Genomic DNA, 72,089 nt, shown 5'->3' with positions numbered 1-72,089 from the left:
ACAAAAACTTAAGAAATAAATGTATTTTTGTGATTTTGGTTTTTATGAAATTTTTTTTAACACTTAGTAATAATAATAGAACACCCCTAGAATCGACCGACTCGAATGGAGATTGAGTACGAGCGGTTTCATTTCGGAACATCCTGAAAAAATAAAAAAAACAGATAGCACAAACAAATAACAGAGATACAAACTCTACAACTCGGGCAGTCCCTCAAGTGCTGCATCCAGCACGTCTACGTCTCGGTGAGCGAGTCAAGGTAGAGTACCTCGACAGTCTGATCAGTCATTTGGTCGCCAATGTAGTGCTTCAGTCTATGACCGTTCACCTTAAATTTCCAGCCTTTATCCTCTATCTCAACAGTGCCATACGGGAAAACCTCAGTGACCGTGAACGGTCCCGACCAACGGGATCTCAACTTTCCCGGGAATAACTTCAACCGGGAATTATACAATAAGGCCAAATCCCCACACTTGAACTGCTTGTTACCCTTCAATTTCCTATCGTGCAGTTGCTTCGTCCGCTCTTTGTACCTAAACGACTGCGCGCAGGCGTGATCTCTCAGCTCCTCTAAGTCGTGCAACTGGTGGAACCGATTGGCCTCAGCGGCGGACATATCAAGATTGACCCTCTGTATGGACCATGAGGCACGGTGCTCCAACTCAACAGCAGGTGGCAGGCCTTCCCAAAAATCATCCGAAACGGTGTGGAACCGGTCGGAGTTTTGTAGGCTGTACGGAAGGCCCACAACGCATCATCCAACTTGTCGGACCAATCCCGATGATTTGAACCAACCGTTTTCTCAAGAATACGTTTGATCCCCCGATTACTCACTTCTACCTGCCCACTAGTTTGTGGGTGGTAGGCGGTTGCAAGCCGATGGTTACCCCATAGGGTCGCAGCGCCTTCTCCATCTGCACATTGCAGAAGTGAGTACCTCTATCACTGATCAACGCCTTCGGGAAACTAAAACAAGCAAAAAGGCTCTTGGGAAAACGGAGTACAACTCGGGCATCATTCGTGGGTAAGGCCTTGGCCTCAACCCACTTCGAGACATAATCAACAGCCACAAGTATGTACTTGTTCCCACGCGAAGATGGAAACGGTCCCATGAAATCAATGCCCCACACATCGAAAACCTCACAAACCTGAATAGCATTTTAGGGCATTTCATTTCGTGACGAAATGTTGCCGACACGCTGGCAACGATCACAACTCCTCACAAACGCGTGCGCATCCTTAAAAATCGAAGGCCAATAAAAATCGCAATAAAATACCTTCTTCGCTATCAAACTCGCACCGTGATGACCTCCTGTCGGTCCAACATGGCAATGGCTCAAAATCTGCCATCCCTCCTTAACGTCCACGCACCTCCTGATCAACTGGTCAGCACCTATACGAAAAAGATACGGGTCATCCCAAATGTAAAACTTAACATCAGAAAAGAATTTCTTCTTTTGCTGGTAAGATATCTTCGGGTAGTACCCGTCCGCAAGATAGTTCGCGAAGTCGGCGAACAATGGAAAATCCTCATCCTGAGCCGAAACAAACATGAGACTCTCTGTCGGAAAGTGGTCATTAATCCAGACCCCCGGCTCTCCTAACTCAGCTCCCTCAAGACGTGATAGATGATCGGCCGCCACATTCTCGGCCCCCTTTTTATCACGGATTTCAATATCAAACTCTTGAAGCAACAGGATCCATCGGATAAGGCGTGGCTTAGCATCATGTTTGCTAAAGAGATAACGAATGGCAGAATGATCCGTGTACACAATCGTCTTGGACAAAACAAGATAGGACCTGAATTTATCGAATGCAAACACCACAGCTAAAAGTCTTTCTCGGTGGTGGTGTAACTCTCCTGTGCACCATTCAAGGTCCTGCTAGCATAGTAAATCAGATGGAAGTGTTTATCCTTCCGCTGTCTAAGAACCACTCCGACTGCGAAGTCTGTCGCATCACACATCAACTCAAAGGGAAGCGACCAGTCGGGAGCAATCATGATCGGGGCGTTAATGAGATTTTCTTTTAAAAGATCAAATGCCTCGATACACTGCTTAGAAAACACAAATGGGGCATCCTCTCTAGAAGTTTGGTCATGGGTCTCGCGATCTTAGAAAAATCTTTAATGAACCGGCGATAGAACCCAGCGTGACCCAGAAAACTCCAGATGGATCTCACAGAAGTGGGCGGGGGATTATTAGAAATGGTCTCGACCTTCGCTCAGTCGACCTCTATCCCCGCACTCGAAATACGATGCCCCAAAACAATGCCCTCGCGTACCATGAAGTGACACTTCTCCCAGTTAAGGACTAGGTTGGTGTCAACGCATCAGGCCAACATCCTCTCAAGGTTGGAGAGACAATGATCAAAAGAGCTCCCAAACACAGAAAAATCGTCCATGAACACCTCCATGGAGTCCTCGATCATGTCATGAAATATAGCCACCATGCATCTCTAAAATGTGGCTGGAGCGTTACACGGTCCGAACAGAATACGTCTATAGGCAAACGTGCCGTATGGGCAGGTAAACGTGGTTTTCTCCTGGTCATCAGGAGCAATAGGAATCTGAAAGTACCCGGAGAAACCATCCAAGAAGCAGTAGTACTGCTGACCTGCCAAACGCTCCAACATCTGATCGATGAAAGGTAAAGGAAAGTGGTCTTTCCTCGTGGCATCATTCAGTCTGCGGTAATCAATGCAGACTCTCCAACCGGTCACAGTCCTAGTGGGAATGAGCCCGTTCCTCTCATTGGTGACGACAGTCATGCCACCCTTTTTAGGAACCACTTGGACTAGACTAACCCACGAACTATCAGAAATGAGGAAGATGATCCCCGCATCAAGGAGTTTGATAATCTCCTTCTTCGCGACCTCCTGCATCTTCGGATTAAGCCGCCGCTGCGGCTGAATGACAGTCCTAAAATTATCCTCCATGAGGATTTTATGGGTGCAAAACGAAGGGTTGATACCCTTAATGTCTGTTAGGACATGAAATGTCATGTGTATGTCCCCAGTTCTATCAGGATGGTTCGATATGAAAATAACGATCGTGAAACCAAGTTAACGGACTGAAAATGTCAAAAGAAACTGATTCGATCGAATCAGTGACTGATTCGATCCAACCAGGACTCATTCGATCGAATGAGATACTCATTCGATCGAATCAGTATACGATATATAAACGAAACTTAGGAAATTTCACAAGTAGAGCACACATTACACACAGTCACGAACCTGCTACTGCCGAAAATCCTCTCTGCCCATCTTCGTCGTGTCGGTCTTTTCCTCCGTCCCTAGGTGTCAAACCGTCTTAGGAATCGTAACCGTGCGTTGTTGATCACCACCGAATCGCCGTGTTAGAGGATTCCGCACTCTAACACGTTGCCCCGTGAATCGTTGGGAAACCGTGTCCCGCACCGGTCCGACAAAGTGGTATCAGAGCCTTTGGTTCTAGATTCACGTTAGATTCGTGGTAAAATTCGTGTTTTTCTCGCGAAAATCGTAATTTTTGCCGGAAAATTCCGAATTTTTGGTGTTTTTGATCTTGGTGTTCGTCGTGTTCTTGTCAAAAACTGTTAAAATTGTCATACTTTGGTGTTTTGATCTTAGAATTGTGTGTTAAAAGTTCGAGTTTCGTCAAGAACGTTCCTCGCGTTCTTCGTGTTCTTCGTATTTTTGGTGGTTTTGATCCGTTTTTTGGTTGGTCTTAAGTTGTTTTTGTGTTAAAAGTCATATTTTGATCTTAAGTTGCTTCTTGATCTTCCAAGATTTGTGTTTTTGATTCAAAATTCGAAAATCCGTCAAAATCTTCTAATTTTGGAATTTCCAGATTTTCCGATCGAACGTGTCTATTTTTGGAACTCATTCGATCGAATAGCCTTCCTATTCGATCGAACAAGTTTAAACTTTGACCGAATCAGTTTTTTCCCGCCGAGAATTACTCCTAGTTCATTCGATCGAACCAGATTTGTTCGTTCGATCGAATTAGTCACCATTCGATCGAATAAGTCTTTTATTCGATCCGCCGATTCGATCTTTGTCTTATTCGACTGTCAGAACCCGTTCGATTGAACCAGAAACTCTTTCGATCGAACCTCTCAACCCATTCGATCGAACCAGATTCACTTTCGATCGAATAACTTACAGATCAGCATTTCAGAGAGACATTCGATCGAACCAGAACACATTCGATCGAATAGGTCACTCATCCGATCGAATCAAACCCATTCGATCAACAGCTCAACGTTAAAGCAAAGAAACAAAGATGGCTGCAAGTTCGAGTACCAACAAGAGGATTCAATCGATTCTCGAAAGTGATTCTGAATCGGGAAGCTATAATAAGCCACCAAAGCTAATGACTTTAAACGATTTTACAACCTGGAAGACAAGATTTCAAATTCATATAACAGGTGTGAATCCTGGACTTTGGGAAGCTGTTCAGACAACTTGGGTGCATCCGACAAATGATGATGGTGAGACTTTGAGTTACTTTAGGCTGTCTGAAGATCAAAGGATAGCCTTTGATGCTGAGAAGAAAGCCTTCTCGTTACTGTCACAAGCACTTTCAAGCGATCTCTTCCATCAGTTTAACCAGTTTACAACAGCGTCAACTCTTTGGAACGCACTGGTTGAACGATGTGAAGGATCTGACTCACTTAGAGAAATTCACGCACGGGAGCTCAAGCGTGAATTTGATTTGTTTGGTCCAGAATCGGGAGAAGACATTGAATCGTTACTGTCGAGATTCTATCATCTAATGTCAGAACTCAAGTCCTATAATGTCAAAACAACAGGGACTGAAAAGGTTAGATGTCTTGCTCAAGGACTTCCAACCAGCTGGAACACCTTCCTGACAGTAATGAGAAGAAGTCATCAGCTGGAGACGATTCTCCTGTCTGATTTTATTAAAGAAATCAGACAAGAAGAGGCTGAACTAAGAGCCTCCTCCAGAAAACCGAGATCAACTTCTGACAAATCACTCTACATGTCAAAACCTCCTATGTCAGATTCAACTGATCATGCTCCGATGAAGACCGCTTTTGTCTCCTCAACGTCAAATCAATCAAAGGGGACTGAAACGAGATCTTCCGTCCCACCATCAACTTCTGGAAACTCAAGTACTAACTCCGGACCCAAGTCAACGGAGAAAGCAACGTTGAATACTGAAGGCTTGGGAACAGTAACAGTGGAGGTTGCCAAAGAACACATGGCAACTCTAGGCACGATAATTGAGTCCTACAGTTTAATGGTGGCGGGTAAGCTAGGAAATAGTCATCTGGACAGTGATGACTATGAACAGCTTGACGAAGATGATATGGAACGCATAGACATTATGTGGGCTCTTGGCAGTGCGTTCCGAAGGGCCAGAAAGTGGACGAAGAAAACAGGTCAGGCCCTCTCAATAAACAACAAATCCAAGTTCGGCTTTGATAAAAACAAAGTAAAATGCTACAACTGTGGCGAACTTGGTCACTTTGCCAAGGAGTGTTCGAAGCCAAGAAGGGAAGGTCACCAATATCCCTTCCGAACCACTTCATCATCATCCACTCCTGCTGCAGCTGCTGCAACTGTCAACCTTGAGAGACAACTGGTCCCTCAAAATCAAACCGCAGCAAACAACGTCAACATCAACAATGAAACTGCTCTTGCAGTTCAAGGGGATGAAGGCGAGACATGGAACTTCAGCATCAACATGGCTGATGTCACAATAGTAGATGGAAACTCTGAAACCGAGTCTGTTGTTTCCTCGACCAATGAAGAATATATTGTCGATGAACCAGCTGCTGAAGTCCATGAAGAAGAACCTGAGGTTGAAGTGGTATCTTTGGAGATTAAGGAGGATCACGATAAAGAGTCAAATGTTCCTCAAATATCTCCATGTTCGACAATTCCCGCAGAGGCTGCTAAAGTTGAAGAAGTCAACGAAGTAGAGTCTAAAGCAACTTCTGCATCGTTTCTGGAAAAAGCTGGGAATCTTTGCTTTGCATTCATGGCAGAGACATCAAATGCCAAGGTAAGTTCTAACCCATCAACTCCCAAACCAGAAAATGTTAAATGTTTAAAATGTGAATTGTATGAACAAGAAATTCAATCTCTAAAAGAGAGAATTGAAGATCTCGAGGCTTACAAACAAGCAGCCTCAAGATCTTTAATGGAACTGACTGACGCGCTTGCACAGAATAAGGCTTGGAAGCAGAAAGAGACTGCTTTTAAAGAAAAGATTGATAGCCTTAAGCGTCAGAACAAGGAACTTGAAATATGTGTTCTGAATCAACAAGATTCTATCAATTTTCACATAAATAAGAATAATGTTTTGAAAAAAGAATTGGAAAACTTGAAAGCTGATTTTGAATCATTGAATTTCAAATTAAAAAGTTACTCAAATTCATCTTATTTATTAGAACACATCATTCCCGAGTTCCGAGGCAAAAAGGAAAAAGGCGTGGGATATAACAATGTCCCACCCCCGATCCTGAATCAATTTGCAAGCACACCAGGAGCTGTGCCGGATGATGAATCAAATGATTATATACCCGAGGACACAAACCAAATTTCTAAGTCTAAGGGAAAAGAAGTCATTGACCCGGCTCCTGAGTCCAAACAAAATGTTGTTGCCACAGACTTAGGTTCCACAACTAAGTCGGGCCCACCACCATCTAAGTCAAAGGCAACAACAACAAGAAATTCTCAGAAGAAAAAGTTTAATCCTAAATCTGAGAAAGTCTATGTGGAACATAGTACCCAGTTTGTAAAGGAGGGTAACGTTAATGAAAAACATAATTTCCCAAAACACCCTCCTAGACAAACTACACCCCAAAATATCAAATCCAGGGGGTACTATGATAACCGACAAAAACAGAGTTATTTCTCTCCACCAAGTCAAAGGGGGAGAAACTACTGTTTTTCGTGTGGAGAGGTAGGGCATATAGCAAGATTTTGCTATAAGTACACGGATCCTAAGCAGTACATATCGACTCCGGATCCGAGGTATGCCAAGTCACCTCCTAGGAGGCGACCGACCATTGACGTTCAAGGTCAAGAACGGTTTCACACACCGAGGTCGGTTTCTCCTCGGAAACCTCAGCCAACCTCACCACACCAATCCCCAAACCCCTCAGATCCAAATGTTTCCACTTCGACAAGTGAAACTCAGTCTTCAACCATCTATCTCAAACATGTTGAGAAGAAGACTGACTTTTGGAAACCAAAGAAAACTAACACTGTTGACAACAATGTCAAACCAGAAAACAGTGTTAATGAGGGTAAATGGATTGAATTGTACATTCGTGATGAAAATGGAAAACCCAAGACCGTAAAGGCTTGGGTTTCCAATGATATTTAAACCTTTTGTTTTTGTGTGCAGGTTGCTCTATATGATCCAAGATTCAACATGTGGATCATAGACTCAGGAGCTTCCAGGCACATGACTGGAAACATGAATCTCCTTTCAAGTGTCAGACAAATAAAAGGAGGTGCAGTTTCCTTTGCAGGAAATCAAGGAGGTTATATCACGGCCCAAGGAATTGTGTCTAATGGGCGAATTTCGTTTGAGAAAGTTAATTTCATCAAAGAGTTGGAGAACAACCTGTTGTCGATAAGTCAAATCTGCGACAAAGGTTTCAAAGTTATGTTTGACGACCGAGATTGCCACATCTTGGCTAAGGATTTCAACTTTCCTGAAGACAAGGTTTTAATGTCAGCTGCACGCCAGAGTGATCTCTACATTCTGGATATGGCTAAGGCAGGGTCATCGTCTCCAACGGCGACATGTTTTGTGTCCAAGGCATCCGAACGTGATACTGTCTTATGGCATAGACGGATGGGACACATAAATGTCAGGAACACGAACAAGCTTGTGCACAACAGACTAGTTGAGGGAGTTAATCTGAGAAGCTTTCGTCTCCCTGATTCGTGTGTGCAGTGCAAAGCAGGAAAGCAAATAAAAAGGTCCCACAAGTCTAAGAGTTTCCACTCGATTGATATTCCGTTGGAACTCCTTCATATGGATCTTTTTGGCCCAATAAGCGTCAAAAGTATCTCTGGGCACTCATACTGTCTAGTGGTTACTGATGAATATTCTAGATTCTCTTGGGTGTTTTTCTTGAAAGTAAAATCAGAAACGTTTGGATGTATACAACTGCTGGTTACAACTATTGAGTCTCAATACAATCTGAAGGTTCGAAGAATGCGGTCAGATAACGGTACAGAATTTAAAAATGCGAATGTTGAAAATTTCTGCAAAGAAAAAGGGATCGTTCAGGAGTTCAGTGCTCCATATGTTCCACAAATGAACGGGGTTGCTGAAAGGAAAAATCGTACGTTAATCGAGACAGCAAGAACAATGTTAGCCGACTCAGTGTTACCTGTTACGTTTTGGAGTGAGGCAATTGCCAACGCCTGTTTCACATTAAATCGGGTAGGCATTGTCAAGCGCCACGGCAAGACAAGTTTCGAGCTTCTTCAACGACGAAGGCCTAACTTAGAGCACCTGGAACCATTCGGAGCTCTTTGCACGTTACTTAAAAGGCACGTTGATAATAAGTTCGAGGAGAAGATTATCAAGGGTTATTTTCTGGGTTACAGCGTACCTCTCAAAAGGGTCTTCAACAGAACAACAAAATTAGTTGAAGAATGGTACCATGTCGATGTTCAACGCTACACAGAACCAGCCAAGGGGACAGGAGAAGACTGGTTGTTTGATTATGACAAATTGTTCAAGTCTTTCAATCTGTATGAGATTGCTATTCAAATGATGTATGAGGCGCAAAATGCACCTCCTGATGAATCTTTGCAATCTTCAACTCATCCTGGTCCGTCATCATCTTCCTCCACAGAGTCTAGCGATCAAGTTCAAGAATCTTCCGAATCTGAATCTGAAGATGAATCTCCAGCAGATGATGTACAATCGGCACCAACTCAGGTTACTTCATAACCTTCATCGTCAAATCAAGAAGTGCCGAATGCAGATCAGCCTCTAACGTCTACTTCAGAGGCACCACAATCCGCTCCAGTTCCTGAGCCGAACTTAACTAACTTGGAACAAAATGTTGTCGTTCCTGACAATCCGGTTGTTAGGACTGAACGTGATCATCCACAAGACAACATTATAGGGGACATTCAACAGGGTGTCAAAACTCGTCGACAGCTGAATTTTGGTCTCTACACAGAAATGATGGAGTCAGGATCAGTTGCTCTTAATGCCCATGAATGCTTCTTAGCACAAGAAGAACCACACAGCACCACCGATGCGCTGAAAGATCCCAACTGGGTCTCAGCCATGCAAGTGGAATTATTGCAGTTTAAAAGACTTGGTGTGTGGAAGCTGGTGGATCTCCCCAAAGGACAGAAGAAAATTGGCACTAAGTGGGTACTAAAATGTAAACGTGACGATCGTGGAGTGATTGTTCGCAACAAAGCCCGCCTGGTGGTCCAAGGGTTTAGGCAAATCGAAGGCCTAGACTACAATGAGGTATATGCTCCGGTTGCTCGTTTGGAGGCAATCCGGATGTTCTTGGGGTATGCATCTTTCAAGAAATTCAAAGTATATCAAATGGACGTCAAGAGTGCCTTTTTGTACGGTCACATCGAAGAGACCGTATATGTGGCACAACCTCCAGGTTTTGAAGACCCATATCACAAGGACAAAGCCTATCTGCTCAACAAGGCTTTGTACGGTCTTCACCAAGCCCCGAGAGCTTGGTATAAAGAACTATCCAAACACCTTCTGAACAACGGGTTTAGAAGGGGAACCATTGACTGCACGCTATTCTCAAAAGAAAAAGAAGGAGATCTAATTATGGTACAAGTGTACGTGGACGACATCATCTTCGGGTCCAGGAATAAAACACTTTGTAAGGAGTTCGAACAAGTGATGAAAGAAAAATTTGTAATGAGCTCCATGGGTGAGATGAAGTTCTTCTTAGGACTTCAAGTTGATCAAAAAGATTCCGGTATCTTCATTCACCAGACAAAATACGTCAATGACATCTTGAAACGGTTTGAGATGTTGAGTTCTTCTTCACAGGGAACTCCTTTAGAGGTTAATCACGGGATTAATCCTGACGAGAAGGGTGAATTGATCAATCCAACTCACTATAGAGGGATCATCGGATCTCTAATGTACCTGACTGCTTCTCGGCCAGACATAATGTTTGCTACGTGTCTCTGTGCACGTTACCAGTCAAAGCCGAAGGTCTCCCATCTGATTGCAGTCAAAAGAATTTTGCGTTATCTGAAGGGTACTCCAGATTGGGGTCTTTGGTATCCTTATGATGACAACTTCGATCTTCATGCGTATAGTGATTCGGATTATGGTGGTTGTAAACTCGATTACAAATCAACAACAGCAGGATGTCAGTTCTTTGGAAGTCGTTTAGTAACGTGGCAATGCAAAAAGCAGACGTCAGTCTCCACTTCAACAGCTGAGGCGGAATATATTGCGGCTGCCAGTTGCTGTTCTCAAGTTATTTGGATTCAGCAACAAATGCGTGACTACGGTATTGAATGTTCTACTACTCCCATATATATTGATAATTCTGCTGCAATTTCAATTACCAAAAATCCGGTCCATTTTAGCAAAACGAAGCACATCGAAATTCGATATCACTTCCTTCGTGACTGCTACGAAAAGAAGTTAATCGATGTGATAAAAATCCCCACTCAGGAACAACGCGCTGATCTCTTCACTAAAGCATTTGATAAACCACGGTTTTTATATTTACTAGAGATCAACGGCGTTAAACGTATATCAGAAGATGTTCCTGAAGATATCATTTAAATTGTTTTCATTTTTTCTTTTCTTAAAAATTTAAAAAAAAAAAAAATCCAAAAAGATTTTGTTTTTTTTTTATAAATTCTAGGGGGAGAAAGGTTTCAAGAAAAACCAAAAATTTTCAAAATTTTGAGAAGTTGATCTTGTTACAAGAAAGGTGATAGTACACAGACGCTATCATACTGAGACATCAAAAAGATTTGTTATTTCTGTACAGCTTATTTTCATTTTTCTTATATTAAATTTTTATACATCACTATCGCTTAAAATTATGTCGGTTACCTCAGTTTGATGGACACATTTTCGGATGTGTTTTGGTCCTTACTTCTACTAGTAGATTATGAGGATAGCCATTAACCAGATGACTGAAAGTGATCGGGGCGGGTTTTGATGGGTTTTTTATTCTTTCGCTGAAAAATAGTCGGTTATACTTAGTTAGAAGGACACATACTCGTATGTGGTCGGTCCAGTTGATCCATTGGATCTTCAGGATAGCCGTTTACCTGAAGACTTTGACTTGATCGGGGCGAAATAATTTAAACGTTATTTTTTTTAAAAAAAGGACATTCATATATATTCAGAAAATGAGAAATTGATCCAACCTTGGAAAATGATAGATACACTGATTCTGTGAGCTTAACTAGTGAAGTTATTAGGCTTAAAAGGCTTTAGAACGGTCATTGTGTGTCATGGTAGCTTTTTATGGTGCGTAAAAGTAGATGTGATACAAACTAAATCTACTCGATTTTACGTGGAAACTCCTTAAGAGTTTTGTATGTCTTCATATATATCTTTCCGAATGATAGGCAGAAAAGCGATTACCCAGTCATACACGAGCCCATAAGTGTTCTGATTCCTGTAAAGATAGTGTGTGAAGAAACTGCAGTGATCCAGATTCGGGACTTGCAATTGTTTACTACTCTGAAGTCTATGTAACATTTAAAAAAAAAAAAAAAAAAAAAAAAAAAAATTTACCTTATGAGTGATTGAAACATTCTAGAGTTAACAATGTCAAGACTTCTCAATCATGGAGTAAGAAAGAAAACGGGAAGCAGATGAAGACACTTACAACCTTAATCAGACACTATGGGTCAAGGTCAATTCGGGGTGACTTGGGGAAAGCCAAATACGCTTTGAGAATAGATAGGAGGCATCATAATCTCTGAGTTGTTACCCACTTAAATTTTGAGACATAATTGAACCTAACTCGTATCACAGAAACGATGAAAACCATTTTAAGTTATTTACATGCTCACAACCTGTTTCTTTATGTCATAATACAGCTAAACACGGATCTGTGTGACAGTCACGTAATTAGTATGATTCCTGTTCGGATCTTTCTCACAAAAAGAATATTCATTATGTCTTGTTTAACTTCGTATATTCTGTTAAAAAAAAAAAAAAAAAAAAAAAAAAAAAAAGTCTCAGTAGATAGTCATATACGTCTGTATGATTTCTTATTATAGATCCTTCTCAACCAAAAATAATGTGTTTTAAATTTTTGTACAGTTGTTTATTTCAGTTTGAATATTATAAAAAAAAAAAAAAAAAAAAAAACATACAAAAAGATTTTTATTCTGAATTAATTTTTTTTAATTTTATTCTGTTTTTTTTAATGAGAAATCATCGTGACAGGTAGTCTGATCCCTGTCTGTTCCTACTAAATGTTTATCCAGTGTGTAGGAATGAAAGAAAACTTCATGCAGGTTGCTAAATGTTCATCTGTGCAACAGGCTGTGCATGAAAGAAAGAATGAAGTGACAAGAAAACCCATAGATGTTTGAGCCTGATATTTTTCCATTTGTTACTAATGTATTATGATCTATATGTTCTGTAGGAACGAAGCTCTCAGGATTGGAAAATGTCTAAGAAAACTAACCAAGTGTCAAAAGTTTATGTTCTCGTGCAGGTTCAAAGGCATCACGATCGATGGACGGGAAATAAGAAATTTAAAAAATTTATTTTTCAAATGTTTTCCCTCATTCGATCGAATAGGTTGCTATTCGAATGAATAACTCGATCGAATGGACAGTTTCGATCGAATCAGTGTGTGAGAGAATGCGAACAGTTGTGAAGAGACTCATTCGATCGAATAGAATCTCATTCGATCGAATGATCCAAACGAACAAGTCCATTCGATCGAATAAGTCCAAAAACAGTATAAATATTCAAACTTATTCGATCGGACAGAATTATTCGAAAAATATTACGGATTTTCTCTCTCAAATTTGTTTTTCTCAAACCCTCTTTTTGATCCGATCACTTTATTCAGTTTTTCACGTAGATTACAAAAATGTAAGTTTTACTTGTTTTTAACCGTGTTTTGATCGGGTTTTTGGTCGTTTTGGTTTTCCGGGTTCGGGTGTTCTTCATTTCTGGGCTTCTGCTTGAATGAGTCGAATCAGTCTATTCGATCGAACGAGTTCCTTATTCGATCGAATGTGACTTATTCGATTAGTAGTTCGATCGAATCAGAAGTAAATGATAAGATCTATCTCATTCGATTGTCTGTTATCGAACCAGATCTCATTCGATCGAATGAATAGCTCACCCGATCGAATGTGTTGCTCGTTCGATCGAACTAGTCCAGAAAATTTGAAAATTTTAAACGCATTCAGTCGTTTCGATATCTGTTCGTTCTAACACGTTTAAGTTTACAGATTCAATGGCTGAAGTTGCAGAAGTGGTTGCTCCATTCAAAACGTCTATCAAGCACAATATCGTGGCTTTCCTGGACGAAAAGTCTAGCCACGGGAAGGATTTTGCAACAGTTATCAAATTTCTGAAGAGGTCAAGGATTTCTGGACCTATCTCGAGGATCGTTGAGCCTATAATGTCAATTCAACAAGAGTTCTGGAGGAATGCCACGCACGACAAAACAGTCGTGCCGTCGGTTATTCGCTCCACGGTCAGAGGGCATGCCATCGTAATATCTGCCCAGGTAATCCGAGAAGTCTGCGGCTTTGTAGACTTAGAATCAGACCCTACATCATTACATCCTGCGGCAACTAGAGGATGTTTCGCAAGAATGAAGTATGACGGCGATCTCAATGCCGGTCTGCTTCACAAAGCCAACCTGTGCCCCGAATTCAAGTATCTGGCACACGTGGTGATGCATTGCTTGGGGCCTCAACGAACTAGCTTTGACAAGCTGAGGGAAAGCATGCAGTTCACCGTAGCTGCTCTAGTGATGAACCGCCCCTACAACTTCTCTCAAATGACGTTTGGTCATATGGTGGAAAACATCACGTTGAAACAAGGGAAGAGCGAGAAGTTTCTTCAGTACCCGAGGTTCGTTCAGATGATAGTTGATACTCAAGCACCGGGTCTACTGAAAGAAAATGAAGGTGATGTGGTGAAACTGGACCACATGAAGAATGAGACTCTCAACCGTCTCAAATCCTACAAAGAACGTCCCACCAGGCCACCACTCAAACGATGCTTCGGGCATATAGTCAATCCGTCCTACAGGGCCCCTCCGAAGAGGAAGTGGAGAAATGCTGCCAGTGATTCAGACGTCGAGAATTTACCGTATCAGGAATCCAGCGACGATTCTGACACTGAGGAGGTGGCGGTCCCGGAAGACACAAGGACAGAAGCTGAAAAACAGGCTGATTGGTATTTAAATGTTGAGGATCTGGAGGCTGGTGAAGAAGTTAGAGCCGAGAAACAACCGGCTGAGATAGATGCGACTGAAGAAAGGCCTGCAAAGAGGCAGAAGAAGAAGGTTACAAGAAAGTATCGGAGTTTATTTTCCGATCAACCACGTCCTTCAATGGTACCATCAGTTGGGACTTCTGCTGCCCCTCCTGCTCAACCAGCACAGCCACCAACACCGCAGTCAGCACCACAACCTACTCCTCAACCTCAACCGGAAATGTCTATACCTCAAAAGGTTGCATCTGAAATTGCTGATCTTCACAAGGCTATGATGAAGATGTTATTGTTCAAGACAGAGCAAGAAGAACAGAATCGACTCAGAGATGAGCAGATTGCTAAACTTCAAGCTGAGAACGAAATGCTCAGGCTTGAAAACAGTCAGCTAAATGCTACTGTCGCTGAACAAGGATCTTCGATCAACAAGCTGAAAGAGTCAAATCTAAGCCTTGAAGCAAAAGTGACCGAGCTGAAAGGAGATGTTCTTCGTCTGGAAGGTCCAACCAATGTCGATGTGGACACAGACGAACTGGACTCTTCTGATGATGGAGGTGAAGGTATTTAAGAGGAATTTGAGTGAATGTAGTGAGGACTTAAATGTTAAATCTTTTTAATTAATGATTTGTGTGTAAACTTAGTTTCATATGTAATGGTATTGTATTTCATGTTTATGATATTACATATGTTTATTTAAAATTTGTGTTACATTGTGGTTTTTAATCAACAAGGTGATGCTGATCCGTTTAATGTCCAACCGCTGCAATCAAAAACAGCAGCGGAATATTTCACGTTTTTACTGGACAATCCATATGAGCAGCAAAACTTCGCAAGTGGAGACTTGGAAGAAGGTGAAATTTCACACAATTTCACAGAAGAAGAACTGGAACAAATGTTTGAGCTATACAATGAAGAAACAGGCAAGTATCTGGCTTTGCCTTCAACAGAACAAACATCTTCTTCGGCTGCTACACCTGACTCAACATCATCTACGGCCGCTGATCCCTCTCAATTTGATGAAGTTGAAATGGAAGACTTGACACAGGAAGAATATCCAGAATACTACACGTCTCAAACTGACAATCTTCCTAACTCTGCAAGTTTCTTCCAAAATGTAACAGAGGAGGAAATACAGAAGAAGGCTGACAAAAGGTCAAACACAATGAAACAGCCTTCTGAAGCAGATCAAGCCGAATTCGTTGAGAAAACAGAAGAATGCAAGAAAGCTTTCAACGCTATTCTTGAGAAGATAAGGTCCAGACGACAAGCAAAGCCGACCATTCCTCACACAACGTCTTATAAGATGAAGGGTCGTAGAACTTCAGGAGAGATTATTGCTTGGGCGTGTCTGAAGGATCTTAATTGCATTGCTATCAAGAGAGAAAAAGGGGTTGAGTACTTTCAACGTATCACTGACTTGAAGACTCTTCCTACTTGTGATCTAAACCGTCTGAACTATCTTGATATGCTTTACGCCAGTTCATCTCCATTTGCCACGTACTATCAGAGTGTATTGCGAAAGGAATACAACTCAAAATGGAAGATGATCACTCCACAGAGGCCAAAGAGATATACAAGTAAAAAGGAGATCGATCCGATCACCAACAGGCCAATGATTATCTTGAAGTACATGCCACCACTCACGATGAAGAAGATTCCTCTAAGAAAGATGAAGCAGGACTTCTACAAAGCATTCAGGCATTGGTACTATGATGGAAGACTGCATGAAGTAGTTATCGTGCTCAACGACAATGGAAATTGGAGCACAATTCGCATATTTGATCCTATGTGGCTCACAAACTTGTCACGGGAGGATGTCTATACACTATACAAGAAAGAGATTCTTTATGCCTCCGAAGACAGAGAGCAAGCATTAACGTATAGAAATGTCATTAGGATTTGCTTTGCCTATGACATACATGCAGGATCAAACTGGAAAGAGCAACAGAAGAAGTATGCACAAGAAACTGAAGCTTAATTGTCATGTTTATTTTGTTTCTTGTTGTAATTCAAGGTTTAATCTTCTGATTGTAATTGTTCTTGAGTTGAATGTAATTTGTTTTGGAACATTGTGATAGATTGTGCTTAAATGTTTATCTAAAATTCCAATTGACAGCTTCTCAGGATATGCGGAACCTATGGTAAGTCTGACTGACTGAACCATTTGATCTTGAGAGAACTTCATGAAGAAAGGAGTTCGTGGATGCAACGTGCGCACCACTAGCTTTGAGAAAAGAGAGAGTGAGATAACTCCAAGGGGGAGTTACGATCGAGCAAGAGAACTCGATTGATTATAAGTAAATAGAACTGGCTCCAAGGGGGAGTTTGTTAGGACATGAAATGTCATGTGTATGTCCCCAGTTCTATCAGGATGGTTCGATATGAAAATAACGATCGTGAAACCAAGTTAACGGACTGAAAATGTCAAAAGAAACTGATTCGATCGAATCAGTGACTGATTCGATCGAACCAGGACTCATTCGATCGAATGAGATACTCATTCGATCGAATCAGTATACGATATATAAACGAAACTTAGGAAATTTCACAAGTAGAGCACACATTACACACAGTCACGAACCTGCTACTGCCGAAAATCCTCTCTGCCCATCTTCGTCGTGTCGGTCTTTTCCTCCGTCCCTAGGTGTCAAACCGTCTTAGGAATCGTAACCGTGCGTTGTTGATCACCACCGAATCGCCGTGATAGAGGATTCCGCACTCTAACACGTTGCCCCGTGAATCGTTGGGAAACCGTGTCCCGCACCGGTCCGACAATGTCGATAATCTTCCATGCAATGGCCTCCTTGTGCTCTCGAAGCACCCTCAACAATCTCTCTCTCTCGACCTCCGTCAAAGCAGATGCAATAATAACCGGCAACTTCCTCTCCTCGTCCAAAAACGCGTACTCCAGATGGGTAGGCAAATCCTTAAGCTCTAAGGAAGGAAGGGGGCTCTCGACAGAAGGTCAGTCCATCGGATCGTCTCGTACGATCCCAGCAGACACTTCAGACTCAGGGGTATGTAACTCGGTGTCATCCTCCGTTGACTGATCGGTCATGGCAACCATCTCAATCTCTAGAAAGTCCCTATCGAGAGTCTGAGTATCGGAGGCAGATCCTCCACAAATCTCGCTGAAAAACCCCCCAGCATGCTCCATGATGGTATCGATAAAGTACAAGGAGTCATCAGCAGACTTAGGTTGTTTAAGTGACTGTTGAACGTCAAAGGTGACGTTCTCATCCCCAACTCTCAAGATTAACTTACCCTCGCAGACGTCGATCAACGCATGTGCAGTGGCAAGGAATGGTCGGCCAAGAATAAGCGGTACACTATCATCGTCGTTCATGTCCAGAATGACAAAGTCCACCGGGAAGATGAACTTATCGACACGAACAAGCATGTTCTTGACCACCCCTCGAGGGTATTTAACATAACGATCAGCAAGCTGGATACTCATCTTGGTAAGCCTCGGTTTGCCTAAGCCCAGCTTGTGATACACGGAATACGGCATGAGATTAATGCTGGCACCAAGATTAGCCAGCGCATGAATAACCGTATCATCACTCAAGATGCAGGGAATCGTGAAACTCCCTAGATCGGCCATCTTCTCAGGTAACTTCCTCTGTAAGATAGCAGAACAACTAGCACTCAAAGGGATGGAAGCTACCTCAGCCAACTTCTCCTTATTCGAAAGAATATCCTTAAGGAACTTCACGTGTTTCGGCATCTGTGTCAGTGCGAAAAGGAATGGAATATTAAGGTGAAGCTGCTTCAAAAGATCAAGGGATTTGGAGTTCTGCTCCTCATCTCTATATCTACGGAGTCTCTCGGGGTATGGTACTCTAGGTTTGTAGACTCTCGGCGGCTTGCTCGGTAGCTGCTGTCTCTCAGCCTGTGCTGAACTCCCTGGGCTGCTCCTCTGATGCACCTGGGCCGGCGGAGACTCCATCTGACTCTCCTCATCCACCTGCTCCTCTCTATCATCAACTGCAGGCTCCTCGACTACTCTCCCTCTAGACATCTCGTCGTCACAGCTTTCGCGAATCTCTTCGGGTTTTGCTCGGTGTTACTCGGTAGCATACCCTACCGCCTCTCGTTCAACCGACTAGCTATCTCTCCCATCTGCCGCTCGAGAATCTGAATCGACGCTCCCTGATTCCTCATGAACTGCTCGTGCTCGCGAAACTTCTCCTGGGTCTTCTTATATCGGGAATCCTCTCGCGTCATAAGCTGTGACAACATATGCGCCTGCTGCGCCATCATGTCCTCCAAAGTGGGCTTCTTCTCCCCACTGCTCGCTCCCTCACCGGCATCCTGGAATAGACTCTGACGCTGCTGAAAACCGGACTGATTGCCGCTCCTCCAGTTTGAATTATGATTGCCTCTCCATCCCGAATTATATGAATTGAAAGAATTTGGATTTCGGTTTGGATTTTCTATGAAGTCTACGGCCTCCTCCTGCGAACTGACTAGGCACTGAACAGTATCATGCCCTCCTCTGCATATCTCGCACAACTTGTTATTCGTCTGCAAGTCCTTCACAATCGGCGGTAACGCCTCTACCTGTGCCGTGAGTGCGGTGGTCGTGTCCACCGAATGCATGTCGCGTGATATGGAGTCGACGGTCTTACCACCCTTGGCGGGTGGTCGCTGGTATCCACTCATAGCTAACCCGTTAAACAAAGCGATGCACTCATCCGGGTCCTTCGTCGTTAGAAAATTTCCTCCCGCCGCCGTGTCAAGCATGTTTTGTGTCACGTATGTCACTCCATTATAAAACTTCTCTACAACCGCCCAATCTTGCAAGCCGTGGTTTGGGCACAACACTAACAGATTCTTAAAATGCTCCCATGCCTCGTAGAAACTCTCGGTGTCCTCCATCTGAAAAGAATGAATCTGATTACGTAGACGAGCGGCCTTAGCCAGAGGATCGTATTTCTCAAGAAATTGGGTCTGCATGGCAGCCCAAGTGGCTATGGAGACCTGTGGGAGGGACTCGAGTCACAGACTTGCTTTATCGATGAGCGAGAACGGAAAAACGCGGAGTTTCACGGCGTCTTTGGATACGCCGGCAAGATGGAAAGTATCGCAGATATGCGCGATACGAGTGAGATGATGCTGCGGGTTTTTGTGAAGTAACCCGTGGAATTGATCAGAATGAGAAATGGTATTCATAATGTTCAACGGAATCTGCCAGTTCACGTTAACTCCAATGGCGGGTGGTGCGATGCTGGATCTCGCGCCAACATTGGCCGGACGGGCTCGGTCTGTCACCTGTCCTCCTCGGTGGTGGATTTTCGCCCATGATCCTATCCCTATCGACGAAATCGGAAGATGTAGGAGATGAGGATAAACTGCCAACAGATGATGAAGTGGATGATGGTGAAACGGTGTGACGTCTCTCACGAAACTCTCTCTCAGGCTCGGGAAATGCTTCAGTGTCAGGTGGTCCATGAGATCGGGTCTGTCGCATACAACTATACAAATCAATAAAAGAATCCAAACTATCCTAATAAATAAACAAAACAAAAAATAATTACAAGTAGCACAAAAGGTAAGTCCTAACTCGGATTGCTCTCAAAATGCCTAAAACCGTATCCCCGGCAACGGGGTCAAAAACTTGATGTGCGTCGGATAACCCTGTAACAATAGCCCTCACAGCTAAGCTTTAAATTTAAAACGAAAATCCTAAAACCACACACAACCGGCAAGTGTACCGATCGTAAGTAGTATAGACCTAGGAAGTCCGAGTATCGAACATGTGGACATGTAAGGACGCTAACGATCACTAACCCTGGACAAGACCTACCTAAGAATAATATTTAATTGGTTTTTTGAATTTTTTAATTACTTAACTGGACTAACTAAACTGACTGACAAAAGTTACCAAAAATAGAAAACTTAACGGCAAACTAACTGTGTTAACTTTGGATGGAGAAATACGTCTAACTAGGTCTGAATCAAACTGTAGGCCTAACAAGCTAATAGATTGAATGATATCTTGAGACCGGTTCCTAAAGATGACACGACTAAGGATCGCTCAGGCTCACTGGATCACCTCTCAGTCTCACTCAATAAACCCCCTAACTGCTCTTAATCGGCTAAAACGACCAAACCGGGAAACAATTGTTAACGTGTTCTAATGTTGACTCACCTCTCGGTCTCACCAACACTCGACCCTAGTGGCAATGAATACTACACAACCAAGGATAGAGGAACAATTCAACTTAAACCAAAATAGATCAACTAGTCCCTCAAAATACCTAAACCTGACAAGAAACGAACTCTCTCTCACGCATTTCTTATTATAGCACGCAAAGGCAACGAGACAACCCTAACTTCTTATCACCTCTCGGTCTCTAAGAAGGTGTCTAACCGCTGTACTTTAACCACAAATTCATGCAACAAAACCCTACGGTTGTACCTACCGCAAACAAACCCTAAACGCAAAGTCTAGAATCAAACAATGCACCGATCAGTCTACACAAAACTAATTAACCGACACAAGGGGTTTAAGCAATGAATTACCCAAAATTTCCAGCCTTTAAACACAACCTATTTCATGTCTAAATCAAATTTTACAATAACAATTAACATCTATCAATCAAACAATCCAACAAGCTCATCAAACACTAACAATTATCATCATTCCTAGGTAGAACTAATAAGTTTAGCCTCCAATCATATTTGGACAGCCATGAACACTTAATAAAAACATCATATAACTCATCTCAATAATCAATTCAAGCATTCAGTGAAATACAAATCATAAACAGGTCAATCTCTCAAGCAATTGCAAAACAAATTAACAATTGATCAAGAAAATAAAGTTTGATGGACAATGAAAAAGATGTAAGGATATGAGATGTTCCGGGGCTGCTCTCGGCTGTAAAAAGCAGTGGTGAATGATCCCGAGACTTGTCCTTGTCTTCTTCTTCCTTCCTAGCCATCAACACCTTCCAAACCCTAGCCGAAAAAAAGATTTTTGTTCCTTGCTTCCTTGCTGCCTTCTGCGATCGGACCAGCAGAATGGGGGCTAGGGTTCCATTTTTTTATGTTATAATATGTGTAAGACTTGGGCCTCCATGATGCCTATGGTCCGGGCTTTAAGCTTGGTCTTGAAATCGTATGCGTAAAAGGCCATAAAGCTTCTCGAAAAGTTCGGTTTTTCCTCCTTTAACCCGAAACCTACAAGATAAATAAAAATATGTAAAACCTAGATAATATAAGTTAAAATACATAAAATATAATCTAAAAATGTAGATAAAAGGTGCGGAAAATAAGTGTGTTTTACAACACATCAGAAGGTTTGTTAAATATAAACTTGCAAGTGGGGAGTTTTTGCACAACTTACATTTGTGTGAGACAATTGATTTTCAATACTGTCATGATGCTTTTCTAAATCCACTAAACTCATGACTGATTGTCCAAATATTTTCAAAGGATTTAAACTACATTACAGTGATTAAGTCTCTGTAGACTTATGGGATGGTTACTACTGATATTGTGGGGTTTTGTATACAAGGCTTGCCTACTGGGCTATTACACGTTACTTATTGGACAAGTGTTAGCCAATAAGTAATATGACCACAGTCACAGATACGATCGAGTGACAAGTACCTTTCAGTAATTTGTAAGCAGGTAGATGTAAAAGCATCTTAATGCTGTAACTGTAAAATGTGTCATTTATAAAAGAATGTACTCACCAGTATTTTCTTATTTTCTGGTGATCAAATATTTTTAAATATGTTTCAGGTGACTTATTAGAGACAAAGGAATGATGCATGTGGGCTTCCAGCTTAAATAAGTGGCTTGTCACCAGAATAAAGAAACATGTTTTGTAAATTAGGGTTTATCCCTATAAAATCTGTCACCAGAATAAAGAAACGTGTTTTGTAAATTAGGGTTTATCCATATAAAATCTATGTTTGTAAAAAAATGCGTTTTAATCTCAGTTTATGAAATAATAATTATGGTGTTTTATAACTCTGATCATTTTCCCTAACTACGGTTCTAATGAAATATTCCGCTGCAAATTATTTTAAAAAAACACCGATACCACCACTCAATGTTCACGGCTCCCCTCCCGGGGTATCGGGGTCGGGGGTTGTGACTTCTCCCATCCTAGTCTTTCATTCTCAATGGTCAGACTGTCAATTTTAACACCTTGATCAGTAACAACACCTCTCAAAGCTTTAGATTCCTTCAATGTCGGTACATACATAAAGCAGCTAGCATCCAAATTTGGTAGACTACCAAATTCTGGACCATTTTGTAAAGTCTTAATTTGTGGAGTAGCTTTCTTTGGTGTAGGTGTTACTTGGACGGTTGTAGTCTTAAAAATATTATCGTCTCGTTCAAGATCAATTGCCAGTTCCTCCTCAACTACAAACTCCTTAGATTGGAGTTACGTCAATCTCCGGCTGAATCACATCATCTTGTTCATCAACTAACTTCTTCACTAGCGATTTATTGCAATTGAACTTGCATTTCAGTTGACCAATAGTTTTCTTCTTTGCTACCGATTTCTCAACGATACCTTTAGGTACATACGCCTCATCAACATATGATTTCTTCTTCTTCTTCTTCTTCTTCTTCTTCTTCTTCTATTGTTTAGGCTCAAATTTTGCACGCAGATTCATCATAGCTTGTCGCCATGTTTCTGAATCAGACTCAGTCGCCTCATCATCTTTGTCAGACGTGATAGAAGAAACGACTTCTTCTTGAGTCACAAGATTAACAACCTCCTGTTTAACAACCCTTCATCTTTTCTTCTTAGGTTGTGGTGAACCAACTTCAGCTTCAGATTCAATCTTAACAAATCGTTTACTACCACCAACTAGCTTAAAGTAAGCCATTTTCAACTATTCAGCTTCACGTTCCGAATCACTACCATCTTTTCTCCATTTATTATTTGTCGTTGCCACATATTCTTCTTCTTTTTTAGTGCCTGAACATATCGCAAAATTTAGGAATCTCATCTTCCTTTTTATTCCTGCACGATGACAGTTTCGCATAAGAGTTCCCGGTCATGTGATCTAAGTATAAGACATGTTAGTCTTCTTGACTTTGTTAAACAGATCATCAACTAGCATCTGTATAAACCGTGGGTACTGCAACCACCTATCTTTTCCACAGCGTAGCTTCATATTATCGAATATCATCCGGGAAAAGTTATACTTGAGATTCAAGCATAAAGCAGCAAGTACACTCATCTTGTAATCTAATATCTCATCATATCCCCTTTTCTATGTCCGAGATAGAGTACAACCACGTGAACTAGAAACTTGTAAGGTCTCGACAATGCCGTTATCCGATATGACAAAGTATTCACCGACTCCTGATATCCCATCTATAACATACACCCCTTGACCATCCTTTCATCCAATTCTACCATATCAGACTCATCATCACCAAAATCCAACACCCGTTTGATAATCGCCTTTGTAATCCCAATCTCCTTGTCATGTACCTTGGTCTTTATGCTAGATCCACTATTTAATGCGTTCTTCCAAAATTCATTTACAATCTTTTCATACGGATCACATAAATGAGAAATAGCTGTATAAATACGTGATCTCTTCAAAATGGCATCATAACGGTGAAATCATTTGACTTTTTGTCTGCCTCCTTCAAATAAGCACAAATATTATGCTTGGGATCTGTGTTCTTCGATCTTTTCACCATCTGAAAGCGCAAACACAAACATTGAAAAATTTAATTAGAAATCGATCAATCAATTAAGCAATTTTTGATTTTGTTCCTTCTGTCCGTATAAGTAGGATGGACACATAAGTATGTTTGGCCGCGTATGTTTTGTTAAAAGTATATTATTTTGATGTATAAGTCTATCAGCCCATATATATTTTATTAATGTGTAAGTATAAGTCCAACGTGTATATTTCACCATCGTATAAGTATTATATTGACTTATACGGCGTGTAAGTTACACCACATATTTCCAGGTCAAATTACCAAACTTGATAGTTATAACTGACATGTCCAAAATAATCCATGAAACATCTACTAAATATGCCGACAAACACATTTATGAAATCAATTTTGAGATTTAATCATTAAAGTATATCTGTATTATCAGTTTCAGTTTTAAGGTTTTCAAGTATATGAGATCAGTCATGTTTAAACCATTAAAACCAAAATAAATCGTATAACTTTGTTGTTCTATGTCTATTTAGACTCAAACAATAGTCCATTCATAAAAGCCCTTTGAATTGCAGATCAATCTGAATCTGGTATTGTCGTCAGTCCTGGTCACTATCAAACAATCAAGTCAAACTCAAATATTACCTTCAATGAATATCGTGGTGTGAAAATCACCAAAATAGTCAAAATTGGGTGTCAGTAAGAAATGTGATCAAAATGATAAGAGAAGGTACCAGATATCTTTTGCAGCGTGTAAGTGAAAATGAAAATCTTATGCGCTGAATATGTATATATAGGTTTACATATGCGGTGTATAAGTTTTGCAAACTTATACGACGTATAAGTTTTGTAAACTTATATGGCGTATAAGTGCACATAACTTACGCGCTGCAAATTCCAATTTTCACATTTTTTGAAAAACCGAACATTTACACTCATCCGTTCAATCAAGTCCAAGCTAATGACCTTGACTAAACATTTAATAACTTAAATTTGCTCATTTGTCTGGAAATATACTTTATATGAAGTCCAAGTTAATGACCTTGTATCGCAGTTAAGCTTTTTAGCTTCAAATTGATGATTATAATTTGAAACACATGCTCTATAGATCATTCTCGGTTAAATATGTTACCCAAAAGATAGTTTCCCAGTTATCAAGTGTCGAAAATAACTCAAAAAATAAAATCTTTTTTAATTTTTAAAGATAATTCAATAAACAACAGAAAATGAAAGAACTTTAAACTATTTACAGACATGTAAAGCAATTACAAATATTTCGTGAGTTTGAGCAGGGAATCATATTGACCAAATTGCCCTTCTGTCACAGTTTTGTTTTCAGCTTTATTATAACTATCGTTAAGTCAGTCATTGGTATTGTTGTCCACCGAACCATTCCAACAAATATTTCTGAAATTTTTGTTATATTTTTATGGTTCAATTAAGCACGAATCGTATGTGGACCCCACCTATCGGAAATAATTTTTATATCTTGATACTGTGATGTTTTCACATGTATACATTTTCATTGTGTTTCTCAAAATCGATTAGTTGTGACTCATGCAAAAATAACAAAGCAAAACAACTCAGAACGTTAAAATTTTCCCTTAAGGTCGGTATTTCTATACGCAAATAAGGTTCCAATTTAAGAAAAATAGAAAGGTAAAGTAAGTTGAATTTGTACATGGCCTTAACCTTCAGTTCGATACATGACTTCTACACATTGTGCTTATAGTATACGCGGAGAAGGTCTAAGGCCTGTACGAAACAACAAGAAAATAAAGTAGAATATCCAAATCTTAACCCTCAGATAGGATAGTCTTATCGCACAGGAAAGGATTCAAGATTTGAATAAAGATAACGAAAAATAAGCTAAATTTCTTTGCAAAATGAAATAGAAAAATAAGTTGAATTTCTTTGCAAAATGAAACACATGCACACACAACAATTTTAAATGTTTTTGGTTTTTCTAAAACTTTCTCCCCCTAAACTAAAAATATATGAAAAATATTGAAAACTATGTACAAGAACAAAAATTTGACTCTGATGAATGGTCCACTAGAGATCAAAATCCATTATCTCGGGATCACTCTCATTCCCATCGCCCAGTTTCTTTATAACGTTAAGCTTTAGTAAATATTGAAAACGATTTTTATTAAAAGCTTTAGTAAAAAGATCGGCGTTTAGTTCATCGGCATGAAACTTATCTACGGTGATCAACTTCTTCTCGTCGCAATCACGGATCAAGTGATACCGTATTTCAGTGTGTTTTGTTTTACCGGATTTTTGGTAATAGATATGGCAGTAGATAAAAATTAGGCGTAGTCAGAAAATTCAAACCGTAATCGCGCATTTGCTGTTGTATCCAAAGAACCTGAGAACATCAACTAGAATCAGCTACACACTCGGCTTCACAGGTAGACCGCGACACGGTGGTTTACTTCTTGCACTGCCAAGTGACCAACCTACTGCCGAAAAACTGACATCCAGTGGTTGTAGATTTTGTGTTCATCTTGAAGCTACCATAATCTGAATTAGAGAAAGCTCTCAACACAAACTCGTGGTCACGAGGATACCAAAGACCGAGCCTTGGACACCCCTTCAAATATCTTAGAATACGTTTGACGATCATCAGACGCGAGACTTCCGGATTGAACTAATATCGGGCACACAAGCACGTTGCGTACATGATGTTTGACCTAGATGCGGTTAAGTACATAAGAGAGCCAATTGTGGACCGGTATAGAGTTTGATCCACCTTCTCCTCATTGGGATCAAGGCCAATCCCATGTTTCAATATACGCGATGTACTGATTGCCGTTGAATCAGCCAAGCTGAACTTCGCTAGGATGTCGTTGTCATACTTTGTCTGGTAAATGAAGAACCATTAGGTAACTGATCCACCTAAAGCCTAGGAAAAACTTTATTTCGCCCATCGCGCTCATCTCGAATTTCTTTTTCATGACTTCTTCAAATTCCCTGCACAAATAATCATTCGTGGACCCAAATATGATATCATCCACCTAAACTTGCACAATCAGCATATGTGCAGCCACTTGCTTAGTAAAAAGTGTACAATCGATGGTTCCTCGAATAAAGCCGTTGTCCAACAGGTTTTGGGACAATGTTTCATACCAAGCTCTCGGGGCTTGATGAAGTCCGTATAAAGCTTTATCAAGAAGGTACACTTTGTTTTTGTGGATCGGATCAACAATCCCCGGTGGTTATCCCACATAGACTTCTTCACTAAGTCTCCCGTCGAAAAAAAGAGACTTGACATCTAACTAGTAGACATTGAAATCCTTCCGGGAAACAAAGGCTAGAAACATCCGAATTGCTTCTAGACTTTCTACCAGTGCATATACTTCATTGTAATCGATTCCTTCTCTTGGATTAAAACGGAGAACGACTAACCGAGCTTTGTTTCTAACAATGATTCCATTCTCATCTTGCTTGCACTTGAATACCCATTTCGTATTGATACGTTTCTTATCATCGGGCAAGTCAACAAGCTTCCATACCTTAACTTCTTGAATTCATTAACCCAACTCTCTTTAGTTAACACTTCTTTGTACGTCTTCGGTTCAAATTGAGATATAAAACACTTAAATGAAAACCGATTCTGCAGCGGTGACACCTTTGAATAGAAACAACGGAGGCTTTGATCAATCTAACGCCTAGTCTGAATCCCCGTGTTCAAGTCACCAATAATATTCTCTTCAGGATGATATGACACTGTTCTTGGAATGATTGTGGTAGACACAATCACATCTTGTTGAAGATTAGTTAGATTTTCTTCAACATTTAGTTCACTAGAACTCGGATAGACTGTCTGAATTAGTTCCTCAATAATGTCCTTTGAAGCGTCACCATTGTCGTAAAAAGCAGGAGTATTCTCAGGAATAGCATCATGTTGAAGGGGTTCTGGAACTACTTCTTGAGGATCTTGGAATAATGAAATTTCAGATGAAGTCGACTAGTCATCTAGATCTTCACAAAGATGTTGAAATAACATGGATACAGCTTCCTCAGAAATAACCTCCTCTGGTAGATTAAAGCCTTTCCAGAGGTTGTCATAGTCAAACAAACAAGCATCACCTGGTATTTGAGTTAGAGTCAAATATCTCTGAAAATCAACATGACTTGTACAATCCTATGCAGACAGGATAGATACACTTGTCGTAAAGGACTAGCATACCCAACAAAGAAACCCTCCACAGACTTAGACCCAAATTTCCCATCTGGGTCAAGAATAGTGCAAGAAGACTCAAACTGTTCAAGCCACTTCAAGTTAGGTTTACACCGGTATAGTAGTTCGATACACGTCTTCCTATGTCGTTTGACTGTTAGAACGCGGTTAAGAGTGTAACATGTTGATGCCACAACTTCGGTACAAAAGCTAACTGGTAACTTTGAATCGGCAAGCATGGTGCGAGCAGTATCAAATCAATGTCCGATTATTTCGTTCATTTACCTCATTTTGTTGTGGTGTGTAGGGTGCACTGAATTCATGAAGAATCCCTCGTTCATTGCAGTACTCAAGCATTCTGTTGTTCTTAAACTCAATCCCGTTGTCACTTCGCATTCTTCTAATTGGAAGATTGTACAAGTTCTCCAACTTCTTGAACAAGATCATTAGGTTATCAAAGGTCTCATCCTTAGTGTCTAGAAACATCACCCACGAGAATCTTAAATAATCATCAGTAACCACCGGTCAATAGAGTTCGCTGATGATACTTTTGACATTCCCTATACCGAAGAGATCCATATACAGACGCTCGAATGGTAAGTTAATGGAATTAACCATTTCTTTCGATGCGGTTACTGTTTACCCTTTTTGCACTCGAGACAATCTTAATTCAAGTGAAAATTCTTCACATTAACCCCATATACCAACTGATTATGAACCAGGTGGTTCATCTTCCTCACATTGATGTGTCCCATTCGTCTATGCCATAAAATAGACTCCTTCTCCGACTCCTTTGAAATGAAACACTAAGCGTTTGATGATGAAGTGGAAGCCGTACTCATGATGAGAATATACAAATCATTATCTCGAGGAGCACGCATAAGTATCCACTCATCTGGAACCATGAAACCATGTTTCAATATCAGACACTCCTTGTTTTTGAAGTGAGTTGAGAAATTCTTATCACAAATTTATGATATTCTCCAAATTGGTGATATAATTTCATATATCAAACAAGACCTTGTCATTAGACAATGTGCCTTCACCAACTATCTGACCTCCTTGATTACCAGCAAATCCTACATACCCCCTCGGATGGATTTGACATTTTCCAATAAGTGAAGGGTACCCGTCATCTGCCTGAGGCTCTACTATCCACAATCCAACGAGACTTGTGAGATCTTGGAAGACCCTGCACATCAGGTTAAAGGATTGGTGAAACGAGGAAACCCAAGCCTTCTTGTTCCTAGGTTGTTTAATTTTGCTAAACAACGTTTCATCTATTTCTGATTCACTTAACAAAAAATCACAACTTAAAATATCACTCGAATCATCAGGAACAGATGTCTTCTTTTCTACAGAACCGGGTGAACTAGATTTAATAACACTTTTTTTGCCACCCAGTTCTATCCAGATGACTTCTTTTTGATGTAAACAGTAGTATTTTTTTACTTTTAGAGTTTTCACCCACCTCAAAGTTACTTTTTACATAGTCATCACAAACAAAATTATCTCTCTTCAAGATCCTAACAGGCTCGGATCTTGAAGAAACTTGCTTTTTGTCAACAACCTGAATCTTCACAGGTTTCTTTAAAATCAACTTCTGAGGTTGAACATGAGTGTGCTTCATATGGTTAGGACATATGTAAAACACATGCCCTACTGTATTAAAGTTAAAGAATCTCCTCCGGTTAACAAATTTGTTTACGGGAGTTGATTCAGCACATTCACGTTCACCCTTTTCCTTAAAGAATTCTTGATTTGACTATTTTTGGAAAATAGCTTCTTTTTCGGATTCAGAAGTTGTCCTTTTGACAAAGATGATTTTTTTTAAAATCTTTTGGTTTGTTAAGTTCATGGTTTTGCCATTTTTGATCAAAATTGGTTTTGGCAAAACACACCGTGTTATTACAAACATCACTGACAGAGGATTTAACCTTTACATGTTTCTCTTTTTCACTCAAGACAGTTTCAGCCATTTTCACTCCAATGTCACTTTCACACTTGGTGTTGTTGCAAGATTGTGCAAAAAGTAACATCAACAAATTCAGACAAACAGGTTGTGGACTCATTAAGTGGAGTAGAAATCTCCACGTTCAATGCCTTTTCAAACCTGTCGGATATCTTAGGAACATATGAACTCCGAATTGGAGGAAAAAATAAATGATATCCAACATCTTGTTTCCTTGGTTTAACCACATCATCCTCAGATTTCTTATCACTACTGGATGACATGGGGATGATGTGGTCCAGAACATATGATGCAGCCGAGTAACTTTTCAATTTTAAGTCCACTCATTCCATCTCAATCTTTATTGTTTGCGATTCGAGTTTGAGAGCTGCATTATCATCAATATGTCTGTTGACGGCTATTTTCTTGTCCTCTAAGGTATGTTTTAACATCAAAATGGTCTTTTTAGCTTGTAGGATTTTCTCCCACAACTTCTTTTCACAAATCTGAAGCTTATCATAAGCTTCTTTGACATATTTAGATCTTTTAAAGTTGTGTCATAGTGAGTTTTAATTTGTTTAATCTCTAGACTTTTAAACTCACATTCCTCACACGGTATCTCACATTTTTCAAGTATAAAAGTCGAAGCAGCAAACATAAGATGCCAGATGGGGATGCTTGACACTTGCCAGCAAGGTTCCTAAGTTTACCACGAAGCTCCTGCTATTGTAACGCTAGGAAAATCATGGCTGACAAAAAGTTAATGTCTGCCATAAAGTAAAGTATCAAGAAGACAAATAAAAGCTGAGCAAATCTTATATGGAAATGACATACACCCAGTCCACATAAGCTGAAAGAAGAGCTAACAATTTCCCCTTAAGAAGCTTCAGCTTCCCCAAGGAAGATTCTGACTGCCTATAAAAGGAACATTTCACCAAAGGTATTCTCATTCCCATTCACTGTATTTCTCTCCACTCTCTCACTATACTCTCTCTAGAAGAATACTCTCCAGAATATCATCTCCAAATTAATACTCACTAAGAGATCTCCCTCTTTAAAGAGTAATTATCATTCACTGAGCTGGTAGTCTTATGATCAATTAAGTCCACGAGCTTCTGAAGCATAACACTATTAGCTCCTCCAATCCCAACGACCATTCACCGGTTAAGCAGCTAAAATCACCTCAGCTGCTCTCTAACCGTCGGGTCTCAACCACTACCTCCTTTTTTATTCTCTATCTCTAGTCTACATATCTATATTTACTCCATATATACTTTCATTGGATAAAATACTACTGTTGAGCGCCGGAGGGTGGTCTAGAGACCCTGGTCTCTGGTCCCCTTCTGACGAGTTCTTTCGTGTTGTAGGTAAGAGCAAGAAGTTGGAAGGCAACCCTGGAAACGTCCATGCCATCACCCGACCATACTCTTATTGTTAGCTATCCTATTGTAGCAACAATGGATTAGAACATTAGGGGTTGTCATATACATGATTATTGTTAGCATTTGTTGAAATCAGATTGTTGACAGATTTGTATTCGCTTATGATTTTGCTTGTAAATCTATGATGCATGATTAGTTTTTATCGATTCTCGATGCTATGTTATTCTAATTCAAATCTAGTTTTTATAAAACTATCATTTGTGATTTTTGGACCCGTGATCATAGATTCTTTTAATTTTACAAGATTGTATGTCAAACCCGATCCAGGAAGTTGTTTTTGGCCTAAATACCCGTTATCATAACTTGATAATTACAAAACCAAAGAGGTTTATTCCACTTCTGTAAGTTCACTCTTTGAGTTATGAATCTAACACAATTGGCCTTGCTTGATTTGGATTAGTATTGTTTCTTAACTAAGTCAATACTTTTTGTTACACAACTTGATGAACTGTTTGTACTTATCTCCAATGACTTATTTGTTGTAAATTTTTTATACAAGAGAAAAATATAATTAATTTTTTTGAGAAACCTAACCCATATATTATTTCCTGAGAAATTGTATAAAATTTATTTCCATTGCATTCTTAGTTAATAAAATCTGTTTGTGCATCCTAAAATATGTCTTGTAAACTGCGTGATCAGTATTCGAGTTATACGATAAATGCTTTCTTGTTTGATCATGGTGTGATATAGGATTCATGTTAAAACATATTAATACTTTTGACATTGCTATTATCACCAATGGGTCTTTAGGCCTAACTTGTGTTCATGTGTGGGTCTTTATGTGAGTTTTAGTATCATGTGTCGTCGAACACTTGAGTTGTTTATCTTGGTCCTTGGAATGGATTGGTAATAGGATAGTCATGAACTCTAAGGGTGCGGAATCCCCTTAGTCTTGGTTTATGAAAGTTACTCGTTATAGAAACGAGTAGTAGAAAAATGAGGTAAAGGTAAAAACTTCTTGTATTGATTAATAGCACGATAACTATCAATACACTACAAGGATATGACGGATGTCGAAGTGTGCAACTCCTAACCCTGAGCCGAAGATATGTTTGTATACTACATTTCTTCGCCTAATACATACCTGACAAAGTTAACCAACTTTGCCACTATCTTCGCCACTACCTTAAAACATAAACATAACCTAACAAACTAATGTATCAATTACAGACAATATAAACAAATATAAACCTATGAACTACTGGCACAAACATGCACCAACAGTCTAGTTGCATGAATACATTCTCATAGTTTATAACTTGTACTAGGTAACAGCTAACGAGTAAATGAATTCGTTTTGCTTTTAAGGAAACTTCTCATATAAACATCAGGTGAGTTCATACTTATCACTACTTGTTTTCGAGGAGAAAACACCAATGACTAGTTTAAGATTTTGTAGTTTCTTATATATCACAAGTTTATACTTGATGCTTTATATCATTAAAGTCCTTACACTCTTTGAACCGTTAGATGATATCACAAGGTAATATTGATTAGTACTACTGAATTTGACAAACCCCACCCAGTCTAGTCGCGCTAGCACGATTGGGAGTCGAACAAGCGTAATGCTGACCTAAATTTTATGCTAGTGTTTATGATAGACCCGATACGAAATAAACAACTCAATTATAAGCTTCGGTTCTACCGTCTAGTAGCTTGTAAATGGGTTAGCTATCCTGATATATTTGAATTGTGTTGAATCTAAATATACTACTTTTTGTTATAACTTACGAACTCATCAGCCTCGTGTTAACACTTGATTATTTATACTTGCCAAGTTGTTAGATACATTGTAGGATCGTGTAGCATGCATTGCTTTGGAGTCGCATATTTTATGATACAATCATTTTTCTTACTTTATTTTAAGATGGTTTGTGCATTGTTTGAGCACATGGTTGATTATATTTTGAACCGTTTATTTAACGCTTCCATAAACCTTTTAACTGTATGGTTACATCTTGTTTCTCATGTTTGGATGGGACTTAAATGGTGTTTTAAATATTTAAATGGTTGTTTGGTATAATAAATGAGCTACATCATTGTATGTCACGTGTTTCGCGGTAAAGCCCCATTAGTTAAAATTAGAGGGTGTGACACCCTGCACCACATCCTCATCTACGTCATTGTGTTGCTATCGATACACCACTCCAAGTAGTGTATATCACGGTCCTTTCACATCATGCTATATCTATGAGTCATACGGGTTGTATAGATTGACAGAAAACGGTTATAAGGGTTATATCGCTGTTCAAAGTCATTTTGTTATCGGGTAGTATTTTCTCATTGACCTTATGATGTTGGTGAAGCACCCTCTCATATGGTTCATATGGCCATCTTAGCACTCTTATACGACTCGTATGACATATTGGTCACGCTAGACATTTTTGATCAAGTAGTACTTTCCTGTTGGCGTAAGATATGGGCACAACACTCTCTCATACATGTTGTATGGCTATCTTAGCACGCTCATACTGCCCGTATGACTAATATTCGCCTTGTAATATAGTTGATATAGGACAGGTATTTGATTAACATGTCATATTGTCATTGATGCACTAAAATAGTCGTCTTCCGCTACCATTTAAGTCTTGGATTGATTGTCAAATGCCAAGCAACTTTTACCACCTATGTTAATTGAACCCTAACCCTAAACATATGATTCCTACCATTTTGGTACAAAAAAATAAGGATTATTAGATTTTAATAATCTCAACTTTGACCTATTGGTCGGCGCTATACCCAACTTACAAAATATTTTCTAAAAGTCCCAACTTCCATCCTATTTTCCTCCAATAATCCCACCCTAACTGAAAGTTAACCCCGTTAGTTTTTTGACGATGTGATGTGCTTATATGGCACAAAAGAGTGACATGACTGCTTGCTGTAACGCCCGTTAATTTCAGTTGAAAGAATTAAAGCCTGTAAAGTATGTACATTTCTAGGGATTTATCCGGCATTCCTCGGAGACCCTCTCGTCTTTCCGGTACGTTAAATTAATTCACTTTTCATAAAACTTGCTACATCTTTCCAACTCAAGGGACTAGAGTGTAATATTTTGTATTATAATCAAAAAACCCAAGCCCCCCCCCCCCCTCTCACTTTGGCCGATCGGAAGAAGGGAGCAGCCTTAGGGCTTCGATTTTCGTTTTTTGAAGCCAATTCCAAGTGCCAAACTTCAATTCAAGGTTAACCCTACATCCCTACAAGTCTTTTACACCTTAATTGGTCATTATAACTCTCTTATTGGTCGTTAAATCGCATGTTTTAGGCTCACCGGGTGGCTGTCCAATTGAGCACTTCCGGGGCTGTTTTGACTAAGGTTTTTGCTCCACAATCTTCCTAGGTATGTCCAATATAACATACTTTAAAATCATGTGCATTGGTGTTCGTTTTATTGGTCAACTAGTTGTAGATTGAAAGATTGTATTCGGTTGTCTAGAATAGTGAATCGTTGCATTTAACGCGAGGGTTGAAGTAATTAACGACCAATTCAGTTTGGATGACTTTGGTTTGATGTACGGGCTGTTAGAAAATCATTATTATAAGTATTGGGGCTGAATTGGTTGTCAGTTACTCAATGGGTCGGTACAACGCGTATTATCGTTTATTGATTAGTTGGTGCGTTGTGCTTGCGAGTTACCGACCCTTCCAACTCGTGTAGTGTCGTGTGGGCTAGTAGGCTGTGAATTTATTAATTTGGGTCCACACGGGGCTGAGTTGGATATTAAGTGCCTAAACAACTCTTAAACGCGCATATTCGCCTCACCTAGTACTTCCGGGGGTAATTTGGGAATTCCTTATTCTCGGGGGTATCTAAGGGTCGTGTTGGTTGATATGAAGCCCCGGGGGCTGTTTTAATCGAACTTGGTGAGGTTGAGGCTTTAAGTAACTTGAACCTTATTAGAACGCCTCGTAGGATAAACGAGTCCCTTCGGTATCGTTAGTAACTGTTGTATATAATCCGACAGGCGCGTGAGTTGTGGAATTACTTAGGGGCCTTCTAGCTCGTGATGGCTTGGAGCCTCATGTCAGGTGAGTTCATGATGCCCCTTTTTACTCTTTTCAAGTTTCGGGCTAGCATACACACCGAACTGTTTTTACTTAATAAACTGCTTAAATAGTTTTGCATAGACTCACTTGTACTATGGTATGTTTTGTGATGATATTTAAGTATGTATACACATGTGATACCTTATGGCCCATAGGCTTACTTGTAGTATGGTATATCTTGCAATAATATATATGTATGTTTATACAGATGTTACTTTATGGCCAATGATTGGCGATGTTAATTAGTCGTTATCGACTAAGGATGTTTGCGTATGCCTACTTTGTGTTTGCATACGTTGGATGGAATGTTACGTGTTTGGGTTGTACGTGTGCTCGACCCTGATGTTATTACTTGGATGTTATGCATAGGGATATAATTATATAGGTATATAAGTATGAATACTTATCGTTTATTAAGGCCTAACTGTTCATATCCCGTTTTATATTTAAACTTTTGGAATGTTTTATATGTATGACAATTTATTAAAACTTAAACTCACTCAGCTCAAGCTGACTTTGTGTGTATGTTAGTGTGAGTTGCATGTTAGGAGGAGGATGCTTACCGCTTGGACGTGCTCAAGACTACTTGGACGGTTTAAGGCATATCTACTCGGGAATTTCAATAATGAACACTGTTTCTTTTTAATTATTACTAGACACGTTTAAATTTGATTTTGGGCATAATTACCGGGTTTTGGGAACTTACTTTAGTACTTATGATTTTCCGCTGATTTTATACTCTGAACTAGTTTTTGAAATGAAATGAACTGTCTTGGGTTTAATAATTTGTTAAGTTTTTGGTTTGACTACCAAGTGTAGGATTCCTGGGATTCGGGGTCTTACAAATTGATATCAGAGCCACGGTTCGAGGGATCCGAGCATTCCCGAATGTTTGGACTCGAACTGTAAGAGAAAAGACTAGATATGCCAACCGCGAGTAGCTGCACGCCAAGAGGTAACTTTAACTGTTTAGTCATTCTTTTGAGTTTTAAAGCTCCATTATATGATTAATTGCTTAAGTGTTAGATGGAATGCTAATGTGGTTAGGGGCAGGGGGTGCTTTGGACGGGCGGGTAAAGTAAACGACTAATTACACTTGATCAACGTCATTAGAAGTTTACCCTTACCTTACATGTTCTAAACACTACTTGTACTTGACCATGTTAAAATTCTGTCTTTGTAGGGATAAGTCATGGTTGGTACTCGTGCAGCTATAAGAGGTCGTCCTAGTGTTCGTGGTAGTGATCGTAAGCCACGTGCCGAAGCCGAGAGTGAGATTCCAACTCCCCAGCAGGAAGAAACCCCGATTCCTGAGGAGGGGGATAACCCCGCCTTTGATCCTGCTATGCGCGCAGCAATCGCAGATGAGGTTTATGAGGTTCTCCATAGCGCCATTCCCGAGATTGTTGTTGAGGTTGTTAGGGCTATGGAGGAAACTTTGGTTGGTAAGTGCGGATAAGGAAGGGAAAGGGAAGGAGACGCAGGTCGAGGAAGAGGTGTTCGTGCCAAGTGAGGATGAAGAGGAGGTTCGTGCTATTAGTGTATCTACCCGGGGTTGTTCGTATGGAGACTTTAAGAAATGTGACCCTCCTTCTTTCGATGGCACTAAGGATGCGTTGGCAGCACATCAGTGGGTGAGGGAGTGGAGGCCGTATTGAGGGTTAGTAAGTGTAAGGGGGAAGACATGGTGACTTATGCTACTGCCTCGTTTCGTTCCGAGGCACTGTGTTGGTGGGATAATCAGGCGCAGGCTATGGGTGATCGTTCTTTTAGGAGGATGACTTGGGAGGAGTTGAAGAAGTTGGTTCTTGATCAGTTTTGTCCTCCACACGAATTGGATAAGATTGAACAATATTTCTTGACCTTGGAGGCGGGCAGTATGACGCATCGGGAGTATACCACAAAGTTAAATAAAATGGCTCGTCTATGTCCCGATCTTGTTACTCCCAAAGCCAAGAGGATTAAAAATTATGTGAAGGGTCTTCCAGTGGATATTCGTAGGGGCGTGGTGACCACCGACATGAGCTCGTTTCACTCGGTGGTTACCCTAGCGGGCACATTGTATGATCAGAGAGAGAAGTTACCGTCGACCGAGACTAAGAAGATGTGGACCTCAAATTCGTACGGTATGCGGCCCGGGGGAAACAACTTTAATTCGGATGAGAAGAGGGTAAAGACTGAGACTTCGGATTTTAAGAGGAATGCGGCGTTTGGTAAATGCAAGAAGTGCAGGAAACCGCACATGGGGGAATGTAAGCTTGGGTCTGGTTCCTGTTTTCGATGTGATAAGGTTGGACACCCCCATTTCGAGTGTCCGTCGTTGACTTGTTTCCGCTGTAAGGGGGTCGGCCACATGGCATCAAATTGTCCTACCAACAAGGCGGGGGGGTCCGATCAGGGGACTTCCTCAAGGGGGGAAGTGGAAGAGAAGCCGAAGGTCAGGGCGAGGGCCTTCAACATCTCCAAAAGAGAGGCAAAGGATGATGCGGATGTTATTTCAGGTACTTTTTGCCATACTCATCTTTATAATCTACCGTTTATAATTTCTCATTCTTTCGGAAATGTATGTGTGATCGTGTAGCTAAGTAGTAGTGTAATATTATTTCAGGTACCTTTTTACTTGATGAATTACAGGCATCGGTCTTATTTGAGTCGGGTGCAAGTAGAAGTTTTATGTCTACCGCTTTCTGTTCCATGTTGAATAAATCACCCGAGCGCGTAGTCGATGTGTTTGAGGTTGAGGTCACCGTAGGAAAGTCCGTTTCTGTGTCTAGGGCTATTCAGGGTTGTTCCATCGAGTTTTCTGGGTATAGATTTCCGGTGAGGCTGTACTTGATGGCGTTTGGCTATTTCGATGTGGTGCTTGGGATGGACTGGCTCGCGAGTGTTGATGCTCAGATCATTTGTGGTCAGAAACTTGTACGTTTAAGGGCCACGTATAGGACCCAAATTACGGTCTTTGGTGATCAGAATGGTGCGACACCACATATCATATCCATACTTAAGGTGGGAAAACTGATGCAGCATGGGTGCGGGGCGTACCTGGCGTATGCTATAAACGTGAAAACCGAAGTGGCTACCGTCAGTGATGTTCCTATTGTTCGGGATTTCCCGGATTTGTTTCCAGATGATTTGTCAGATGTGCCGCCGGATCGCGAGGTCAAGTTCCAGATAGATCTTGTGCCGGATGCAAAACCCATTGCTCGAGCCCCTTATCGTCTAGCACCAAACGAAATGAAAGAACTTATGGCTCAATTGGAAGACTTGCTCAACAAGGGCTTCATTCGACCGAGCATCTCACCTTGGGGTAGCCCGGTCCTGTTCGTCAAGAAGAAGGACGGTAGCATGAGGATGTGCATCGACTACCGTGAATTGAATAAACTCACTGTGAAAAATCGGTACCCTCTACCAAGGATCGACGACTTATTTGATCAGCTCCAAGGAGCTAGTTGGTTCTCGAAGATCGACCTTAGGTCCGGGTATCATCAGTTGAAAATTCGGGAGGAAGATATCCCTAAGACTGCCTTCCGCACTCGTTATAGACATTATGATTTTTTTGTGATGTCTTTCGATTTGACCAACACACCGGCTGCGTTCATGGATATTATGAACCGGGTGTGTAGGCCGATGCTCGATCGTTCTGTTAATGTGTTCATCAACGACATTCTTGTGTATTCCAAAAGTGAATCCGATCACGCCGGTTATCTCACGGAAGTTTTGGAAGCTCTTCGAAAGAAAAAGTTGTATGCGAAATTTTCGAAGTGTTCTTTTTGGTTCTGCGAGGTTCAGTTCTTGGGTCATGATATTAACCCAAGTGGTATTTTGGTTGACCCTGCAAAGGTGGAAGCCGTAAACGAATGGGAATCTCCTAGGTCTCCGTCCGAAATTCGTAGTTTTCTGGGCTTTGCGGGGTATTAACGCCGCTTTATTTCCGACTTTTCGAAAATCGCTTCGTCGTTGACCAAGTTGACTAAGAAGAGCGTTAAGTTTGTGTGGGGTTCTGAGTAGGAGGAGGCTTTTCTCGAATTAAAGAACAGGTTGACGCATGCTCCGATTTTAGGTTTACCCGATGGCACTGACGATCTGGTTGTCTATTCTGATGCCTCTTATCAGGGGCTTGGGTGTGTTTTGATGCAGCGGGGCCGAGTCATAGCTTATACCTCGCGGCAGTTAAAGCCTCACGAAGCGAATTATCCTACTCACGATCTGGAGCTGGCGGCGGTTGTGTTTGAGCTTAAGTTGTGGAGACATTATTTGTACGGTGTCCCCTGTGTTATCTATACTGATCATAAGAGCTTAAAGTATTTCTTCGAACAAAAGGAACTGAAATGCGTCAGCGTCGGTGGCTGGAATTGATTAAGGATTATGACTTGGAGATTATGTACCATCCCGGTAAGGCTAACGTGGTAGTCGACGCGTTGAGCCGGAAGGAGAGACCGAAACCTATTCGCGTGAAATCTTACCAGCTTATTCTCAAACCCGATATTTTGAAACAGTTAGCCAATGTTCAGAATGAAGCTTTGCAGGTGGAATGGATTATGTCAGAACGTATTTGGGGTCAAGAAAAATTGTTGGAAGACATCGGTGACGAGGTGAAGTATAAGGACGGTCGTTTATGGGTACCCAGGTATGGGGGATTCAGGAGTAAGATATTGGATGAAGCACACAAGTCACGCTATTCCATTCATCCGGGCGCGACCAAGATGTACCAAGACCTGAAGAAGAATTATTGGTGGCCTGCGATGAAGTATGAGGTGGCTTAGTACGTGAGTAAGTGTTTGACGTGTCTATAAGTTAAGGCTGAGCACCACAAGCCTTTCGGGAAACTTCAACCCCTGGAAATACCTGAGTGGAAGTGGGAGTATCTTACGATGGATTTTGTGACTAAACTGCCTCGTACTCCTAGGGGTAATTTTGACACCATTTGGGTAATCGTGGATAGGTTGACTAAGAGTGCTCACTTCTTGCCGATTCAAGAAACCTATAATTCCGAGCAGTTGGCCGATGTATTTATTCGTGAGATCGTTTCTAGGCATGGGGTGCCGGTATCTATTGTTCGGATAGGGATACGCATTTTACCTCCAGGTTTTGGAAGAAGTTTCATGAGGAGATGGGTACCAAACTCCTCATTAGTATCGCTTATCACCCGTAGACGGATGGTCAATCCGAGAGGACCATACAGACTCTCAAGGATATGTTGCGGGCTTGTGTTATCGACTTTGGTGGTAGTTGGGATCGTCATTTACCGTTGGTCGAATTTTCTTATAATAACAGTTACCACGCCACTATTGAGATGCTGCCATTTTAGATGTTATATGGGCGTAGGTGCAGGACTCCAGTTTGTTGGGGCTCCATTGGTCAGAAACAGATGGGTAGTTTAGAGGTGGTCGAGGCTACGACTGAGAAGCTTGATAAGATTAAGGCTTTTATGAAAGCTGCTAAGGATCGTCAAAAATCCTATGCGGACAAAAGGCGGAGGCCTATTGTGTTCGAGGCTGGTGATCGAGTTATGCTCAAAGTTTCTCCTTAGAAGGGCATCATTCGTTTTCGTAAGAGGGGGAAGCTTAGTCCGAGGTTCATTAACCCGTTCCGTATATTGTTCCGTGTTGGTGAGGTAGCGTATAGACTGGATTTGCCAGATGAGCTCGCGGGGATCCATCCTACTTTCCACGTGTCGCATTTGAGGAAATGTCTGGCGGATGAGGAGGCCCACGTGCCCCTTGGTGAAATTGAGCTTGATAGTAAGTTGAACTACGTTGAGGAACCTATCGCTATTCTTGACCGTCAGGAAAGACGTTTGAGGAATAAGGTGGTCAAGCAGGTGAAGGTGCAGTGGAGGCACCGTAGGGGCTCTGAGGCCACTTGGGAATCTGAGGATGAGATGATGAAACTCTACCCGCAGTTGTTCCTGTCGCACCGGGATTCGGGGACGAATCTCATTGTAAGGGGGTGGACTTGTAACGCCCATTAATTTTAGTTGAAAAAATTAAAGCCTGTAAAGTATGTACATTTCTCGGGATTTATCCGGCATTCCTCGGAGACCCTCTCGTCTTTCTGGTATGTTAAATTAATTCACTTTTCATACAACTTGCTACATCTTTCCAACTCAAGGGACTAGAGTGTAATATTTTGTATTATAATCAAAAAAAACCCTAGCCCCCCCCCCCCTTCACTTTGGCCGCTCGGAAGAAGGGAGCAGCCTTAGGCTTCGATTTTCGTTTTTTGAAGCCAATTCCAAGTGCCAAACTTCAATTCAAGGTTAACCCTACATCCCTACAAGTCTTTTACACCTTAATTGGTCATTATAACTCGCTTATTGGTCGTTAAATCGCATGTTTTAGGCTCACCGGGTGGCTGTCCAATTGAGCACTTCCGGGGCTGTTTTGACTAAGGTTTTTGCTCCACAATCTTCCTAGGTATGTCCAATATAACATACTTTAAAATCATGTGCATTGGTGTTCGTTTTATTGGTCAACTAGTTGTAGATTGAAAGATTGTATTCGGTTGTCTAGAATAGTGAATCGTTGCGTTTAACGCAAGGGTTGAAGAAATTAACGACCAATTCAGTTTGGATGACTTTGGTTTGATGTACGGGCTGTTAGAAAATCATTATTATAAGTATTGGGGCTGAATTGGTTGTCAGTTACTCAAGTGGGTCGGTACAACGCGTATTAGCGTTTATTGATTAGTTGGTGCGTTGTGCTTGCGAGTTACCGACCCATCCAACTCGTGTAGTGTCGTGTGGGCTAGTAGGCTGTGAATTTATTAATTTGGGTCCACACGGGGCTGGGTTGGATGTTAAGTGCCTAAACAACTCTTAAACGCGCATATTCGCCTCACCTAGTACTTCCGGGGGTAATTTGGGAATTCCTTATTCTCGGGGGTATCTAAGGGTCGTGTTGGTTGGTATGAAGCCCCGGGGGCCGTTTTAATCGAACTTGGTGAGGTTGAGGCTTTAAGTAACTTGAACCTTATTAAAACGCCTCGTAGGATAAACGAGTCCCTTCGGTATCGTTAGTAACTGTTGTATATAATCCGACAGGCGCGTGAGTTGTGGAATTACTTAAGGGCCTTCTAGCTCGTGATGGCTTGGAGCCTCATGTCAGGTGAGTTCATGATGCCCCTTTTTACTCTTTTCAAGTTTTGGGCTAGCATACACACCGAACTGTTTTTACTTAATAAACTGCTTAAATAGTTTTGCATAGACTCACTTGTACTATGGTATGTTTTGTGATGATATTTAAGTATGTATACACATGTGATACCTTATGGCCCATAGGCTTACTTGTAGTATGGTATATCTTGCAATAATATATATGTATGTTTATACAGATGTTACTTTATGGCCAATGATTGGCGATGTTAATTAGTCGTTATCGATTAAGGATGTTTGCGTATGCCTACTTTGTGTTTGCATACGTTGGATGGAATGTTACGTGTTTGGGTTGTACGTGTGCTCGACCCTGATGTTATTACTTGGATGTTATGCATAGGGATATAATTATATAGGTATATAAGTATGAATACTTATCGTTTATTAAGGCCTAACTGTTCATATCCCGTTTTATATTTAAACTTTTGGAATGTTTTATATGTATGACAATTTATTAAAACTTGAACTCACTCAGCTCAAGCTGACTTTGTGTGTATGTTAGTGTGAGTTGCATGTTAGGAGGAGGATGCTTACCGCTTGGACGTGCTCAAGACTACTTGGACGGTTTAAGGCATATCTAGTCGGGAATTTCAATAATGAACACTGTTTCTTTTTAATTATTACTAGACACGTTTAAATTTGATTTTGGGCATAATTCCCGGGTTTTGGGAACTTGTTTTAGTACTTATGATTTTCCGCTGATTTTATACTCTGAACTAGTTTTTGAAATGAAATGAACTGTCTTGGGTTTAATAATTTGTTAAGTTTTCGGTATGACTACCAACTGTAGGATTCCCGGAATTCGGGGTCTTACACTGATTACATGGAAAAAGAATGCATTCTTATTTTTTATAATAATAAAAACAAAAACAATAAATGCATACATATATACACACACATAGCACCCCGGCCAGCTTCCACCACCACCGCCGGCCTCGACCACCACCTACGCCATTGCACCACCACCATAATCCCACCATCACTACCACAGTCCAATCCCACCACCACGCAACTACCATCAACACTACCTCCTTTGTTCTCCACAACCACTCCAGCTGCATCTCCGACGACAAGACATTTTTCCTTCTTTAGTTACCATGACCATCATCTATTCTTCTTCGACAGAAACTTCGTTTTCCGAAGAGACCAGCAGGTTTCAGATCTAAAACCCCATTGCTGATGGTTCTTTTTCCGGCTATGCTCGGAGATGGAGATGACTAGCGAAATTGAATTTTGGGGTTTATAGATTTCTTATACTGTATCCATCTCTTTTAATCTCAAAAAAACGTCTTGATTCAATATCTTGATTTTCGGTATGACTACCAACTGTAGGATTCCCGGAATTCGGGGTCTTACACTGATTACGTGGAAAAAGAATGCAATCTTATTTTTTATAATAATAAAAACAAAAACAATAAATGCATACATATATACACACACATAGCACCCCGGCCAGCTTCCACCACCACCGCCGGCCTCGACCACCACCTGCGCCATCGCACCACCACCATAATCCCACCATCACTACCACAGTCCAACCCCACCACCACGCAACTACCATCAACACTACCTCCTTTGTTCTCCACAACCACTCCAGCTGCATCTCCGACGACAACTTATTTTTCCTTCTTTAGTTACCATGACCATCATCTATTCTTCTTCGACAGAAACTTCGTTTTCCGGAGAGACCAGCAGGTTTCAGATCTAAAACCCCCATTGCTGATGGTTCTTTTTCCGGCTATGCTCGGAGATGGAGATGACTAGCGAAATTGAATTTTGGGGTTTATAGATTTCTTATACTGAATCCATCTCTTTTAATCTCAAAAAAACGTCTTGATTCAATATCTTGATTTTGGATCACTAAGCCGGAGATGGAGGTTTGGGGACGATGAGTTGAGAATGATGCCGACGATGAAGAAAAGGTTGGTGGGGTTGGTCATGGTTATTATTATTATTATTATTATTATTATTAAAAATAAGGAAACATTCTTTTCCCATGTAATCATCCACACATGTAGCCACGTCACTCTTTTTTGCCATATAAGCACGCCATACCATCAAACCATTAACGGGGTTAGCGTTCAGTTAGTGTGGGATTGTTGGAGGAAAATAAGATGAAAGTTGTGATTGTCAAAAAAATAAATCTTATGTTAGGTTTAACGCCGGCCAATATATTAAAGTTGGGATTATTAAAATCCAATAAATCAAGGGTTAGCTTTCAGTTAGTGTGAGATTGTTGGAGGAAAATAAGATGAAAGTTGTGATTGCCAAAAAATAAATCTTATGTTGGGTTTAACGTCGGCCAATAGATCAAAGTTGGGATTATTAAAATCCAATAAATCAAAAAAAAATCCTAAACGTGATGTTCGAAAGAAGAAAATGATGAAGTGCATGAAAAACCAACGAAAGAGGAGAGGGGATGTTGATGTGAAACTAAACAGATTGTGGGGAGAGGTTATACTTATTTTAGTTTTTTCTAAAGGAATATTTGATAAAATAAATAATATGATATTTGAGTAGACAATTTCGCATAAGTGTTTTTCAGGTTGTAGGTAAAATGTTACACAAAATGCTAACCTTATCAAGTGGTAAAATTAATTCGATACATATGATTACTAGACGTTTTAAGATCAATAATAATATAAGATTGTTTTAATCTAGATTTGTGTATATTACTTCTCAAGTTCTCATCTAATTGATCTACACTTCTATTATTACACTATGAACAACTTTAACATTATTGTTTTAACTAGTTTTACAATTTTGATTATCTATAAATCTGAAGAGGTTTCATTTATCAGTTTTCATGTCCAAGTTTTATGTCAATTTGATACATATGATTACATTATATGCCATTTTTTTTAATAATAAGTAGATGAGAAGTAACATACTAGTGTAGTACTCTCTGTTTACATCCTAGGGAAGTACTCTCTGTTTAGCACCAGCACATGTTGGTACTTGAGTGCATGACCCACACAACTAGGATTTGCAAAACACATACTAGTTTAGTTAACCTACTGCAGTGAAAACTTGTACAATAATAATGTAAGTACGATCGTATATGGGTTATACTATTGTATGGAACACACTTGAAAGTGGGTGTGTATAAGTTAAAGGGTGTGTGAATAACTAGAGCCATAATGTAAAAGTCAAAAACAAAAAGATCGTATAGGGGTTATACGATCTTTTTGTTTCCATACGATCGTATAGGGGTTATACTATCGTATGAAACACACTTGAAAGTGGGTTTGTATAAGTTAAAGGGTGTGTAAATAGCCAGAGCCATAATGTAAAAGTCAAAAACAAAAAGATCTTGTTGATGATCACCAAAAAGATTCTTGGTTACCTGGAAGAGAACTTCTTTAAACAAACCACCACTATAAGAAAATAAAAATATATTTAAATAAAATGTTGTGTAGCAATTTAAAACAGATTCCCTACATTTCTTGTTATCCTTGCACATGGAATGGCATGGCATTAATGACTCAAATGTTCCTTGTTTTCTTTATATTATTTATTTATTTATATTTATATACGACTGTTTTAATTTTTTTGATTGGCTTTAATGGTTTCATTATCATATCCTCTCTTGCTTCAATTTCAAATAATCCTTTCATGGGTATCATTTGTATTATTATAGCTACAGTTTGATGAGGATGATAAGCATAATTATGTGGTAGAAAGTATCATTACTTAAAATAGTCATATTTGGTATAAAAGTAGACTAAGAATTAGGTATTTAGGTGTAGAAGAAATTGATATTTCATTCCATCATTTTAAACCAAATGTCAACCCAACCACGCTAAATAAATAATGAAATATGATTAGTATGTCTAAAAATATATTTCTATAAATAGGGTTAAATGTTTATCTAAATCAAAAGAAAGCATAATCTAAACATTAAATGAATTGTTTTGATTGAAAAACACTCAATTTTATATATGAAATTTGTATATTTTGTGTGTTATCAAATTACAAATATTGGCAAGTCCTATTTTATGTATAATTTTTAAGTGTAGGATACCGATCAAACATACAAAATTCTTTACGTAGGAGGAAGTGATTCGAAGAAGTGGTCTTAGGGTTTTGTATACATGATTAGTTGTCGAGTAAATGCAACACACTTTATTTTTGACAAATGATCGTTTGACAAATTTTGGTTTTTGTTTAAAAAATATATTTTTTATAGTCATCATATTGATTTTAATCAACCACCATTTTAGTCTAATTATTGTTTCCCCTTATTGTAATTATAAGTAGCCATTGATCCATCTATTTCTAACGTCCTTGAAACAGATATAAAACTTAAACGAGCATGATAACTACTAGCTTTTAGCCCGCGTGTTACGCGAGTTACTTTTAGTTTTCTTTAAATTATTGTGAATATATAATTTTTATACGATGTGTTTATGTATTAACATTAAAGCTTACATAAATGCATAAAGTATGTTATGTTTTTTTAGTTGGAGTTAAAGTTTACTTTGTTTGTTTTATTTGCTTACGTTTATATGGAGTTGTAACTCGCATTTGCTGATAAATAGGTTGCTTTTGTATAATTCGTTTGTGAATTCCATTTGTAAATAACTTCATTTATTGATTCTGAATAAGATTTCGTCTTTCTTGTTAATTTCAGCTTATTTGGTTGTTAATGAAATTCTATATGTATACTCAATCATTTAGATTTTCCTTTGTTTCATTGTAATCATTTTCGTTTTAATTTTAATAGCCCTAAAGATTTGATGGATTTCATGATTGAATTCGCATTCTATGAAATTGTTTTAAAAAATGAGCTTCAGATTGGACACGATCACATAAAATAAATAATAAAAATTGAAAATGCACATTAAACATTAATAAGTTATAAGATATTAGAGTTTAGAAAGCTTGTAGCAAGTTGTTTTAAAAAATGAGCTTCAGATTGGACACGATCACATAAAATAAATAATAAAAATTGAAAATGCACATTAAACATTAATAAGTTATAAGATATTAGAGTTTAGAAAGCTTGTAGCAAGTGTATTACGCGGGATTTGAAATTTTATTACCGTTAACGGTAAAGAAATTACTGGAAAGGCACCGTGTTTGTTGTGTATCTTTCATATTCATATGATAACAATGAAATCATTTTCGTTTATTTGGTTTAGAGTTTAGTTTTTTTTATTTTTGGTTTCATTTTGGTTTTAGTTTCTTCAATCTCTAGTTACAGTTTTTTGGCTTCATTTTGGTTCGATTTTTTTGGGTGTTGGTTTCATTTTAGTTCATTGTCAGTTTGTTTTTCATTTTTGGTTTCGGACTTTTAGCTTCCTTTCAACTCAAATTCAAATTGTTTGGTTATTGATTTTGTTTCAGTTTGTTTAGCTAAAAATTTAATGAATGTGATAGTGAAGATAAGAATTTACATTCAAATGTGCCAACCCGTCCATTTTAAATTATCAGAAATGATACCTTCTTGGTAAACTAAAAATCCAAATATCAAAGCTCAATATTTTGATCATATAAAAATGGTGATATTGGTCTATATCAAAGTTATGTAATTATACATAGGGAAAGTGAATATGGTACGGTCACATATCTAATCTTAGACGGAGAACCTTTCAAAACTATATCGTTTTGATTAAAAATTACCAAAATTAATTTGAAATTCCCCTATCCCTTCCTATTTTGTCCCAATTAATTAAAAAAAATAAAAAGTAATTAATAACTGATATTAATTTTAATTACTATTTTTTTAATTGAAGCTAGAAACAATTAAAAAAACACCTTAAAATGTTAGTTTTCAAACGAAACTACAAGAACTAATGAAACTATAAAGTATGAATATTTTCGTGATTTAAGAATTTTAATTTTGCAGTTCCGAGCACTCTTCAATTCTGTTTAGCTTCATAATTCTTATTTACATGAATTTTTTATCAAGCTCAACTTTGGTAGAAGAGTCATGAAGAATCTCTAAAAAAAATAAAAAATAAAAGGAGTAAAAGATATATATAGAAATTTCAAATTAATTTTGATAACTTTGAATCAAAACAACATTGATTTGAAAGATTTTTGGTCTAAAATTAGGGGTACGAAGCATTGTATTTATTTTTCTCATTTATTATATAATAATGACTTTAGAACAAATTTAGAAGAGAAGTGATGATATTGGCCACAGAAATTGTGGCATATCTTCAAAGTATAGAAAAACAACACAAATTTCTTATCCACAAATCTGCCACTGCTAATTTCCTCCATCCACGATCACATATTCTTCTTCTTCTTCTGCTTCACTTGTTATTCTTATTATCGTATATCTTCCTAGTCTTTTTCATTTTATTGAATCCCCATGGCTGCTGCTGTAAGCGTTGCCGTCTCACTTCCATCTTCCAAATCCACATTATTAACTTCAACTAGAACATCACTCGTCTCTCAGGATCGTCTCTCTTTCACCAAGGTATCTTTTCACTTTGTTCTTCTACATTTGATGTGGGTTTTGCTTAATTTGTGATTCTTGAAACTTAAATTTTGTTTATTCAAATGTGTTTTTCTTAATTTGAAATTCTTGAGATGGGTTTTGCTTAATTTGAAATTCTTGAGATGGGTTTTGCTTAATTTGAAATTTTTGTGATGGGTTTTGCTTAATTGTAATTTGTAATCATTGAGCATGATTTCAAGCCTCTAGTCACAGTTAAAGAAGGGCGGGTTTGCTAATAATATTCAGGTCCCATATTACAAAAATGTATCAATTAGAGCCCAAGTCACCACAGAGGCTGAAGCACCTGCTAAAGTAGAGAAAATTTCAAAGAAACAAGAAGAAGGTGTAGTTACAAACAAATACCGCCCGAAAGAACCATACATCGGTAGATGCCTTCTCAACACCAAGATCACAGGCGATGATGCACCTGGTGAGACTTGGCACATGGTCTTCAGCACAGAGGGTATGCTGCAATTTCATCACGCGCGTCTTATTATTGGTATCACACGCGTCTAAAGTGTTTGGACTTTCATTAGGTGAGATCCCGTATCGAGAAGGACAGTCGATTGGTGTGATTCCTGATGGGATTGACCCGAAGAGTGGAAAACCACACAAACTGAGATTGTATTCTATTGCTAGCAGTGCTATTGGTGATTTTGGAGACTCCAAAACTGTAAGCAGGCTTGTAAACGAACGGACGAACATGAACATACTAAACGAACTAAGTTTTCTTGTTTGTGTTCGTTTGTTAAGAAAATGAACAATTTTGTGTTGGTTTACGTTCGCATGTTAACAGTATAAGCGAATGGTTTAAGAACGTAAACGAACAAACATAATGGACATAGATGAACATAATAATGGAGCTAAAACCAATTAAAAGTAAACGCGAACTACGTGTTGGGCCTGAAAAGTTATAACTATACTAATTAACGGGCCACATAGTTTAAATAATTATATTAGCAAACGTAAACGAACAGACTTAAACAGGTGTAAACTAACGAACGTAAATGAATGTAAACTAAAATTTTTGTTCATGTTCATTCTTTTACTAAATAATGGAACATAAGTGAACTTCCTGTCGAACGATTCACAAACGGCTCACTTTCAACACTTTGAAATTACGAAATTTGCATCTTGTGTAGGTATCTTTATGTGTGAAAAGACTTGTCTACACAAATGACAAAGGCGAAGAAGTGAAAGGAGTTTGCTCTAACTTCCTGTGTAAGAATAAATCTTGAACTTTTCGGTTACTTATTTTTCACTTTTTTTTGGATTTTATTAGGTTAAATGTTTGGTTTTAACTCAGGTGACTTAAAGCCGGGAGCTGAGGTGCAAATAACCGGTCCAGTAGGAAAAGAGATGCTCATGCCAAAAGATCCTAATGCTACCATTATAATGGTATGTTACAATCTTTATAATACTTTTATTTTATTTATTTACTTTTTGGTTTCGTTGATAATGAACTTTTGTATTACAGCTTGCAACAGGAACTGGGATTGCTCCATTCCGTTCATTCATGTGGAAAATGTTCTTCGAGAAGCACGAAGATTATCAGGTACCGTTATCTTGATCAAATCATGTTGACTATTAATCAAATGGTCAAACTAGTGTTCTTAGTTTACATCATAATTGCAGTTTAATGGGTTGGCATGGCTCTTTTTGGGTGTTCCCACAAGTAGTTCATTGCTATATAAAGAGGTAAAAGACCTTTTCGCCCCTTATGTTAGTAAATCAAAACTAATTGAAGATTATTCTAAACTTAAGCTTGACCTTTTGGGAAATTTGTAGGAATTTGAGAAAATGAAGGAGTTGAGACCGGATAACCTAAGAGTTGACTTTGCGGTGAGCCGAGAACAAACCAATGAGAAGGGTGAAAAGATGTACATTCAAACTAGAATGGCTCAATATGACAGGGAGTTATGGGAATTACTCAAGAAAGACAACACATTTGTGTATATGTGTGGGCTTAAGGGTATGGAGAAGGGTATTGATGACATTATGTGCACATTGGCTGCTGAAGATGGTTAGAAAATGTTAAAAACTTTACAACTTAATTTTAGATTTATTTTTAGGTTAATGTTCAAGGGGTGGTATAGTGGTTAGCACCTAATTTCTCTCCAGTAGAGGTCCCTGTGCCAATCCCGTAGGGATGTAAATCTGCTAAGCCGAGGTCCAGCTCTACTGGTTTGGAGATCTTTTCTAAAGCTCGAGCTCGGCTTGTTTATTATTTACTATTATTATATATAATTTTAATTATTTTTAGATATTTTTTAATTTTTATGTATAAATTAACATATACTGTTTAGTTATTTTTATCATATTTTATATAAATATCATTATATAAATATATATGTAATCAATAAATAAAAGTTTTGTATATCATAGCCTCATTTAGGGAGCGAGCCTGAGCTCAATAACTGAAGCTTGGACTCGTTTATTAAACATGTTTATATTAAGGCTCGAGCCAGTTAAAGCTCGACTCGATTCGAGTTTTTAACGAGCCAATCTTGAGTAGCTCATTTACGCCCCTAGAATTTATTTATTTATTTATTGACCGGTTTCCTACTATAACCTTACAAGCTACGATTTACTTTACTCCACTGGTTAGAAAAAACATATATATTTTTTGGGATGCGCAATTACAAACATACCCTTACTGAGTCCGATATTCTTTTTTTCTTGATATGCTTCTTTTTGTTGTTTTTGGTAGGCATTGACTGGGCCACATACAAGAAGCAGTTGAAGAAAGAAGGGCAATGGAATGTGGAAGTTTACTAAATGGCTTTGTTTCATCTTGTACAAATGAGCCCTCTCTTTGTAGATAGGTAACCTTTATAAACCAACACTATGGTTATGGGGCTTTCCCAAGTTTTAGTTTATATATTTTTTTGAGGGCATGGAATATGAAGGTATATTACAATTATGAAAACAAGTGTCATCTTGTTACCATTGCATATTTGTATAAAGCCTTAAAACAAAAGGTTAAAACGACATGTTTCACTTGTACATTCACGAGACTATGTGAGTGCGCTTCACCCGCTAGATGAATGCAATAATGGTACTTGGTGAGTTATAAGTGATGGATTTTGCTTTAATGTAACGAGTGTTTGTGTGCATTCTTGTGTGAGGCATTAGTATGATTTCGTTTTGGTGGTTATGATGGATCTCTATGTTCCTAAAACCCGGTAGACTATTCAAGGTTGGTAGTTGATTAAAATAGATGATTAGAATACTGTAATAAGTGCTTCTTGTAAGATCGTACGATGAAGGTTAACACAGCCATGGTGAGTTGGACACGGCCGTGGTGAATCCACAACAGTCCAAATTTTGTCCTTTTCTCTTGTACTGGAAGCATGGGCGTGTTTTGAGAAGGCGCGGCTGTGGTGAGCTTAAGTTTATTTTATTTTGTTATTTCCTCTTGTTTTTGATAGTATGGGTGTGTTGTTAACATGGCTATGTTTTGGCTTCCTGATTTTTGTCTTTACTTCGTATGCTCAACGCATGGCCATGTCTTGATTTACCATGGGGTGTGTTGAGAATGTTTTCACCGTTTGTCTTCGTATATTAGCTCATTTTATTCCTTAAGGCTATATTTATCTATAGATAGAAATTATAAACATTAGTAGTTATTTATTTTAATATAATTGCCGATATTATGCTTATTTGGAGATTTTTAGTGCTGAAAAGATGTATAAATTCTTATACATCAAGGATCATCGTTGTTTAAGTAGCTTATAGTATTTAAGAGCTACATTACATGAACATTTTAATAACTTTCCCTAACAATTGCTACATATTTATATGTTCATAAAACATGGAAGTTCTAAATTAAAGGTCAAAGAACACTTAGTCTGTAAGCTAATATAATCCATGTACAGGTTAATGCAAACATAAAAATGTAATGAAATCTTTATACAATAATTTTTGTCAAGAACTAAGAGGATCAATATACCTATCTCAAGATGAATGAGAGTAACTAAAAACAAACTTGTCCTTATAGAGATGACATTCTTTTGATAAGCATATACTACATAAATCCAAGTATTGTTTATGCATACTTTGATATGATAGATCTCAAGAGATACCCCTTACGTGATAGATATCATAACATACCGAGATAAACCCGAAGGGACATTAGTTTTGTTCTATAAGTATTAACTTAAAAGGGTCCTTATACATGTAACAAACGATACTGCTCTGCTTTAGAGGATAATAGGATCACCGAGATTATATCCTTATGATTCATTAAATAAAGGCCTCATATAGGTTTAAGTTTATATTCGTTCAGAGTTTACTCAAAATGGCAACACACTAGATATGTCTAGATTAATGTGAAGCATCTAAAAGAGTATTGAAATATCTTTAAAGGGAAACGAGAGACTATAATTTAAAATGAAGAAGTGAGAACTTCAACCAATTGATTACTCTAATTTTTGTTATATTCAAAGTTAACATAATGTAATTTTCGGGATATATATTCTTATATCAGCAGATAAATCTATCTTATGGAGGAGTCATAATGAATTGATAATAACAATCTAAGTTTTAATGTCATAATATGTTGATTAAATCACAAAGCTGTTGTCAATAAATGTTAAAAAATTTATCATTGGACTTATAAGTTTATAAACTCCATATGAATTATATATTGAAGACTTATTGTGATAAAGTCAGCTACCATGTTTTCTCAAACAGTAACTGTTCGAGAGGTACTGTATTAAATTTTGATATAAATAAATTATTCGTTTATGAACGAATTGAGGAAACTAAATTCTCATATCGAATAAATTCACAATATATGCTTAAGGATCCTATAACTAAATGTCTGTCACCCGGAAGTCTTATAAAAGCACTTATAATAAAGACGGGATTATTATGACCATGTATAATAGTATATCGTTATATGAATGACTAATTATTAATTTTTCATTATTAATTTTCTTCATCAGTTTTGATTTTGTATGTCTCTTAATATGTTCTGCATGCGTAATGACATATAGACATATTAGTATACAAATCAAATATTTGAGGGGCTTACTTATAAATTTTGATCATAACTACTTAGGTTATAAACAAGAACTATAGTATGATTAATGGGGGTCTTGAGCTGATTTTCAATTCAATGACTTATTTCTCTGCTCCAGTTAGAATTTAAAGCTAAAATGAGTGTTAAAATCTGCAGACTAATCTAATGCTCATAATAAATGATTATTCGGTCAAGTGGGAGAATGTAAGAATAAATATATGGATTAATATATTTATATATGGCCATAATTATCATTTATATAATAATATATCAAAATAATTAAATTATACCTTATTATTATATATTAGTTGGGTTATTGTTGATGGACCATACTACTCTTACTTGCTAATCAAGAGTTTCCCCTTGAGTATATATAAATATATGGAGAGATTAATTAACATCGTAATATAACCCTAAATAGACATAACAAATTTGTGACTCTCTCTCTCCATATTTTCGGTTTCATCAAAGAACCCTAATTCCCATTAATAATATATGTGACATTTGTCAATTTCGGGTTATTTTATACTTGTATTCTTAATGTAAACCCGACCCATTTTGTATCCCGAACCTTTCGATATTATCAAAATGATGAATTGTATGTTAAATATTTGTTTTATAGTTGTTGGATAAAAAAAAACCCTTTTCGGTTCTTAAAATTCCCCGAAAACGCTCAAAATGAACTCCAGGAACTAAAACTACCAAAATGGAGACTTGAAGGACCCATTTGTAGTTTGTGCTTCTTGGGTCTATAACCAACCCATTTTCATGAAACACCCTTTATGAAAGACCCATTCAACTTACTCTATATATACACACCCATCTTCTTCATTTGTGCTTGCTCATTTCTTCATTTCTCTCTCAAATTCTTGAATTCTAAGGTTGTTCTTCATAAGCTAATCTTTTATTTTAACTAACTTCTCAACACTTAAAGCTTGACGTTACAACATATATATAATATACACTCCTTGTTTACCTTCGGTCTTTCATTTCTCCGGTCTCGGCGGTTGAAATGTCGGGCTAGTAAGGCAAGGTTACATGGAGGACTTTGTAGTCCTTGTTTATATATTTAACAAATCTAACCATATAACTTGTTATACTTGCTTAACTTCTACATATTTTAGTTTATTGTTCATATTTGTCAAGTTCCATGGTATTGGGTATGTGGTGACTAGCCTCGGTTTCATCCCGAGTTGAGAACCGAACCAAAAACCGAACTTTTGTTTAAAAGCATTATTGTTAACTTTTTGAATGTAAAACTTGAGTATTATTATTTATAAGTTATTTTACAAGTTCCATGGTAATTGGGTATGTGGTAACCATCCTCGGTCTTATTCCGAGTCAAGGACCGAACTAAAAACCGAACTTTTGTTTAAAAGCTTTATTGTTAACTTTTTGAATGTAAAACTTGAGTATTATTATTTATAAGTTATTTTACAAGTTCCATGGTAATTGGGTATGTGGTAACCATCCTCGGTCTTATTCCGAGTCAAGGACCAAACCAAAAACCAAACTAAACCGAGTTCACTCGCTTAAGACACACAAGTGTGTTTTTAGCCACCAAAACTCATATTTTTCTTCAAGATTATATTTTAAATCAATTTTAGTTAGTTTCTAAACATACTTGGCATATCGGTAACCAACTTGATCTTATAACAAGTTCGAACCGATAAGGTCGTATACTCGTTTAACGAACGTTAAGGTTCTTCACAATAGAACTACATACTTGGTTAAGTCTATTTTGATTTTATAGAGTTATCTCATAACATTTATTATTTTGGAAAGTTAACTGTGAGCTTGGTCAATTATCAAGTCTCGAACCGACAAACCCGAACACTCGTTTAGGGTATTCTTATAACCAAGGGTTTTGCAATATCGCATTTTAACCCACATTATTACTTAACATAGGTTGAGTAAAAAAAGAAAAAAAACTAATGAATAGAATACCGAGACCCGGTTTCGAGTAAACTTATTTCACAAAACTCGTTTATTTAATTTCTCAAATATTTACATTTTAAATCCTAAACTTTATTTATTTACTTTATTTGTCATGTATTTTATTTTAAACCCTTCCAAGATTACCTACTAACACAAGACCCGTTTAATATAGGTCTTGCTCGTTAAACCGATCTCTCCGATTATTCACGACACTATCTTTCAAGTTACTTGTTAAAGTGAGTACTTTTTCATCCCCCGTTTTCTATCTTTCATTTTGGGGGTGACATTGCATACTTATTCAAATTCAAATGATTTATACTTGAGTCTTAAACCACAACACTTATTGTATATGTTTACTTAAATAAATGCTCGATTTGGTGTTATATGCTTTACATGATTATGTGCAAATTCTTGAATGCTAAGGCGGGTAGCCTCATCAAAGTATGATCACATGTTAATTCCGAGTATATATGGTATCCCCATATAGAAAGGTGTCGTCAATGTATTCTTATTGACGATTTCATTATTGTCGTCAATGTATTCTTATTGACGGTTTATTATCTAAATTGTTGCTATTATTTATTGTTTTCATATACTAGTTGTGGATTTCATACTATATACTTATTGTCCAAAACTATGAAAATTGTTCACCAACCTTCGTGTTGACAAACTCTATTTTATACAATGTTACAGGTTTGATGTTAGCTTGATTGGATTACTTGAAGAAACTTATTATCTTGGCTTTAGGATATTAGAAAATAAAAGAACAAGTTATTTGTTTATCTATCTATTTGTCATTTTGTATGAACAATTGTTGTGTTATTTATGATGATATGGATTTAAATGAGTTGTTTAAATATTGTAACTTTATAGTGTCATTGTGCAATGAGCAATCATGTCGCGCCTCGATGTTTCCGCCTTCATTGGTCGGGGTGTGACAATATACATCTTAAAGGGGAACTCGACCAAGCTGGCAATCATGTCGTCTGGATCATTCTCATCAGGCGTGACTATTCTATCTGCTGTAACATGTATGTTTTAGTTATAAGTTTATCAAAATATTTATCTTTTCCATTACCAACATGGAGAACTGATCAACAATGTAACACATCTTGTATATGTATTGATGAATAAACTATATATTAAGAATACACTATAAATTCCATTAGTAACACCACCATTGTATGCATCATACAGTATATGAAGAATGCACATGCGGTGCATTTTACACTAGTAACAAATGTTGTGATTAGTGTATACATTATACTAAGAATGCATATACTATATATCATGAGTAACACATGTAATGTATGTGTAAATGATTATAAACAAGTATTAGTAATAACACGAGATGTAAGCATCAACGATGGACTAAAGAATCATATACAACATATGTAGTGTAGTGTGACATCCCTCGATTTCGGGTCAAATTGTATTTATTTTGTATTTGTTTTTATGTTGTAAACCGACCCGATTTATATCCCGAACATTTCAAATATATAAAATAGTGGATTTTATGTTACTAAAACATTCCCGCTTGTCTAATTTGAAAAACCACTTTTACGGATTCGAAAACGGACTTAAAACGCTCAAGATACATCAAAAACGAACTTCCGGACGCGAACCGACGTGCAGACCAGCAGCCCCATCTTTTTTTTTGTTGTTTTGTGACTTGTCTTGACCCCTCTTGCATGCAAACCTTGATATCACACCCCATGATTGACCCTTTCAACCTACCCTATATATACACACCCCTATCCCCTTCATTAATCCCTGCTCATTCATCTATTTCTCTTCCAATTCTCAAGCATTCAAAGGTGTTCTTCATATTTTTTGGCAGTTTGACTTTCCAAAGTCAAACTGACCATAGTCTTACATTATAATCAACTTGTTAACACTTATTTATACTTGAATATTGTTATACAACATATATATAATAGCACCCTTTGTACCTTCGGTGGGCATTTCTCCGGTCTCGGTCGGTTAAGTGTCCGGCCCATAAGACAAAGCTACATGGAGGACTTGTAGTAGTCCTTGATTATATATATTTTTCGCATCTAACCATCAAACTTGTTATACTTGTTTAAGTTCTGCTCATCTTAGTTCTATTTTACATTTTGAGTTCCATGGTTATGGGTTTGTAGAGACTAGCCTCAGTTATTCTGTAAATAGCTCCAAACCAGAAGCCGAACTCTCGTTTACTAGTTTGTTTAAATAGTTGTATAATGTTTTATGTAAGATTTGAGTTTCTAAAAACCATTTTAATTAGTTCCATGGTTATGGGTTTGTAGAATCTAACCTCGGTCTTATCCCGAAACAAGATCCGAACCGGAAACCGAACTTTCGTTTAAAGACTTCGTTGTTGACTTTTTGTATGTAAAACTTTGGTATTATTATTTATAAATTATTTTACAAGTTCTATGATGTTTGGACATGTGGTAACCATTCTTGACCTTATTCCAAGATAAAAACCGAACTAAACCAAGTTTACTCGCTTAAGACACACATGTGTGTTTTTAACCATTAAAGCTTATATATTTATTTAAAAATACTTTATAAACTGATTTTAATTATTTTCACAAGGTACTCGGAATGTTGAATCCAACTTGATTTTATAACAAAGTTTGGACCGATTAAACCGAACACTCGCTTAACGGACGTTGTTAGTTCTAAAACAATAAGAACTACATACTTGGTTAAGTCTCTTTAAGATTTATTGAATTATCTCATACATTTATTATTTTGGGAAAGTTGACTTTGGGTTTGATCAAGTCACCAAGACCCGAACCGACCACCTGAACACTCGTTAAAACCCGTTTTAGTATCTATATTATAAAGGGACTTGCTTTCTTGCATTTTTACCCACCTTATTACTTAACATAGGTTGAGTAAAATTAAGAGCTAGATACTTTAACCCGGTTTCGAGCAAACATACATTTTTAAAGGACTATTATTATAATTTCTTAAATATTTACATTTTAAACCTTAAACTTTAAATTGTTTACGTTTCTTATCATTTATTTTCATTTAAAGACTTCCAAGACAACTTTTCTAATACAAGACTTCTTCTCCTTTAGGCTTCGTTCGTTAAACTCATCGTTCCGGTTAATCTCCTAATCATCAAATCTTTCAAGTTTATTACTTGAACGTAAGTACTTTCATCCCCCGTTTTCATTCTTTTATATTTTGGGGGTGATATTGCAAACTTATTCAAATCCAAATGATTTATACTTGAGTCTTAAACCACAAACTTTATTGTATACTTTACTTAAATAAATGCTCGATCTGGTGATTATATGCTTAAGTGCTAATGTGTTTACCGCTTTTGGATGGTTGATTCATAAATCCGAGTATATCTGGCATCCCCTTATAGAAAGGTGTCGTCAATGTATTCTTATTAACGATTTCATACAAAATCCGAGTATATTTGGCATCCCCTTATAGAAAGGTGTCGTTATGTATTCTTATTAACGATTTCGTTTATCTAAATTGTTACTATTATTTATTGTTTTGTATACAAGTTGTGGAATTTCATATTATATATCTATTGTTCAAAAACTATGAAATTGCTCACCAACCTTTGTGTTGACAAAATCTATTTATGCAATGTTACAGGTTTGACTTTAGGTTGACTGGACTTGAAGAAAAAACGTTATCGAGACTATTAGGATATTAGCAAAACGAACAATATATTATTTACTATGATTTGAATTCGGTTATTGTATGAACAAGTTATGTGACTCTTTGTGTTTTTATGAATTTAAATGAGTTGATTAAATATTGTCACTTAATAGTGTCGTGTGCGATGAATAATCGGTTGCGCCCCGACATTTCCGTCATGGTCGGGGTGTGACATGTAGTCACCAATGTGTACACTATATTTACACTAATAGCATACGTACGTAGCGTGTGCAACAATAATTACATAAAAGCATCATCAATAACACATGTGGTGTGTCCAATATCATAGCATATGTAGTGTAATCATCAATACATACAATATATCGTTAAAAGCTTCACTTAACTACGATATTACCGCCACTTTATTATATCATATAGTGTAAATATCAATGCATATAATAAAGAAAATAATGTTTACGATATTACCGCCACTTTAATTATATCATATAGTGTAAATATCAATGCATATAATAAAGAAAATAATGTGTTTCCAACTATGATACATGTTGAAAATTGGGAGTTGGTAAAGTTACACATGCTTTGCAAGAACCTAGTAACTCTGACGATTATAGCTAATAGCAACACTCAATGGTCGTAGGGAATAGAAGAGGGAGGTTGGGATTTTGTGTATGTTTATTTTTCGTTTCTTAAATTTAAGGGTAAAATGGTCATCTTAACCAAGTTTAACAAAGTTTCAAATTTTTAAGTTTTTAACATAAATTAGTATTTGATCCTAAACTGCTAAACATATTACAAAATGGACACCTAAAGACCCAAGCGTGCAACATTATAAACCTATATCCCATAATAGGGCTAAACCGCAAGGTCCATTGTGAGAAATTTGTGATATGGCATCAAGTTATTAAGAAATTCATGTGTTTGGTTTTAGCCTAAATGGATTTTGGTCGGTGTTGGATTCAACCAACGATTACATTTAGCTAAATAGGTCACCTCAGTGAATCTAGGAGTTCATTGTTTGACCATTTAAGTTTTATAACACTATAAAAGTATTTTATATCAGAACTTAAACTTGTTGAATACTTTATCTTCAAACCTAAAAACTAAAAGAAAAACAATTGTTAATTTATGTAGTAAGGTCATTGTTTTACAAATATTTGTATATTTTTGTTGAAGATTTCCTTGTTAATAAGGGTTTTCTCATGTTTAAATTCTTGTAAATTCATAAGTTTGTATGAGGTTTGGCATACCAACATGTAAACATAACCCATATAAAACCAATTATCTTAATATAAATGGGCTTATAAGTTACCTCTATGGTGTGTACCTATCACTAGTGTTGTAACAACACTAAAAAAAAAAAAAAGTTAGAATCTACATGGGCCATTTGACATGTTTCCAAATTCCAATGCTACCCTGAACACCTTCGTAGGTCCACCAAGAGGTGCATAAGAACGGATTTTGAGAGAAAATGAATTAGTTATAAAACCAGTTCGGATAAAATGAAAGGAAGTAAAATCCGACTCGGATTGGAACCAGTTTCACCCAAACTAGTTTTCAGTATGCACCTCTAGGTGATTTGGTCCACCCTTAGATTATCTAATCCAACTTTCCTAGTATATTCATACACACAATAATGTTAAAAGAAGGCATGACCCCAAGATGTTAAAGAATAACGCCATTGAGTTTACGAACCATCTATCTTAAGATTTATTAGTTCTTTGTCTCGATGAGCCCGAGAAGCGATATAATTTAGCGACATTAACCAACTACTAACAAACTTGGAACATTAATTTTCCTCACAATTTTATCTTTTACAAATTATATTTCTACAACAATAATTGTTTAATTTAGTTTTTAAACACATACAATTACTCATCTTGTGATATTTTTTCAACAAACAACGCTTATAACAATAAATAACTTTAAATAAATAAATCAACTAATATCCATCACTTGTGGTCTAATGGTAAGAGTTTTGGGTTCTTCAGTAGAGACCAAAGTTTGATCCCCACATGTGTCACTTCAGAGGATTATGGGAATGAATGATTTGAACTAAATCTTATTTAAGGTTGTCAGTTCGAATCTCGATCCCATCCGGGTTTCTGTTTCACTGTGAGTTACACCAGAGAGTTATTCTCTTGTGGCGGTACAACTATCAAGTGCTAGTAGGCAGATGGTTTCCCGGAGAAATGCAAGCCTAACTATGAAGCCAGCATGAGCCCGATATAACATTAAAGTCTGACCAGAATGAGACAACCGAGCTCTTCATCCGAAAAAAAAAGAAAATCATCGTTTTTAAATAATAATAATAATAATAATAATAATAATAATAAATTAACCAATCATTTTGTTAAGAAAAAACTAATTAAAGATAAAAGATAAAAAAAGATATAAAATAAAAGATAATATTTTTAGAGAAGATGCGGGGCGTGACTATCATATCAATATCAGGACCCAAACGCAGAGGGCCGATTAGAATTAGGGTTTCACTTTCAGGCGGCTTATTTATATTATATTAATATTATTATACCCTTTCACCCTCAAACCATTAACCCAATGGCGGACACAGAGTCGACCGGAGTTGTCATTCGCTTTAACGACAGCAAGGGTTACGGCTTCATCAAGCCAGATGAAGACGGCGGCGAGGATCTCTTCGTTCACCATTCCGAGATCCAATCCGACGGCTACCGGAGCCTCCACGAAGGTCAGAAAGTTAAGTTTCTAGTTCTTGAAAAGAACAATAAGTTGCAGGCTGTTAATGTTACTCCGCTGGATGGATCCAACACTGATCGTAATCGTAACCGTAATCGTAATCGTGACGTGGGTCGTGGGGGTTTCGGGTTTAGTCGTGCCGGCGGCGGCGTGTATAATGGGAACGGCGGCGCGTACCGTGGCGGTGGTGGAGGACGTGAGTGCTATAACTGTGGTGGCGTTGGGCATATTTCTAGGGATTGTAGTAGCAGCGCTGGAGCGGGTGGTGGCGGCTGTTATAATTGTGGAGGGTTTGGGCATTTGGCTCGGGATTGCAATCGGGGACGTGGCGGTGGTGGTGGTGGTGGTGGAGGCGGGTGTTTTAATTGTGGTGAGGTAGGGCATTTGGCTAGGGAGTGTGCTGTTGGTGGTGATGGTGGTGGCGGACGTGGTTTCTCGAGGTCCGGTGGTGGTGGTGGTGGTGGTGGGAAGTGCTATAATTGTGGTGAGCCGGGGCATTTTGCTCGTGAGTGTCCGAGGGCTTCATGAGTAATAAAACTGACTAAAGCTGTTCTTCAAAAGTACTATTGGGATGATGATCTTGAAGGTATATTTTGGTTAATTAGTTTTTAGTTTTTTATTGGATTATTATTTCTAGTGGTGGTGTGTTGCAATCCTTTTAAGTATATTTAGGGGCTGCTTGTTAGTCTCGGTTTTGTTTTTGGATTTTGAAGATGATTCAATCTTTTAATCACATTTATTGCTAGTTTTTATGCTATTTCTTTGGTTCAGCTTTGTTTTATAATCTTTGCTTTTGGGTTATGTTTATTGGTTTTCCGTTGGTGATTGTGGTAAACTTATGTTGGTTGAGAATGATTTCTGGCCTGAGTTGTATGTTTGTGGTTGAGAATAATATAAACTGGTATCATGAAGATTTTGCAGTTTGCTAGTTTCTGAACATACATTCTTGGATGATTAACCAAGAATGTCTTTGCTGATATTTTGTTCTGTGCAATACAACTTTTATTCAGTTTTGATGTTAACTTTAACTAAAGAATTGATTGCATTAGTAATTACATCAACAGTATGTTTAGTATAGACATGCTAACAATCAAAGCCAATCAATAGATCAACATTTGATTGAAATTCATTTACCAGTAGTTTGTATCTTCAAGTATTTTTGAAATACTTAACAAACCAGAGTCTTTCTGATTTGTGATACGAGCAGAACATTAATAGATAATAAAGATTTGACATGTGAATTCCAACACATTCGTCTCACGCCCAATGCAATACGAATCCATCATGTACTCTCTCAAATTTCTAACTGTCAATCATCTTTGCATATGTGATTGGTTGCAGCCGAGTCTACCTTCTAGGAAAAACCATCAGTCTTCACATAATATGCATTTTTGAAATACTTAAACGTCAATTGATAGCGTATCAATCCGTGACGAGTATAGTTTGCCAATCATCGCATTCTAATTCATCCATCTTCATGTGGCCAATGAAACATAGTAGTTGGTTGTATTGCTTCATCTTACTGGATGGAATTCTTTGTTGCATGTGATGATTTAAGTTAATTCTACAATTCATTGGTGGATTCAACATTTTGATACATAACAGTTGACTCGTACTGTTCAAGATGTTGAATATGTAGTCATGTCTTGAACAAACTCAGCAACCACAGATTGTCATATCGAATACTTCTTTTGTTTGTTGGAGGTGTTTCTTAAAATGGTATATATAGTCAATTAGAAACTTGAAAGTCCAGTCTGGAACCGGGTTTTATGCCCACCTCTAAGTTGGTTCGTCATCACATTAATGTCGTAGGTTACACGAAATCCTTTTGAATAACCCAAGGAAAATAGTCAGACAAGAAAACATGACATGCACATAAATATGTATGTTTATATGTGAATTTGGTTGCAGCAGATGGTTTGATATCACATACATTCGTTGTTCTATCAAGATACAAAAATGGAATAATGGTATTCAAGTGTATAAATTATGGTCATACCCCTAAATGGTTTAGGGTTTTAGTTTCATGTGTTATAGGATGTGTGAATTGGGCATTTTAAAAAAAACTATTATAATCACATCTATTAATAGAAAGTGTCATCTTTTCTTTTGTTTTTCACTGTATAAACAGTTAGGTCACACATGTGATGATGATCAAGTTAATTAACAAATGCCGGACTCTTAACAAAGTTTGTTGAACACTTTTTAAAATTAAATGACCAAATTGAAACACTTTTGAAAGTTAGTTACTATTATATTAAATTGTCCCTTTTAACAAATGCCAAACTTTCAACAAAAACATTGATGTTTGCAACTGAAAATATAACTGTATCTTATCCTTTTAGTACTCGTATTTGTTTAGTGTATATGAGCTTTAGAGCTCGGTTCGACTTGTGGTCCCAACAGACCAATCAGCATCTTAACTATCGTTTCCTTCTACAGTACATTATGTTACATGATAAATAACAGTTCAATAGAGCATACATTTCAAGAAGAAGAACCAACAAAACCACATCTATACACCTTCATCAACACTTTACAAATCAAATAACCGGGCACCTGTCAACCACAATACCTGAAGCACCTGGACAAGAAGCCAGTGAACAACCGTCTGGTTTACTTCCCCACCAATCTAAACTAAAACCCTCCATATCCAAACTAACATACAACAACACCCCCATAAACGCCAATCCTGCATCTAACGCCCCCGACATCACATAATTATGCCGGCCCCACCAGTTATGATGGTACCTATACGCCACAAAACCAGACAAAAACCCAATAATTATCCAACTATTATAGTTTACAGAAGTGGCGGGCGGCATATTAATTGTTGCGCCCAACAAAACCGGCGTTGTGATTAGGGTAATCCAGTTTTGGCTTGGAAAAGCTTTGTGTAAGAGCCAAACGATAATAGGAGCCAATGCACCGGCTAAAAAGAACCAATTTATCGAGTTGTAGTAGCCCAGATCACCAAAGATCCGGCGTGGCCCGATTAGACCCCATATAACCGAGGCATCATAAAACACATGGTCACCCGGGCAGGTCCAAGGGCTGCCCGGGGGAAGCAAGGCTCGGTCACATATGTTTGAGACCGTGTCCATTAGCCACCACGCGGTTCCTAAGTGTACGAATGCTGATACTAGTGTGCCACATACCTGATCACAAGATTTTAAGAAAATTGTGTTAGGGATAGTTGACTTTAAGTTGACCGTGAGCGGGTGAAAGGTTTTTACCTGAGCCATGAACATTGATCTTGGGGGGATTTTCATGTAATGGCCTAGTTTGAAGTCTTGTAAAAACACGATACCTTGTTTCACACTAATGTACCCGTAAACCTTAAAACACATGTTGGCCACGGGGTATCCTGGATATATGTATCCTATGATGTACTCCGTGATCACATTCAAGCCCGGCGTCTGTTTGATTAGTTACAAACATACCCATGTTAGAATTGATAACATCATCAATCTATTCTAGTATAAACTTAAATGTACCCTAGTCCAGAATCTATTACGGTACAAGATTACAGATACCTAGTTACATAATCTGCATTCTAGTAAAAGTTTATAAATACCTAGGTACAAAATTCATTTCAGTACAAACTAAGAAGATACCCATGTTAAAGTTCATGGCATCATTAATCTATTCTAGCACATATTTGAAATACCTGGTTTGTTGTGGCGGTGATGACACCGATAGGAAGTGTGAAAAAGAACGCAAGAGCACATGCCAACAAGAACGCCCACCAGGGTAACTGAAGTTGACTTTTAAAGTATTCAATCACAAGCAATGTTGCTACAATGTTGGTCAACAATATGCAGATGAACCACCACTGAGGAACTTGGCGGTATCGCTTCATAAGCTTACCATGCACATCCATTTTCTTTTCTTGAAACGCCGACTTACTCAACTGCCATAAGTCCCTAAAACAGCATCAAAACTTCAACTTAAAACCCCAAAAATAGATTTAAAAAGATAACAAGATTCAGACCTTCCATGAAAGACGAATACATGAACCACAGTCGCAGTGAGACACGCGAAACTGACCGCATAATTCATTGCAAAGAAGATACTAAGGTAAATTTGACCTTCTTGATCGTACGCATCCGAGTCAAAGTGAAAATTAGAGTCAACAATAGCCGACGAGTTGTATGATTGCCCAGAGAAAGTGAAAAGATCATCCGAAAATATAGGAAACCTTTTGGCTTCATAAACATTGAACCAATACGCTAAAGGCGTTATAACATAAGTAACCAAACCATAACCAACCGCAATGTTAGCTGTGGCAAACCACGGGCTAGCAAGAGGGCTCCCAAGATAAGACGAAATGCTCGACCAGTCGAACCCGATCGCACCAACACCAAGACCATGAAGACCCGACCCAATCTGTTGTGCTAGCACAGATTTAGGAAAGATCCAACATATCCACGAGAGCGATGTAAGCATCGGGAACAGGTATCCCGGGAGAACATAATAAGCGAAACTACAAACAAACACAATGAGAAAGAACTCATTGCGGGTTAACCCCCCTTTCGGCCTCGGCTCTTTCTCGTGTAACGCCCTGAAAATCACAAGATTCTTTTAAATTGGGAATCTTTCAAAAGAAAGTGTTCAAATATTGATGAATAATAATAATAATAATGATTAATCGTTATTTAGTCAAAATCGGTTAAAATTGAAAAATTTATAGTCCCAACTCCACCAACCGACTAACGTCTTAAAGCAGCAGCAGCAGGTACCTAAAGAGGGAAACTTGCACAAGATTCTGGGGCCACCACATGGTGGCGGGCTCCACCAGATACCGCCGGAATATACCGGCCCACCCGAAGCCCAACACCTGGGTCGTAACCACCACAATGAAGGCCACCCAAAAAGTCAACGTCTTGCTGTAAAATATCTTGACAGCACTCACAATATGAATGGCATACGGATTGGCGGCACCGGAGTTGGCAAAGATGGTAATCAAGACATGTTCTTTAACATTAAAGGGTCCAGGGTTAAGGCTAAACTCATACTTTCTTCCCTGGAAGAAAACCCTGCGGGTGACGGCGGCGGCCATGAGGTGGCCGAGCGGGACGACGGCGATCTGGGCGGAGATGGAGGTGATGGAGAGTGGCTCACGGCGGTACCAGAAGAACTGGTTTAGGAATGAAAGCAGGACGCATGATGTTAGTCCCAGTACCCACATCCGGAAAGTGATGACGGGTAAAGTCGGGTCGTCGGTTACCGGAACGGTGAGTGCGACCTGCTCGATCGGCGAATTCTCCTCCGGCGAGTGGGAGGTGGAGGCATGGATCATCTGGGTGTTGTTGAAAACTGCATATGTTTTACAAATTAATTAATTTGGTTGGTGGAAATGGAAATTAATTATTCTTATTATAATTAAAATTGAGTTTAGTTTAGTTTAGTTTACGAAGGGGAGATGCGATTTCGTCGTCGTCTCCTATCATCTTGTTGTTCTTGGCTGCCTGCTGCAGAGGATGATATGATTTGAATTTGAATATGATGTTTGTTTAATTATGCGGTGCCAGTGATTGGGTGGATGTTGGAATCTTTTGAGTGACAATAGGAATAGGACGATTCAAGATTGTGAACAAGACCGCGATTGGTTGGGGATATTTTATTTATTTATTTCCAGTTTGAATGTTAGTGAGGGGATGTGATGCCATGTATGAGGTCCATGTTCGCGACCAGATACCTTAACGGAGTCTTAACTAGAGGTGCACAAACCGGTTTAATACTCAAAACCGGTTCGGTTTGGTTAACAAAAATCAAAACCGGTTTATGATCGGTTTCAATTCGGGTTGAAACCGGTTTCTTACCATGGTACGATCGGTTTCGGTTCGGGTTTTGACCGGTTTTTGCCTGGTTTTGGCCGGTTTTGGTTCGGTTAACCGGTTTGGAACCGGTTTTGGTGGAGAAAATTACAAGCCGGTTCCGAACCTACGGTTTCAATCGGTTCCAAACCGGTTTTGGTTCAGTTTTCGGGTCGGTTTGGTTAACCGGTTTATTTGCCCACCTCTAGTCTTAACTCACAATTATTTAATTGCATAAAACTGCGATGTTACAAGTTGTAAGTATGGCAGTACTCATATAAATATTAGGGTGGGCAGGGCATCGAGCTCGCTATGGTTGAACTCACTCGTGATTAGGGCCATAAAAGAACCGAATTGAATGAAGTCTTGCTCATGTTCGTTCGTTTAGCATTAAACTTGCTCTTGAGCGTTAACCGAACGGAAATCTTGTTCATTTTTGTTTGTTAGGAATTGAACTTGTTCGCAAACGGTTCACAAACACAAACACATGTACTATCTAAGAAAATAAAAGACTACATTCTTGATTCAAAACATTAGACATAATCAACTTAATTAAACATAAAGTTAAGCACTTGAGATACTATTAATCTCGTCACCTTTAACGATCCAACCCTTTCTTCCTTCTCCATCTTGTCGCCTGCCTCTTCCTTTTCTACTTTTTTTCCCCTAACTTCCCTGCATCTCTTTGCCATGGCAGCCTATAACACAAATGATTTGGCCAATATTCCCTTGCACTTCCTTTGCCATCTCATCAACATCAAACTCACCTCCTCAAATTATCTCAATTAGAAAAATCAAGTTTATCCTGTTCTTTTCTATCTTAATCTCCTTTCTCACATTGATGCTAGTGTTAAACCCCCACCAAAAACCATCACCAAAGATGACAAAACCAACCCCACTCCAGAATTTTCTATCTGGAAAGAAGCCGATAAGAGACTTGTTTTGCTTCTTCATTCCACACTTACCGAAGAAGCCATGGCAGAAACCATTGGTCATACTACTGCTTTTCAAGTGTGGCATGCCCTTGAGACCATATATAGTAATCATTCTATTGAACGTATGCATGCTCTTAGAGATTCTCTAAGTAAACTTCAGAAAGGCACATCTAGTGTGTCTGAACATGGCAAGAAATTTAAGGCCCTATGTGACCAATTTGTTGCCATTGGCTACCCCGTTACCGAAGAAGACAAACGCCATTGGTTCCTATGCGGACTTGGTGCCTCGTTTGAAAACTTCTCTACTTCTCAAAGAACCATTCGATCGGCTCCGCTTTTTCGTGATTTGCTTGCGCACATAGAAACTCATGAGATATTTCTTCAAAACCTACATGGCAATTAATCAACCTCCCCAAGCTGCCTTTTTCGGCTTAATCAAATCGCACCTACACCAACCCTAGATCCTCCTCTCGAGGTCAGTTCCGAGGCACTCCTCCACCCGTGGGCGTTCAACCATTAACAAAAAGACCATTTGTTGTCAAATCTGTAAAAAAAAAGAGGGTCACGATGCTACCGGATCTTCAGAGTTGGCAAACTATGCTCAAAGGGTTCCTTCTCTTGATGCACATCTCGCACAAGCCTTTCATGCACAATGTGGCATCAACCCGTCTACCCCAGATTGGACTGCCGACACTGGAGCCACAACTCACATGCTCCGGTCTCCAACCGGTCTAGATGACTCTCATGCAGATTCTGGTAATACTCATGTCACTTTCGGAAACAGTCACTTCATGTTTCTCGAATCGGGACAGCCACAATTAAAAATACATTTCCATTACAAAGCATGCTTGTTGTTCCAAATATCACCAAAGATCTCTAATCTATAAGTCATTTAACAAATGATTCACCCGTTGATGTGTTATTCTCTAATACTTTCTTCCATATTCAGGACTGAAAAACAGCAGAGGTCATTGCTAGAGGAAGCTGCGAGAATGGTTTCTATGTCCTCTCACAAAGTCATAAGTCACTCATTGTTGCTCTATCCACCACACATCTTCGTGCATCTTTTGATAAATGGCATAGTCGCTTAGGACACGTCTCATTCGATACTATTTCCACTTTAAATAAATTTTGTCATGTTTTTCTTACATCGTTGTTGCCCAAACCGGGTTTATGTTCGTCTTGTCTGTTATCTAAATCGCATCGGTTATCATTTATTGAGCATCAAAATAGATCGTCACATGTTTTAGATTTGATTCATTGTGATTAGGGCTGTAAACGAACCGAACGAACACGAACAAGGCCTTGTTCATGTCCGTTCGTTAAGCAAATAATGTGTTCACGAACGGTTCACGAACACTTACTGAATGAGATTTTATGTTCGTGTTCGTTCATTAAGGAAATTAATGTGTTCACGAACACAAACGAACACAAATAAAATCGGCAGAGCCTAGAGATTGAGATCGATGCATTCATCAATGTGAATAATGAAAACCTGTAAACAAATCGAATGAACACAAACAAGAGCGTGTCCGTGTTCTTTCATTTAACTTTAAAAGAACACGGACACTTAATCGAACAAATATTTATGTTCATGCTCGTTTATTTAAAAATGGACATTTGCATTCGTTTTTTTTAAATTTAAACGAAGATAACTGAACAAAGATAAACGAACATGTATGAACAAATGCAAATGAACAAAATATAAACGAACTTATACGAAAACATTTAAATGAACACAAATTAGCAAATATAGATAACCTATCCAGATAATATTTAATTATGTTCTATTAACACATAAACAAACATAAATAAACAGACATAAACGATCGTTCATGAACATAAATGAACAAACGGAATATGTGTTCATGTTCGTTCGTTTAATTAAACGAACACAGATTTTTTGTTCATGTTCGTTCGTTTATTAAATAAATGAACATAAACGAACTTTTCGCTGAACAGTTCACGATAGTTCACCGAACATTCGGTTCGTTTACAGGCCTAACTGTGATCTTTGGGGTCCCGCACCCATTATGTCCATCGATGGCTATTTATATTATGTGGTCTTTGTTGATGATTTTTCTTGATGCATGTGGTTTTACCCATTTAAAGAAAAATCTAAATTTTTTAATATACTGTCATGTTTCTAAATTTTGTTCAAAATCAGTTCTCTACCACCATCAAAGTATTCCAAAGTGACGGGGGAACCGAGTTCACAAATAACAAAGTTCACCAATTTTTTCAACATGGCATACACCACAGATTATCTTGTCCTTATACACCTCAACAAAACGGACGGTCCGAAAGAAAACACCGTCACATAACCGAAACCGGGTTAGCCATGATGTTTAATTCAAACGCACCGACAACTTATAGGTTGATGCATTCACCTCAGCCACATATATAATCAATCGGTTACCGACACCTATACTTAACAACAAATCGCCATTTGAAGTTTTGTTCAATCATGCGCCATCTTATGCCAATTTTCGTGTGTTTGGGTGTTGTGTGTTTCCATATCTTATAGTTTATACCAAACACAAACTTCAACCCCGAAGCATCTCATGCATTTTTATTGGCTACAACCCAAGATACAAAGTCTATCGGTGTCTCGACCTAAACATTTTTATTGACTACATGTTCCAAGGCCGGAATCTTTAAACCTAAACATTTCGCCGATCTAACGGAC

At 38.4% G+C, this 72,089-nt stretch overlaps 3 protein-coding genes across 4 annotated transcripts; 2 read left to right on the top strand and 1 right to left on the bottom strand.

The window, feature by feature from the left end:
- Positions 1–29,316: 29,316 nt before the first annotated feature.
- On the bottom strand, positions 29,317–67,809 carry LOC143593466 (oligopeptide transporter 7-like). 2 transcript variants are annotated; one of them, XM_077073091.1, is made up of 6 exons: positions 67,389–67,809; positions 66,641–67,210; positions 66,317–66,572; positions 65,883–66,065; positions 65,187–65,804; positions 29,317–29,336 (listed from the first exon to the last, which is right to left on the bottom strand). In XM_077073091.1, exons 1-5 carry the CDS (start codon positions 67,706–67,708, stop codon positions 65,190–65,192), a joined length of 1,944 nt encoding a protein of 647 aa, XP_076929206.1. In that variant the 5' UTR covers positions 67,709–67,809; the 3' UTR covers positions 29,317–29,336; positions 65,187–65,189. The 2 variants fall into 2 exon arrangements, with proteins under 2 accessions (XP_076929206.1, XP_076929205.1); XM_077073090.1 differs by lacking the exon at positions 29,317–29,336 and having other exon boundaries at positions 65,127–65,804.
- Positions 49,163–52,384, top strand: LOC143593464 (ferredoxin--NADP reductase, leaf-type isozyme, chloroplastic-like). The gene is made up of 9 exons (XM_077073088.1): positions 49,163–49,307; positions 49,575–49,791; positions 49,865–50,001; positions 50,471–50,549; positions 50,635–50,726; positions 50,806–50,883; positions 50,964–51,026; positions 51,117–51,351; positions 52,039–52,384. Exons 1-9 carry the CDS (start codon positions 49,200–49,202, stop codon positions 52,104–52,106), a joined length of 1,077 nt encoding a protein of 358 aa, XP_076929203.1. The 5' UTR covers positions 49,163–49,199; the 3' UTR covers positions 52,107–52,384.
- LOC143593463 (uncharacterized) lies at positions 62,491–63,256 on the top strand. Its single transcript, XM_077073087.1, has one exon. The coding sequence runs from the start codon at positions 62,491–62,493 to the stop codon at positions 63,172–63,174; it is 684 nt and encodes a 227-aa protein (XP_076929202.1). The 3' UTR covers positions 63,175–63,256.
- Positions 67,810–72,089: the final 4,280 nt, after the last annotated feature.

Source organism: Bidens hawaiensis, unplaced genomic scaffold (assembly GCF_021521415.1).
Source record: "Bidens hawaiensis isolate Kalapana, Puna unplaced genomic scaffold, B.hawaiensis_p1.1 tig00042244_1, whole genome shotgun sequence".
NCBI classification, from domain to species: Eukaryota; Viridiplantae; Streptophyta; class Magnoliopsida; order Asterales; family Asteraceae; genus Bidens; species Bidens hawaiensis.
The sequence above is the reverse complement of the archived record's forward strand: the minus strand, read 5'-3'. Positions and strand labels throughout refer to the sequence as shown.

What these genes read in the sequence shown, in the direction of transcription:
- LOC143593463 (XM_077073087.1), top strand. Translation starts at nt 62,491, where the DNA reads ATGGCGGACACAGAGTCGACCGGAGTTGTCATTCGCTTTAACGACAGC.
- LOC143593466 (XM_077073091.1), bottom strand. Translation starts at nt 67,708, where the DNA reads ATGGCCGCCGCCGTCACCCGCAGGGTTTTCTTCCAGGGAAGAAAGTAT. An exon ending in GTGCAAGTTTCCCTCTTTAG is followed by an intron (nt 67,211 to 67,388) that starts GTACCTGCTGCT and finishes TGTGATTTTCAG; the next exon opens with GGCGTTACACGAGAAAGAGC. An exon ending in TCACCGCCACAACAAACCAG is followed by an intron (nt 66,066 to 66,316) that starts GTATTTCAAATA and finishes CTAATCAAACAG; the next exon opens with ACGCCGGGCTTGAATGTGAT.
- LOC143593464 (XM_077073088.1), top strand. Translation starts at nt 49,200, where the DNA reads ATGGCTGCTGCTGTAAGCGTTGCCGTCTCACTTCCATCTTCCAAATCC. An exon ending in CATGGTCTTCAGCACAGAGG is followed by an intron (nt 49,792 to 49,864) that starts GTATGCTGCAAT and finishes GACTTTCATTAG; the next exon opens with GTGAGATCCCGTATCGAGAA. An exon ending in AGAAGCACGAAGATTATCAG is followed by an intron (nt 50,884 to 50,963) that starts GTACCGTTATCT and finishes TCATAATTGCAG; the next exon opens with TTTAATGGGTTGGCATGGCT.